The sequence below is a fragment of the Hevea brasiliensis genome, chromosome 10, assembly GCF_030052815.1.
Source record: "Hevea brasiliensis isolate MT/VB/25A 57/8 chromosome 10, ASM3005281v1, whole genome shotgun sequence".
NCBI classification, from domain to species: domain Eukaryota; kingdom Viridiplantae; phylum Streptophyta; class Magnoliopsida; order Malpighiales; family Euphorbiaceae; genus Hevea; species Hevea brasiliensis.
The window spans coordinates 5755882-5825342 of NC_079502.1; the positions used below are offsets into that span (position 1 = coordinate 5755882).

General features: G+C 33.3%; 8 protein-coding genes, 1 long non-coding RNA gene and 1 pseudogene across 22 annotated transcripts; 6 read left to right on the forward strand and 4 right to left on the reverse strand.

Moving 5' to 3' along the window:
• Nucleotides 1–1802: 1802 nt before the first annotated feature.
• On the forward strand, nucleotides 1803–4318 carry LOC110635314 (V-type proton ATPase subunit G-like). Of its 2 annotated transcripts, none has more exons than XM_058128703.1 (5): nucleotides 1803–1932; nucleotides 2490–2594; nucleotides 2713–2813; nucleotides 3042–3194; nucleotides 3593–4318. In XM_058128703.1, the coding sequence occupies exons 2-4, from the start codon at nucleotides 2507–2509 to the stop codon at nucleotides 3183–3185; spliced, it is 333 nt and encodes a 110-aa protein (XP_057984686.1). In that variant the 5' UTR covers nucleotides 1803–1932; nucleotides 2490–2506; the 3' UTR covers nucleotides 3186–3194; nucleotides 3593–4318. The 2 variants fall into 2 exon arrangements, with proteins under 2 accessions (XP_057984686.1, XP_057984687.1); XM_058128704.1 differs by having other exon boundaries at nucleotides 3598–4318.
• Nucleotides 4319–5861: 1543 nt separating this feature from the next.
• Nucleotides 5862–7822, forward strand: LOC110635304 (11S globulin seed storage protein 1-like). Its single transcript, XM_021784586.2, has 4 exons — nucleotides 5862–6210; nucleotides 6302–6546; nucleotides 6632–7132; nucleotides 7223–7822. The coding sequence occupies exons 1-4, from the start codon at nucleotides 5919–5921 to the stop codon at nucleotides 7613–7615; spliced, it is 1431 nt and encodes a 476-aa protein (XP_021640278.2). The 5' UTR covers nucleotides 5862–5918; the 3' UTR covers nucleotides 7616–7822.
• A 56-nt stretch (nucleotides 7823–7878) lies between these two features.
• LOC110635305 (patellin-4-like) lies at nucleotides 7879–9738 on the reverse strand. The gene is made up of 4 exons (XM_058129026.1): nucleotides 8835–9738; nucleotides 8611–8735; nucleotides 8360–8501; nucleotides 7879–8227 (listed from the first exon to the last, which is right to left on the reverse strand). The coding sequence occupies exons 1-4, from the start codon at nucleotides 9678–9680 to the stop codon at nucleotides 7952–7954; spliced, it is 1389 nt and encodes a 462-aa protein (XP_057985009.1). The 5' UTR covers nucleotides 9681–9738; the 3' UTR covers nucleotides 7879–7951.
• Nucleotides 9739–17201: 7463 nt separating this feature from the next.
• On the reverse strand, nucleotides 17202–19044 carry LOC131169311 (structural maintenance of chromosomes protein 1-like; annotated as a pseudogene).
• Nucleotides 19045–21317: 2273 nt separating this feature from the next.
• On the reverse strand, nucleotides 21318–24839 carry LOC110635464 (TOM1-like protein 2). Of its 6 annotated transcripts, XM_021784805.2 has the most exons (5): nucleotides 24631–24838; nucleotides 24251–24479; nucleotides 23641–24172; nucleotides 22573–22851; nucleotides 21318–21999 (listed from the first exon to the last, which is right to left on the reverse strand). In XM_021784805.2, exons 3-5 carry the CDS (start codon nucleotides 24124–24126, stop codon nucleotides 21676–21678), a joined length of 1089 nt encoding a protein of 362 aa, XP_021640497.2. In that variant the 5' UTR covers nucleotides 24127–24172; nucleotides 24251–24479; nucleotides 24631–24838; the 3' UTR covers nucleotides 21318–21675. The 6 variants fall into 6 exon arrangements, with proteins under 6 accessions (XP_021640497.2, XP_021640501.2, XP_021640498.2 ...); XM_021784809.2 differs by having other exon boundaries at nucleotides 21318–21996; nucleotides 23641–24479; nucleotides 24631–24839; XM_021784806.2 differs by lacking the exon at nucleotides 24251–24479.
• Nucleotides 24840–25036: 197 nt separating this feature from the next.
• LOC110635468 (mitochondrial ATP-independent inner membrane protease subunit 2) lies at nucleotides 25037–31872 on the forward strand. Of its 5 annotated transcripts, none has more exons than XM_021784816.2 (6): nucleotides 25048–25907; nucleotides 26911–27039; nucleotides 27197–27363; nucleotides 29149–29332; nucleotides 31278–31384; nucleotides 31477–31872. In XM_021784816.2, the coding sequence occupies exons 2-6, from the start codon at nucleotides 26983–26985 to the stop codon at nucleotides 31556–31558; spliced, it is 597 nt and encodes a 198-aa protein (XP_021640508.2). In that variant the 5' UTR covers nucleotides 25048–25907; nucleotides 26911–26982; the 3' UTR covers nucleotides 31559–31872. The 5 variants fall into 5 exon arrangements, with proteins under 5 accessions (XP_021640507.2, XP_021640511.2, XP_021640508.2 ...); XM_021784817.2 differs by having other exon boundaries at nucleotides 25429–25586; XM_021784815.2 differs by lacking the exon at nucleotides 26911–27039 and having other exon boundaries at nucleotides 25037–25586; nucleotides 31486–31872.
• Nucleotides 31873–33647: 1775 nt separating this feature from the next.
• LOC110635467 (rho-N domain-containing protein 1, chloroplastic) lies at nucleotides 33648–36499 on the forward strand. Its single transcript, XM_021784811.2, has 2 exons — nucleotides 33648–33847; nucleotides 35246–36499. The coding sequence occupies exons 1-2, from the start codon at nucleotides 33808–33810 to the stop codon at nucleotides 36352–36354; spliced, it is 1149 nt and encodes a 382-aa protein (XP_021640503.2). The 5' UTR covers nucleotides 33648–33807; the 3' UTR covers nucleotides 36355–36499.
• A 411-nt stretch (nucleotides 36500–36910) lies between these two features.
• Nucleotides 36911–42790, forward strand: LOC110635470 (putative E3 ubiquitin-protein ligase XBAT34). Its single transcript, XM_058129027.1, has 9 exons — nucleotides 36911–37248; nucleotides 37656–37770; nucleotides 37917–37997; nucleotides 38141–38229; nucleotides 38335–38426; nucleotides 38661–38742; nucleotides 39482–39584; nucleotides 40819–40904; nucleotides 41922–42790. The coding sequence occupies exons 1-9, from the start codon at nucleotides 37126–37128 to the stop codon at nucleotides 42630–42632; spliced, it is 1482 nt and encodes a 493-aa protein (XP_057985010.1). The 5' UTR covers nucleotides 36911–37125; the 3' UTR covers nucleotides 42633–42790.
• Nucleotides 42791–46830: 4040 nt separating this feature from the next.
• On the forward strand, nucleotides 46831–52968 carry LOC110635458 (U-box domain-containing protein 3). 4 transcript variants are annotated; one of them, XM_021784791.2, is made up of 5 exons: nucleotides 46831–47083; nucleotides 49135–49415; nucleotides 49881–49997; nucleotides 50177–52063; nucleotides 52522–52968. In XM_021784791.2, the coding sequence occupies exons 2-5, from the start codon at nucleotides 49140–49142 to the stop codon at nucleotides 52585–52587; spliced, it is 2346 nt and encodes a 781-aa protein (XP_021640483.2). In that variant the 5' UTR covers nucleotides 46831–47083; nucleotides 49135–49139; the 3' UTR covers nucleotides 52588–52968. The 4 variants fall into 4 exon arrangements, with proteins under 4 accessions (XP_021640483.2, XP_021640482.2, XP_021640484.2 ...); XM_021784790.2 differs by having other exon boundaries at nucleotides 46831–46986; XM_021784792.2 differs by having other exon boundaries at nucleotides 46833–46986; nucleotides 50186–52063.
• Nucleotides 52969–58752: 5784 nt separating this feature from the next.
• Nucleotides 58753–59595, reverse strand: LOC131169476 (uncharacterized). The gene is made up of 2 exons (XR_009140419.1): nucleotides 59547–59595; nucleotides 58753–58973 (listed from the first exon to the last, which is right to left on the reverse strand). It is a non-coding gene; the product is annotated as an uncharacterized LOC131169476 (long non-coding RNA).
• Nucleotides 59596–69461: the final 9866 nt, after the last annotated feature.

Below are 69461 nucleotides of genomic sequence, written 5' to 3' on the forward strand. Positions count from 1 at the left end.
AAATTTTATATATATTCTCATTATCTGAGAAGGAGTTTTTTTTTTCTAGTTATATTTAATTTCAATTAATATAAAATTTTATATAAAGTAATTAATTAAAATAAGAAATTAATAAGTAAAAAAATAAAAAATATTAATATTACTATAAAAGCCGTAAATACATTTAATTTGAAATGTTTTCTACGTTCATATAAATTATTTTTATTATATTAACATGTTTGTAATGGTAAATTTTAAATATACTATAGTAAACTAAACTTATATTCAAATTAAAATTTTAAATTAAATAACTAATTTAATACTTATTTATTTGCCTACCCATTTTGAATAAAATATCATTCAACTTTGAATTATTTTTTTATTTTGAATGAAGAAAATATTATTTTTAATCTAAAGTTTACCCAATTTAATTAGTTTGATAAAATTGCTTTCAATTTTAGAAATTTCATCAAAACTACCAAAATTAAAAAAAAAAATTGGGGTAAATGCACACAAAGGTTTAAATTTTTTGTAAAATTAGATTTTTTTTTCATCCGCCTTATAAAGAAAGGTATGCTTCCATTTTTACACAAATTAAAAAACATAAAATTAATATTGTTAAAACAATAAATTTTACTTTTTCTATTTTTAATATATCCCACCATTGATATTAAATGACACATTAATTCACTAAAATTAACTAATTTATATTGTTAAATTATTCTTAAAATTAATTATTTTTTAAAATTTTGATATATATTTAATAAGGACACATTAAGTAACTAATAAATTAAATATTCTTCTAAAAAAATATTGAATATAATTTAAAACAAGTGAAAAAAAATTATATTTTTATGGTAAAAAAATATTTATTTATAATAATAATAATAATAATAATAATAATAATAATAATAAATTATTTAATGCACATGCAGAATATAAAAATTATTTGCTCTAAATGAGAAAGTTAGACTTAATATGAAATCAAAAGTAGTTGGCTCCGATTCGAATTTACCTCTCTCTCTCTCTCTCATATATATATATATATATATATATATATATATATATATATATATATATAAATAATTTATTCAATTTCATATATTAAATATTAATATAATTTTTATAGTAATTACAAAAAAATAAAAGGATTTTTGTTTAGTGTTATAAGAGTCTTTAAAATTATAATATTTAGACAATATAATAATATAAAATTTCAAGATATCAATATAATAAAATAAAAATTTTATAATAATAATACACTAAACAATAAAATATACTTAAAAAAATAATTTATTTTTTAATTTTATAATTAATTTTTTTCAACAATAATTTAACCATGCAATTTCATTATATACATTAACATTATTTTAAATTACAAAAAAATAAAATATATATAAATCAAATTAAAAAATAAAATAAAATATCAGAATTTGAAAAAATTTAATTTAACGAACCAACATATATTTATTATTAATTTATTTTAATTTTTAAACATATTCTTCTATTTACATTTTTATATTTTTTTATATTACTTTTAAGTTTATAATTAAGTTAATATTATATATTAATATACACCTAGGCCTAAGGAGCCCATATTAAATTAAAATTTACTTCAATTTAGTTAATTTGAATTTTAATGAGCTCGCACCGAATAATGGCCCAAAATTTTAAAAGATTAATTTTTAAAACAATTTAATTTAATATGGGCTTGTTACTACAGTGTACCATTAAAAAAAAAAAAAAAAAAAAAAAAAGATACACGTATTCACTAACCATTTTGACCAGGGATTAATTAAGTAATTAAGCTAAACTAATTATCCCTTGGACTATGGAGAAATTCTCTCTCTCTGCAATTCTTGTTTCCAACAAATTGAGTGCCACCATTAATTTTTATCCTTCAGGGGAAAACTTTCCTGGAAAACAATTCTTTCTTTATTTTCTTTTGTTCAGGTAATATTTATTTATTTATTTTCTTATTTATTTTAATTTTTATTTCTTATTCAAACGAATAATGTGTTTGATTAATCTAAATCAAATAAATCCTTTATTTAATTTCATTTTAACAGGCTTTAATTCTCTCAATCATCTTCATAGTTTTTTCTTTTATGAGATTTGAACATATAAGTTGCCTTTTAGAGGAAAATGTGTTACAAAACTAGGTTAATGCCTCAGCCGTGCTCGTCTGTATTTTCTTCCTTATATCATATTTTGTTTGTTGTAGAAATGGGAATGGAGGGTGAAATCTGAGGTTCGAATCCCACTCAGATTGATTTTCAATCATATTATTCTATTTCAAAATTGAAACTAGATATAAACAAGCACATGGGTTTCAAGGCTCGGAAATTTTCATACTTATTTTAGCTCTCAGACGTTGCAGACACAATGGAAGTTTGCTGCAATTTAATTAAAATTTCTATTAGAAAGCTTCTGAGAAAATTGGTACAAGTGCATGAAAACTTGTATTCTATGAGTTTTTATTGAGTTTCAATTACAATTCTTGTTTCTAGTTGAGGTTATATTTATCATGAATTCCACGAGGGGTCAAGTAGGCATTCAGATGCTGCTAACTGCAGAACAGGAAGCTCAACAGATAGTTTCTGCTGCAAGAAACTGTAAGAACATAGGAAAGTTCTCCCATCTTTTCATTTTTTCCCCCTTTTTGGCCACTAATTCTGTTATTTTGATTCATTTTTTCTTTCATTTCTTCAATATTTCATATTCTTTGATTAGTGAAGCTGACAAGATTAAAGCAAGCCAAAGACGAAGCTGAGAAAGATGTTGCAGACTATCGATCCAAATTAGAGTCTGAATATCAAAAGAAACTGTCTGAGGTATCAATAGAATATATTTCTTTAGCCATTGCTAGTAGTTCAGGGTTCAATCTTTAGCATTTCTACAACTATATAATTTCTCCGGGATGCTTCATGTACTGAGTCACCCCTTTCTACATTTTTGCTGATAACATAAATCAATACCAGAAGGGAAAAAAGAAACAGTATATTTTTTTACTAGCTTGAATGGCAAATATGTTCTTTATTTTAGTTTGGTGATAAATGCAGACAAGTGGGAATTCAGGGTCAACTGTGAAAAGGCTTGAAGAGGAAACTGAAATAAAGATTCAGAAACTGAAGGAATCAGCCTCAAAAGTCCAGCCAGATATAGTTGGAATGATCATGAAGCATATTACTGCTGTTAAGAACTGAAGCTTCAAGGTCAGTACACCTTCACTTTGTACTGCTAAGAACATGTTGAAGAAATAAATTTGTGGATCATTTGATCAATTTTCTTTGATTTTCTCATAACAGGGGTGAATTTTATAAGGTACATATAAATTGATTGTAAAAATAGCCCAAAAAAATGGAAAAGAAACTCCAAATTTGGAGAAGAGAACCAACACCAGCAACAAAAAAAAAAAAAAAAAAAAAAAAGCGCAAAAGGAAACACAAAAAATATATGGCATTAAAAGCTTTTTCTTGCATGCAAATATCACATAATTCCCTAACAAAAAATATATATATACATTTAGTGAGTCTAGGTTGGCATTGATGAACTTTTATTTTTGATCCAGATATTTCCCATGTTTATTTATTCATTTATTTTTTTGTGTAAGGAAAGAGCACAGATTAAAGAGAGACTGAACTGCAGGCTGAAGAGAAGTTGGCCATGTCTGGGCTAATGAATCTAATAAAGTATTTGCATGTTCTTATTCTCTCCAAAGCAATTTTTGGACAGAGCTGTTATTTCTGCTTTGATTTAGAATTTCTTTTCTCCATATTTTTGAGAATTATTTGTTTTGGACGGACCTGCAAGTTGCTTCCTCTAATTGAGCTCAAATCCGTGCAGAAAGAATGAGTTTTGTGGTACCTCTCTAAATTTCTTCAACACCTTTCTTAAATCTTGCAATGTGTCATCTTCTACCGTTGATTAGGAGGAAGGCACATCTTCAATAAACATTAGAATTGCAAGAACTGTAACTGTGATACTGTCACAGAGTGAGAGGATGAGAGAAGTGGAAGAGAATGTGATACTCTTGAATATCAAGTTTTCTTTTAGAATAAAATGGAGCATGACTGCTAAAAATCTTAGACGGTGTATAATCCTGTAAACCAAATATATGCAGTAAGGCCCAAAATTAACTTCTCCATGCACATTTACAAATAGTCAAGAGACCACAGTTCAAGATAAATTTTGCAATGTTTCAACCTTTGGGGACCCCAACACTCACCTAAATCTCAGCCAGGCATGAAGGGGTCCACCAAAGCATGATACCCTGTTTTATCCGATCGCTTGAATTGCAGTTCAAGAAAAGGTTTACTGGCAATATGAACAGTAAGGATTAAGGACACGGCAACAAGATCGTGAAAGTTAGCACTTGCCCTTCTTGCCTCTGTTAAGTACTCTGCGCAAATGGAAAACTTCACCTTGATCCCCATTCAAGGGCCTTCTCTCCAAACAGCAAACAGTAAGCTTGCATAATAACCTCTCGAGATATGAGCATGTGCAGCCTTGCAAATCCTTCAGATAATCTGCATAATTATTAATAATTTATTGGTAAATATTAAACTATTTTTAAATTTCCTATGTGACAATTTGATGAGCATGATATAATCCAACCCCTTGGCCAAATGGCTTTATTGATTTAAAGAGAACAAGTGTACGTTGTCCATTAACCTCATCCTCAACCTCAGAAAATGCTGTAGATTGAAGAGCAGAAGGCATGAAATATAGCACAAATTATATAAATTATATTAAAAATACTAAAAAAGAGAGAAAGTGTTGTACGGCAATATACTTATTCCTTCGCTGTCTTGATTTTGGATAGTTTCAGTAATTGTTCACCAAAAATTCCAACAATAAAAATTAACCTAATAAAAAAAATTATATATAAACAGTTAAATATTTATTCACTAACTTGGTTTGGTTTAGTTATTAAAAATATATTATTCATTTGATACATTTATATTTGAATTTTTACTATTTAATTTTTTTATTAGAGAAAAAATTGAATATTTATTTTATAATATAATAAATTAAATTTTTTAATTTTAATAATTCACTCACTTTAAAAATTTAATTTAGAAAAAGAGAGTAAGTAAAAGAAAACACTTCAAATTGAAAAATCTTAATGAATTAGTTAGATCTTACACTTATTAATTAATTACAGGAAAATTTCTTGTTTGCTTATTGGTAGAAAATTAATAAAATATAAATGTAAGTAAACATGATATTAGATAAGATCATTATGATTTTTTATAAAATGTCCTATGTAAATTGATTGAGTATATAAATTTATTAAATTTTAGAAAAAATATTAATTAAATTATAATTTAATTTATTTTTAATATGAACTTATATAAGTGATTAAGTTATTAATTAATTAATTAAATGTTATAATTTAACTACTTAGAGTTATTTTTTTATATTTTTATAATCTAATTACTTAGATTTACTTTTTTGATATTTTTATTTTTTTTATATGAAATTTATAATTTTAATATGGAGTGTAGGTAAGAGTAATTCTATTCATAAAGTTAGAAAAGCAGACAACACAAGACAAGAGTTAAAAAGAGACAAAATTAAGAATAATGGGTCCAGAAAATGACCGACTAACAGTTCTGCACAGAATGTCCGTTCGTCGAGTCTTCACGTGGGATTCAACTAAGACAATATCTCAACTCGAGTACATAAAGATCGTCCTCTTCTTCCTCTCATCTCCCTAGACAATAATTGTATTCTTCTCACAAGCTATGTGACACCTGCCTTGCAGATACTGAGGTGTAAGACATGCAAAGCGAAGGGTGGCTTGAGAAACCATTAGCACCATCTCTTATGTGTCACTCGCTCACCCTCCTCCTTGTTCCATAAATACCACGCCTCAACTCTGCCTACCACATCACTTCAACTCACACGAAATAAGCTCAAGCTCTCTGAAACAAATGGCTAAGGCTAATTTCCTTTTCACCCTTTCTCTTTGCCTTGTTCTTCTTTTTCATGGCTCCCTCGCTATACGGCAACCTCAGCCACAAGGAGAGTGCCAAGTAGATAGAATCGATGCCCTAGAACCAGATAATCGCATTGAATGCGAAGCCGGTGTAGTAGAGTCTTGGAATCCAAATGACGATCAGTTCCAATGTGCTGGAGTGGCCGTTGTTAGGAAAACCATTGAACCCAAAGGTCTTTCATTGCCATCGTACAGCAATGCTCCGCAGCTCGTTTACATAGTCCAAGGTGAATTTATTCGCTTATTCTGATATATTTTCAAGCTGTATACAAAACAATTAATGAGAATATATATTAAATTGATATGGTATATTTACAGGTAGGGGTGTGGTTGGGACCATATTTGCTGGATGCCCTGAAACATTTCAGGAATCTCAGCAAACAGGTGGAAGCAGTGGGGTCCAAGACCAACACCAGAAGGTCCGACGTTTCCGACAGGGCGATATCATTGCTATTCCCGCCGGAGTGGCTCACTGGTGCTACAACGACGGTAATGAACACGTTGTTGCCGTTTCTGTCCTTGACGTCAGCAATAAAGCCAACCAGCTTGACATGAACCCTAGAGTATGAAAGTAAATTTTCTTGCAAATATTCACTAGGTTTTGGGTTGCTGCGCTAGCTAATACGTAACAATTTCTTGGTGTCACAGAACTTCTATCTAGCTGGTAACCCAGAAGATGAGTTCGAGCGACGATATGATGAACGCCGTGATCCGAGAGGCGAGCGAGATCCCCGCCGTGGCCCCTTCGGGGAGCAACAACAAAGCAATTGCAACAATCTCTTCTGTGGAATGGATTCAAGGTTCCTGGCAGAAGCTTTCAATGTCAATGAACACTTGGCTAGGAAGCTTCAAAGCGAGAATGACTTCAGAGGCAGCATTGTGAGGGTGGAAGGTAACCTTCATCTAGTCAGGCCACCAAGAACCCAGCAAGAGAGACAGGAGCAATTAGAGCGAGAGAGTGGACAAGGCCGACGCTACAATGGCCTCGAAGAGACCTTCTGCTCCTTGAGGAATGTAGAGAACATCGGTGATCCCTCACGCGCAGACGTATTCGTCACAGAAGCTGGTCGTGTGAGCACCGTCAACAGCAACAACCTCCACATTCTTCAGAGGCTCCAACTCAGTGCTTCCCATGTTGTTCTCTACAATGTAAGAGATTAGAAAAGCTTAATTACAATTTATAACTCTAGACTTCACGACGACAAATGACTAATTTTATAAATATGTTGGTGGTGGCAGAATACTGTGAGGTTACCACACTGGCATATGAACGCCCACAGCATAATATACGCAGTGAGGGGTCAAGCGCAGGTTCAAGTGGTGGATGAAAACGGCAATGCTGTCTTCGACGGAAACGTAAGACAGGGACAGGTCCTGACGGTGCCACAGAACTTCGCGGTGGTGAAAAGGACGGAGAGGGATGTGTTCGAATATGTAGCATTCCAGACCAACGACAATGCCATGACCACTGATCTTGCAGGCCGTGCCTCCACTATTAGGGCCCTGCCGGTGGAGGTGATCGCCAACGCCTACCGGGTGTCGTTGGAGGACGCAAGGAGGCTCAAGTTTAGCACGCAAGAGACGACCTTGACAAGTGCAAGGCCTCGCTCTGGAAGGTGGGCTGCAGCTTAAGGAATATACGTACATATATAATAATAATAATAATAATAATAATAAAGTAAAATAATAGTAAGGAGGCAGGCAGTAGCCTGTCGGTGTGTACTTAGTTAATATATATATGTATATTGAGATTACAAGGAGAAGTATAATCTCTTACGTGTGGCAATAAAAATATGTAGCCTTCTATGAATAAGCAATGAAAATAATGTAATTACCCTATTTTTGGTTCAAGGGTTTTCACTTTCTTGTGTACATTTGGAATTTTCAATTTTTATTTCTTCTGATCCTAATTGTATGTTAATTAGGGCGCAGAAATTGAAGTGAATAAAGAAAATGCAAAATGTAAAGCTATTTGATGTTATTGATGATATAATTGGGTACAAAGGGTTTGGTCTTAGATCTATAATAGACCCTTCTTTTCTTGAGGGTTGCATTGTCAATGGTAATCATTATTTTCCCTGGTTCATTTATGTAAAATGAATTCCTAACACACTCTCCCATCTTCCTTTCCTTGGACTTGCGCAGCAGGATTTTGTATGAGCCTTCATCCTCTGGAATGAACTCTTCTCTGCAGGTCACATCCCATCCAACCACAGTAAATTCCCAAACAATTGTCACCCCAGCCTGAAACACCAAGGAAATAAAGAACTTCTTATTTTTCATGCACCTATGTAATATATACACATTAGGTGAAATAATTCTGAAATAACATATATCAATGAGAAAGCAAAACTTTATATATATATTGATTAGTACCTCAGAGACTGGGATTTTGATGGACCTAGATGAATTTCCTTTCACAATCACCTCAGAAGCACTGTCCTCAGGAAGGAACTCACCATCATTGTCTCTTTTTAGACCACCATATTCAATTGGTAGGTTTTCTGGGGTTATGTACCTTTTTGTGTTCATTCAAGCAAAAATGGGTTAAAAAAAAAAAAAAAAACTTAACAGAGAATATTTGCAAATAATATAGAATTGAAAATTATAATAATTAGATTTCTTACTTTAGAAGGGTCTGAGTGACTTTTGATGGCCTAACAAAAATGAAGTTCCTTTTAGTTCTATGGTTCACGAGCTTGGACGATACTAGGAGGGATGTGTAGTACCAGAAAGGGACATTTATTAGTATCTGCCAGATTATAGTAACATGTATAGTTAAAACAATTGCACATGGCTAACGAGAGAGATAGAGAGTGAGAGAGAGTTGCTTAATTAATTCTGTACTTACATTCGCGTGAATGATCTCAGGATAATTGGCTTGAAGCAGAAAGAAGGCTTTCTTGGAAACCGCACGTAGCTCCTTCATTTCTGGGCCAGGACTGTTCTTGAAATCTGTAATCTGTAGTACAGAACCTGCCTCTCCTGCTTTGAAGGTAAGTTTCTTGATTATTTTCTCCATGAATTGGATTCTCCATCTCAAGAATTTCTCTCGATCCTCCTCTGTTCCTAATACTCTCTTGTAAAACTCCTTATCCTTGAACGCCCCATACATATTATAATACAAAGGGTTGCCTTGCTTGTCTACACTATTCACGTACAAAACCTTATCCAGATCAAGATCAAGAAGCAAATCCTCTTCAAGAATGGCATCAGTCTTGTAATCTTTTCGCCATTTCAAGGTCTTTCGTAGCATATTGAAGGCCTCCTGAACCTTAAAATCTTTGGCCTTCAAGAATTTCAATAGCACAGTATCCGTGCCTTCATGGCCTTTGCTTGGCAATAGAGGCACACCCCAAAGAGTAATCTCTCCCAGTTGTTCTATCATCTTATTCATTTCTTTCTTGGAAAGATTTACTTTGGGATTTTCAAGAATATAATTTCCAAGAATTGCATCTTCAACCATGCATCTGAAATCTAATAAGGCCTTCTTCTTTCTCACCTTCATTTGAAGAGAGGCAACGAAATTTTCATCTTCTCGAATAATATTCTTCGAATCAAGATGATCTACTTGATGGATGCTATTATTATACTCATGGGCGTTTAGCAAACTGAAGATCATCTCTTCTTCTTCAAAGGCTTTTGCCTCATCATCTTCACTGTATTCATGACAACCCTTCTCGATTTCCTCCTCCATTGTAGATCAAATTTGGAGTGGAGGACCCAGGAATGCAGGAAATCGATTAGAGGGCAAGGAAATTTGTATGTGAGATGGACTATGTTTCCACATTCAAAGAAATATTTATGAACGAAGAAAATTTTAGGGTTTTTGACTCAAAGCTAAGATGAGATTTGGAATTCCAACCACTATTATCTGGCACCAAATTTAGGGAGATGGCACTATTACATGATGGATGGTTTTGTGTGAATTTGTATTTTACTGTTTTTGAATGGGAGAAGGCTCTTGGACGTCAGTCGTCTGGGTGGTTTGGAATTGATGGTTGTTTGACAGGAATAACAGGTCACAGGAAAAACAAGTTTTAGCAGTTCAGAGTTAAATTTAGATTATATATTTAGTTTATACAAATTAATGGAAAGATTAGATAATGTGGATTCAATAATTTTTTTTCTATTGTTATATTAAGGCTAATTCTTCTATTCACTAAAAAAATAAATAACTCATGATTTAGTATCTACTTCTCTCAAAGTCAAATTTCGAAAGTCGTTGTCTAATCTAACTTGATCCAATAGCAAAGACATATTACTCATATGATAGATGTCATGTTCGAGTTTCTATTCTTTATTTTCTTATAAAAAAATCTCAATTGTTACAAAATATAAAATCTCACAATCAAATTTCAGAAGTCGTTGTATAATTTAACTTAATCCAATAATAAAGATATATTACTTATCTGATAGATATTAAGTTCAAATCTCTATTCCTTATCTCCCTGTATAAAAAAAATCTTAGCGTAACAAAATGTAAAATTTCCAAAAGTAAAACGGTAATAAACAAATCCCTTTTTACAAACTAAAATAAGTTTTAGTATTTTTAAAACAATTGATGACAATTAAAAGAAGTTTTTTTTTTCTTTTTCATCTCAACTTTACTGGGAAAAATCACCCGTTGATTTATATCAAACTCATTTCAAAAGTGTCATTTTATTTTCTATATTAATTTAAAGCAAATTGATATATTTAGATTTATTTTAAAATAAAAATAATTGCAATTTTTTAAAAAAAAATAAATATAAGAACTGAATTATACAGTTTCCTTTTTCAAGGACTCGATCAAATATTAGCAACGTGAAAACTAACAGGAATGTATAAGTTGTTTTCACCTTTGTCATCCTCTCTTTCCAGAGCACAGGAAAAAGAGGAAAACCTGTGGATTCACCAATGGACTTTCCAGCCTGTTCATTTACTACAGAAATTTTCACTAGTGCCATGGAAATTATCAATGGAGGCATTTGTTTTTCAAAAATTTCTATCTACCACATCCTGCTGCAGTAATTCACAATCTATATATATATATAAAACAACTGATTTTTAAAATAAGTTCACCTAAAGATAACAAGCGACACTCTATTAGATTTTTTTTTTCATTTGCCAATTTTACCTCTATCTTATTATTATCACTATTTAATATGATTTTTTAATTTCTTAATTCTTAATATTTCCGTTTATTTTTGTTATTATTAATAATTAATATGTATATATTAAATAAATTCATTAGTCTTATTATTATTACTAAGAAGGATGCAGGGATGAAAACTGTCAAGCCAAGGGATGAAAAGGAGGTTTTGGACAGGCCAAGTTTGACAGGCAGGTAGAAGCCCTAATGAGGGGATGTTTTCCCTATTTAATCTGAAATATAATGCTTTTCAATAATTTATATTAGCTAGCATAGCATGAATTTATATGATTGCCATTACCATCATAAGCCAATTTATTACAACTACATGACAACATAGACCTAGAATGGTAATAAACAGTTAAATTGAGCCTCAAGTAATATATTGCAAAATTCTTCTAATAGGGTTTAAACATTAACAAAATATGCCTGTTGCTTAATTAGTTTACCCCTAATACACTGATGGGTCCCAGTCAAAGCTTTAAAGAATTTGGTTCTCAAAATGAGAATTTTGGTGTATTTTTTTTTTCTTCTCTTTACTGCTGCCAATACAAATGAATAAATAGCAGAAGGAACAATTAACAAATCCTACACTTAAGGCCACAAACGGCACAATGAGCAAAAATAGGAAATATTTGCTGCAGTAAATCTTAACAGCACATTTGACTTATTCAAATAAAAATGAAGAATTAAAAATAAGTGCAACAAATAAAAATAAGTTTATGACAGCAGCAGGCAACAGCAAGACTTGGTCCAAGAGCAAGACTTAGTTCATATACTTCCTATTCTTGATAGGAATCCTTGAAGAACGACGCAGAGTTCCATCATTACTCCCCCCTTTAAAAGGAACCTTGTCCTCAAGGTTCAGATTCGGAAATCAAACTTGTAATTCAACTGAATTTTCCCAGGTAGCATCCTCCTGTGGCAAATGTTTCCATAAAACCAGACTTTCTTGAATGGTTCTAGACCCTCTACGAATCCACCTTGTATCCAATATTGTTGCTGGTTCCAAAATGGCTTCACCATCATCCGACAGTAGGGGCAAAACATCAGAGACAGGAAAAGTGTCACCAATATGTTGTTTAAGAAGTGACACATGAAACACTGGATGGACCTTAGAACCAGCAGGGAGCTCCAATTTATAAGCCAATTTTCCAACACGTTCCAGCACTCGATAGGGCCCAAAATAACAACTTGCAAGTTTTTGAGAAGCCCTCTTTGACACCGATTGTTGGCGGTAAGGCTATAGCTTAAGGTAGACATGATCTCCGACTTGAAATTCAACATCTCTGCGCTTCAAATCGACATACTGCTTCATTTGATTAGCAGCACGTGACAAATGAGATTTCAGTTCCCGCAAGATTTCATCTCTTGTCTGCAAGGTCTGATCGACTTCATGAATAGGAGAATGTCCCCCTTCATACCGAGGCACCCCCGGTGGATGTCTACCATATAAAGCAAAGAAAGGAGTCATACCAATCGTTAGGTGAAAGGAAGTGTTATACCAATATTCTGCCCATGGTAGGAATGAGCACCATTTGCGTGGCTGTTGAGACGCGAAGCAGCGAAGGTACTGCTCCAGACATCGATTTGTGACTTCTGATTGGCCATCGGTTTCAGGATGATAAGAGGAACTCATATTCAGCTTAGTTCCGGACAGCTTGAAAAATTCACGCCAAAAATTGCTTATAAAGATTGGATCTCTGTCACTGATTATGGACTTAGGCATTCCATGGTATTTGACAATCACATCCAAGAATTTTTCAGCAATAGCTATAGACGAGTAAGGGTGAGCTAGGGGCAAGAAGTGTGCATATTTACTAAGTCGGTCGACAACCACCAAAATTGAATTCTTTCCAGCTGAAGTTGGGAGCCCGTCAACAAAATCCATTGCAATGTCATCCCAAACTTGATGTGGAATGGATAGTGGTTGAAGAAGCCCGGCCGGAGAAGAGGTGGAGACTTTATTTTTCTGACAAACAGAACAGGCAGCAACATATTCCTGGATCTGTTTGCGCATAGAGGGCCAGTAAAATTGAGGAGCAATTCTTTTGTAGGTGCGTAAAACGCCTGAGTGTCCACCACTAGGGGAATCATGGAATTCCTGTAGAATCTGACAAGTTAAATCAGAATTTGGGGGAACCACAACCCGATTTTTATAAAAAATCAACCCATTTCGCCAAAAGTAAGGAGAGCCCGGATTGTTGGAAGCCAATTTACTGATATTAATCATGTAAGGATGAGTGGTGATTGAAGCCCGAATCTGATCCCAAAGTGAAGTATGAGGCAGAAAAAATGCATTTAAACTTGGACTACCTCTAACCCGTGATAAGGCATCAGCAACCGTGTTTTCTTTGCCTGGTTTATAAATGATTTCGTAGTCGAAGCCCAGTAGCTTAGAAACCCATTTCTGCTGTTCAGGAGTGACAATTCTCTGCTCCACCAAATATTTGAGGCTTCGTTGGTCTGTTTGAATGAAGAACTTGCGGCCAAGTAGGTATGGACGCCATGTCCGAATAGCTTGTAGAATAGCTAGCATTTCCTTGGCATATGTGGACCAGGACTGTTTGGAGGCTCCCAATGCTCGACTCATGAAAGCAATTGGTTTGTCATTCTGGGATAACACAGCGCCTATGCCGTTATTGGAGGCATCGGTGGTGACGACAAAAGGCTCGTCAAAATTAGGCATGGCAAGTGTTGGAGTAGCTGCCATAGCCTTTTTCAAGTCTGTAAAGGCTTTAGCTGCTTCTTCATTCCAAGAAAATTGTCCTTTCTTCAACAAATTAGTTAAAGGTCGAGCTATGACTCCATAATCTCGCACGAACTTCCTGTAATAACCTGTTAAGCCTAAAAAACCACGTAATTCAGACACGTTAGTGGGTTTAGGCCATTCAAGTATAACTTTAATCTTTCCTTGGTCCACCTGTACACCATCACAAGAGACAATATGCCCCAAATATTCTATTTGTTGCTGACCAAAAGCACATTTGCTAAGCTTGATGTAAAATTTATGTTGTCGCAACAACTCAAGAGCCAATTGTACATGTTGCAGATGCACACCCCAATTCGGACTATAGATTAAGACATCATCAAAGAAAACTAACACAAATTTCCGTAAATATGGACGAAAAATTGTGTTCATCAAAGCTTGGAAAGTTGAGGGAGCATTACACAAGCCGAAGGGCATTACCAAATATTCGTAGTGGCCATTATGTGTGCGAAAGGCTGTTTTGTGGACATCAGCGGGGTGAACTCGAACTTGATGGAATCCTGCGATGAAATCCAGTTTTGTAAAGTAGGCAGCTCCATGAAGTTCGTCCAACATATCTTCAACGGTTGGAATTGGAAATCTGTCCCGGATTGTCACTGCGTTGAGGGCTCTGTAATCTGTATGGTCGGACATTAACTGGATTCGTTCCTTCCTTGAGGTTGATATGGTGGCTGATAGTGCGCTCAGGAGGGAGCTGATTTGGCCGATGATAAACATCTGAAAATTTATCCAGCAATTTCCGCATCTCTGGGTGAATTCCTTCGGGTAAATCTATTGATGAAGTTTCAACGCAAATGGCAAAAAATGAGCTATGGTGTCGCAGCTCTTTAGCCATCGCCTTCAAGGAGGAAGATTTAATTTGCTGTTCTGTTAAACCTTGCAGGTGTCGCTGCTCCCCATTCCAAATAAAATCCATAGTCAACCTGTCCCAATTGCATTGGACTGTCCCCAATTGCCGCAGCCACTGTACCCCTAATACCACATCCAAACCCATGATTGGCAAGGAATAAAATGTAATTGAGAAGGGTATACCTTGCAAGAGAGCTGGAGTATTTCTGAATTTTCCACTGCATTGAAGAGGATCCCCATTTGCTACTTTCACGTTGAAGGGTCTGGTTGGTTCGACCAACAATTTGAGTGATCCGGCCACTTTTTCGTTGATGAAATTGTGCGTGGACCCACTATCAATGAGGCAAATCAGTTCTAAGGATTTGATTTGAATAACAACCCGCATGGTACCTGATGAAGACCACCCAGTAAGTGCGTGTAGAGAAATTTCAGGTTCACCATCTTCATCATCGTCTTCAATGTCAAATCCGCCATCAAGAAGAAGAAGTTGGGGTTTAGTACACCTGTGTCCAGGAACAAACTTCTCATCACAATTAAAGCACAGTCCTTTCGCCCGCCGATTTTGCATCTCTTCCCACGAAAGCCGTTTTATTGGTGTAGATGGTTTGCTCGTTGTCGGGGACAAAAAACTCGTCTGATAAGACGGACGAATTGCCTTCTTTTGTCGCAAAGAATCGCTCATCCTCATTCGAGCTAGGCTGATGGCTTCTTTCAGAGTTTTCGGTTTAAACATTCTGATTCCCTCAGCAATCTCTGGTTTAAGACCTCCCATAAACGTCCCAACAAGTGCCTTTTGTGTCCACCCTTTTACCCTGTTACCCAATCTTTCGAACTCCCGTTGATAATCTCGCAAGAGTCCAGTTTGGCGAATTTTTGATAAGGACTCATCGAAATCTTCACAGTCAGTAGGCCCAAATCGGGACCATAATTCCTCAGAGAAGATTGCCCATGTTACTGCCGTCCCTGCTTCGGTGTGAGTCCTGCGAAGCCACTGCCACCATTCGTTTGCCTCTCCCCGAAGGTGATAAGAGGCCAAAGACACCTTTTCTGAGTCTGGGGTTCCCTGGTATTCAAAGAACTGATCCACCCTTGTGAACCATTCAGTTGGATCATCACCGGAGTATTTTGGAAACTCCAATTTTAACGTATTTTGGTATTCAAAGAACTTACCCCTGGGCATAAATGTGTAACGCCCCAACTGCTTTTATTGGATGGTGGAGTTGAAAACGAAGAAGATGATGACGGCGGTGGACCGGAAAAGTCACTAAAATTGCAGAGAAGTCTCCAGTTTTGACGTTTTGATTCCTTTCTTTGAACCTTGAGGACAAGGTTCTTTTGGGAAGAGGGGAGTAATGATAGACTCGAAAGTCTATACTTGGACTTAGTCTGCTGCTTAAGTTTTTTATTTGCTGCAATATTATTCATTTATTAATTGTCATTTAATAAGTCAAATTAGTGCTTGATTCTCTCAGCAGATCATGGCTAATATATTTCAGGAAGTGCCGTTGGTGGCCTTAGAAATAGGATCAAGTTGTTTCATTCTTTTTTCTATTTAAACCTTTTGTATTTGCAGCAGTAATTATGAATGAAAAATTATCAATTAAGAGAAAATCTCTTTGGTTCATTCTCACCATAAGTAGAATACCATCTTGGCTTTGACAGGGTCCTATCAGTGGTATCAGAGCCCTTTTATCCTAATTATCTTATTCCTTTTCTCTTTTTATGGCAACCAACAAAGAGAGAATCGAAAATCTGGAAGTTGGCTTAGGCCAGCTCCAAGATAACCTATCAAAAATAGAACGGGGACTTAGTGAGGAACTGCAGCAAATTAAAGCAGCCATCACTAAATTCTCTGAGCTTTCTCTTCCTAGCAAAGACGCGTCCAGCAGTGCAAGTGACCGGAGTATCCAAAATCGCACTCACCAGGATGGCGCTAGAGAAGGAGGGCGACCATTGTATTCTGCGAAATTGGCAAAAATAGGAAATATTTGCTGCAGTAAATCTTAACAGCACATTTGACTTATTCAAATAAAAATGAAGAATTAAAAATAAGTGCAACAAATAAAAATAAGTTTATGACAGCAGCAGGCAACAGCAAGACTTGGTCCAAGAGCAAGACTTAGTTCATATACTTCCTATTCTTGATAGGAATCCTTGAAGAACGACGCAGAGTTCCATCATACACAAGTTAATGATTAATTCTATGCATAACAATATCCATACAGAAGGAATAGCTTGGGCAGTCAGTGCAAACCCTTCAAATCAAATTTGAGAATGAACAACTGAAGCAGCAAAAAATTATGTGCCAACAAAAATGTATGCAGAGTCAAAAACATTATATTAAAACTAAAAGAAACTTGCATCTGAAAATATTCAGTTAGTTGACTGTCAGCTAGGGGGAGTCTTTCACCACCATCTCGACTTCTTTCATGCAGATCTTCCAGTTTTGCAGCCAGATCCTGTATTCACTTCTGCAGCTCATCTATCTCATCAGAATGTTTTCTCCTTTCTTCTCTTTTTCTATCAAGCTACTTACAGCTACTCTTAATTTTTGAAGTTAAATGAGACATTTCCTCATTAAGTTTCATAAGCTCAGGATGCTGTGAAGAGGAAAACAACAAAACAAATAACCACAGACTACTTTTTGGGGATCAAAATAAGCAATGAATTGAAATAGAGGATCATATTTCAGAAATATTCAAATAAGAATGGTCACATGAAAATCCAAATGAATTCACAAATATATTGAATTTTATTGAAAAATGTACAGAAACACACATTCATGACGTGTCTATCAAGATATTGCAAACATATATGACTTTTTTATGAATTACCCTGTAAGATCATTACAAACATTTTAAATAACGAATCTATTCATGAAGAAACAAGAGTAGGAGACAACAATAAGAACTCCTTCAGCAATCAGAAACAAATATCCCTAATAACCCCACAACGTTTCTGAGAAATTTGCTAAAGTAACAGTTTCTTGCAATCCAATCTCTTTTCCATAACAAGATATCCTATCTCCAATACTTCCTGAGGCGTCTCTTAGTCATGAATTGCCAATCACAAGTGATGCTCAATAAGTAAATCAGTGCCTAAAGCTTGGGGATCTTCACAAGTGTAAAACCAACAGTTTTACACATTCCATCAACAATCACTGGTTGGCTTTATTGCTAATCCCAATTCAACTCGATAACGCTACAATAAGATCCCACTTGCTTAGCTACATAACTCCTCCGTTCAACTTTATTCAAGAGAATCAGTGCCATATTCTTCATAACTTATGCATTCCACACTTGGACCATAAATATACATGTGTGTTCACATGAAGTGTCTTCCAACTTGCTTAAGACTGTCCACTTCATGCCCTGGCAATTAAAAACTATGCGTAAAGCTATGCCCAACTATTAGAAACATTCAAAAAAATAACTATTGTCAATAGAACAACAAAAATGCCAGCAAAACTCACATTCTTGTCAAGTTTAGAACTTCTCTCTGCAATCTTCTTGTCACATTGTGCAATCTCTTTCAGGTACTTCACTTGTTCTTTCTTATTCTTGCTTGCTTCAAATTCAAAATTCTCTGTTTCTTGCATTACACCTTCTCCATTTTTCCTTTCAGCTTCAAGGTCATCATTTATCTTTTTAATGTCCTTATCTATAATAAACAATTGCCATAAGAAGTGTTCTTTCTTCAAAGCTTTCTGTGGAGAAAAAGAAAACAAGGGTGATGAAAGCAATTACTTCCATGAGAAGACCACTAAATTATTAACATAATTCATGGACACATTCAGCATTTATCTCGAAGAGATGAAAAATACCACAGTTGAAACCAGTTGATCTTGCAAGCCAAGATGCTTTCTGGTTCTTCCTTCTGCTCTTTCTTTTGCTTCCTCTCCATCACTACTGTTCTTTTTTTTTTTTTTGATAAAACGGTGCTAATTTTTTTTTCAGCACTGGCTTTCTTCTCTTCTAGATCCTCATATTCTCTCTTGAGCTCCTCAGACCCAGAAATCTGCTCAAGCAGTGCAGTCAGTTCTTTGGGGTTTTTTGATGCGATGGACTCCACATCACCCTATATTAAATGAAGTATTCATTAGTTAGGCCCCAATTTGAGAAAATTCAACTACAGTAGCCACCATACTGGCTAAATAAAGAATTTCAGGTATATCTTGCAATCAAGTTAACAACCTACGGAACTTGACCAGATTAATTTTTTAAGATCTGGTCTTTAATTTTAGTGGAAAAGAGATAAAAGACGATAATTAGAAACCAACCACAATATTCTAGTCCCTATAGCGTTCATCATCGACAATGTTGGTGAATATTGGCTGAAACATTTTGACAGTAACATATATGGGAAAAAGCTAACAAAATCCCCATTTGAAAAAGAACAAAGATGTAATCACAAAGATTTCCCAAATAAAAGTTAAAAATAATAAGTCATTTTCAATTTAGTTAATCCATTTAAATTCTTACAATTACTATTAGAGTCAAAACGTTGAAAATTTAGGTTAAAAAAGGCTAATTTTTATCACATAACTTTCTTATTATCTTTCTAAAACTTAATTCTCAATAGAATAAATGATTAAAAATATAGATATTGCGTACTGTTATTACCATTAAACATATTCAATGTTGAACTTAGTACTTTTTGATATGTCCCATTTGGATCCAGAAAAGGAAGAAGAGTTTCAAGCATTACTTGACTTAATGGCACTCGGTATACTGGATTCACATTGGAGCACACATAGCATCAAATGGGGCTTGTAAAAGCGATTTTTCAATTTATAAAAATTTAAATGAATTAATTAAATTAATAATGACTTATTTGATTATAAGAGTAATTATTAAAAGGTTAAATAGATAAATTAAATTGATAAGAACTTATTTAATTATTTGACTCTGAGTAATTATTAGGAAACTATGTGATAATCTAAATTGATAAAGATTTATTTAACTTTGAAAGTAATTATTAAGAATTATTTAAAATAATCAGTTAAATTGATAAGAATTTGTTAAACTTTAAAAGTAATTATCAAATAAGGGCTTTTTATTTTATTTTATTTTATTTTATTTTATTTATGGGTACAGTACAGAGCGAGCCAAATGAAATGAAGCTGCTTTTTTTTATTCTTCTTTTTTATGAACAAATGGCTAACGCGTTAACGCTTAACGATTTACTTCAGTTATGCTATGCCCACTCTCCTTACATGCTTGGTTCTGGTTGGTGACTTGGCGTCGAGTTTGTGCTATGCGCGCTCCTCGTGGTCGTCCACTCCTCCCTCTAGTAGTAGCTTGGTCCGGAAGTGTGAGTAATTTTAATTAGAGATAAATTATGGAACTCCAATTTCATACGGAACTAGTTTCTGAAAAATAAAATTTCTTTATCAACAGCCACGCTATTTGATACTTTGGAGAGACTATTTCTTTAAATATCAACTGAACAGATTTTAATCGCAAGTACTCTGCTCTGCTCTCCAGAAATTATTTCATCCACTAACTATTTGTGGGGAAAAAAAATTACATAAATATGGTAATCCTCTCAAGTCCCAAGCAAAAATGTTTCAAGATGTCAGGGCTTTTGCTGTTAATAACAGGTTGTTTGGAGCTTTGGGTTGTCCATTTTAACTGTTTGTTGCATCATGTGAGCCGCAATAAAGGAATCAACCTCAAGTCTGCAATCCACATTCCAAGCCTAGTTTAATCTTTGAAGCTTCAAAGGACGCACCATGACTCAGCTATCATGGAACAAATTATATTATAAGCAATCAAACAATCCAACAGCTTTTGAAGAGCCCAATATTGGCCCAGCTCTCATTCATTCAAAAAGCGGGCGATACTGAGATAGTCCGTACCGCAAGCATCGAGTATATAGAGGTGAGCAGATTTCGATTCAAATCGAAATATCGAATTGAATCGAGTTAATTCAATTTAATTAATTCAATTTTGAAACATAATTCAATTTTACATTATATAAATTTCAATTATTTCGGTTCGATTCGATTTTAAAAAGAAAAAAAAAATTAATTAAACCAAACCGAACCAAATAGCAATTTATATATTCAAATTAAATCAAATCAAACCAAATCGATTTTTGAATTAATTTATTTTTATGAAAAATTAATGAATTATATTTAATTTTATATATACTAATTGTTTAATTTCATTGATTAATGATTATTGGTTCAAACCAAAGTCAAAATTAGACCAAACAAATAATTTGAAAATCAAATATAAATTAAAAATTAATCAAAAATCAAAACCGATTGATTTAAATCGAACCAACCAAAATAGAGTGATTCAATTCGATTAGATTTTTCACTTATTTCGGTTCGATCCGATTCGGTTTGATTTCTAAAATACATAATTCGATTTTTATAATTTAATTCGGTTCGATTGAGTTCGGTTCAGTTCAAACCGAATGCTCACCCCTACAAGTATCTTCGATGAAATTTCATGCAATTGTTAGAATTTAAACCCAGTTAAGAGTTCTACCATATGATATGAGACTATTTATCTGTCATCACCCAACTAGTCATTGAAATGGCATGGTAAAGGATAAGAGTAAAAGAAACCTTCTAAAAATAAGAGAATAAGATTTATTTTTGTTAATCTCTGCCATTTGGTAAGGGTAGAAAAAATTGCATAGCCGTGTAATAGCTGGGTGCCATGCAAAAACCAACAAGAACAACTGCAACTACATACTATAACAGACTCGAAGTCCTCTGAAGGCAAAGAGGAGGCTCATTTGCTAATAGGCTAAAAGGAGACAAGCACAGTAACCATAGTCAGAAAGGCTCATGACTAATTACAACAGCTCTGTTATTAGCTATTAAGATATCAGTAATAAGGGGAAAACAATCAATATGAAAGGAGACAGGGACTAAAAAGAGGTATAAGAACACCTGCATAAAACCTTCCAAATCCTGGCTTTTCATTCCGCATTTGTCTTATTGCTGCTAGATTCATTAGCATTCTCTCCCTTTGCGGAATCTGTTATATTGGTTTCATTATTATTATGTCCAACCTGAGCAGGCAAATCATCCTTAGTGTTATCAGAAACCCCGGGCACCTGCTCTCCAGTGTTTAGACCAGCTTCCAGCAACTCATATTGGGAGATGACCAGTTGAAGCTCATCGTTGAGATTAAGTGCCTCAAATAGCATAGCCTCATCGTCAGTGGTGCTTTCTATGATCCTCTGTATGACAACCTGTGATTGCTTGCACTTCTCCGATAAGCTCACTGTCAGATCCTCCTGCTGCCATACAAAAGTATTTCATAGTTAGTGATGTATCCTCATGCTTCTTCTTTCTCTCATCTTGCTTAAATAAAGTCATTTTTCACTCATCTATATATTTGACAATATAGATTAAAGATAATAAACCAATAAGATCCAAGAAAGAAAATAGTGCTTGCAAAGACATACATGCCCATTTATTCCCATTCAAAACAGGTCACAATATTACAAACACAAATATTTTACCACTTGATACCAATATGAGGATTGAAAAGAAGAGCTGTATGCTTTCATTAGTAAACCATTTCTGTAAATTTGACTTTTGGTGGAACTCTTTAATATTGTAAAGTATGACAATATTTTGTTTCAAAAAAAAAGGAAGAAAAAGAAGTCATATATCCTGAGGTATATCAAAAGGCACAAAAAGTAAACTAAAAGCAGGAATAAATTAAAAAAAATGAAATTCTGCTAAGAACGCTACAAACTATGCACAAAAGTGATGAAAGATGACCTAAAAAATGGTGAATCATGTAGATTAATAGTATGATAGAGGTAATCATTTTATCGTTGAAGAACAGCAAGAAAATAAATTACCCTAATGGGTTTTGGTTCAGTTTCAGCATTCAAAATGCTAGAGAGAAGGTCAAGGCTGTTCCGAGTTGTTACGAAAAATTCATTCTTTTCTTCAACTGATAGGGTCCTGCCATTATATCCAAAAGTAGTATGGTTTTCATCATCAAATCCGGTGCCAGGAATAGGATATCTTTCAGGAGGAGATAGCGGCTGCTGATGGACATATGATTCCAGGGAATAAGACGTGGGGGATGAATTCCCATATTCTACTGACCGAAGCACACTTCTTCCCTGCAAACTCTGCCATGGCCACAAAATGGGATTGACAATAAGCCGCAGTTAATTGAGGCATTAGTGTCTTTCAAAAATTCACATGAATAGATCACAATCAGTGCATTGCAACAAATGTAGAAATGGGGAGAGGAACAACCATCTATACATTGATCAACAGATCTCAATTCTCGCAGGATAAAAAGGCATGTGTTAGTTGATGGAAATTGCAAGACATGATACAAAGAGAGGCAAAAATATTTCTAGTTACCTCTCATAATTTAAACTTATCCCCAATGGAAGAAAAAAAAAGGCAGACAAGTTCACCATTTGAAATGGCCAGTAAAGGAACCAATATATTCCACTCAGTGAGAAAGGATCAACAAAGGTGCTTCTTTGGTGTCCTCTTTTTTAGAAAGGACATAGTGACGTGAGTGCTGTGTTCATGGCTTTATGCCTAACAATAGAAGTCTACAGTTGTCATTTAAAAACTATAGCTTACAAGCCTTCTGATTTTTCAGCGTGAGAAAACCAGTCCTACAGTTGAATGATGGAACTGTAGCCCTATATGATGACCCATATGCAATGTTAAAATATGGAAATAGCTCATGGTTTTTAAGGCATTATGCCAAATTTATAGACAGTAGAGCCAGTGTAAGCTTACACAATATCCAAGCTACATGTCTAAATAAAAACCAGTAACATGCAAATCCTTGATTAATTCAAGAGCACCTGCATTCTGAATTACCTAAACTCCAGCGAAAACAAAAGAACATTCCAGCACAATGGCAACAGCTGTGTAAAAGAGAGAGAGCTTACTACATATGTTTGGTGAAAGACCGGCAGATATTCAAGATCTTCAGACTGTCCCCAAGCTCTAATCAACTGCAAAGCCCTATCCCTGTTTCCTTGATCTGTTTGTATATTCTCAATCATCTTAACCATCTCATCCAATACCTTCTCTGATGCCACCTCGAAGAACACCTTCTCACAATTCAGAGTACAAGCCTCCAGCAAGTCAAGACTCAGCTTCTGGCTCACCCAATTCTTACCTGAAATCTTCTTTTTTATGGCCCGAACAATCTCAGTCCCACTAAACTGTTCACAATTGATCATTGCACATATCCTCAAATTCATACCCCAGTTCGGCTCATTCATCGTTTCCATTGTGGCCTCGTCAACCATCTTAGATTCAGGTGTAGGAGTTTGCAGCATTTCCTTTACCTTATCGCTTACAAGTCGACTCATTTGAGCCCCACCTGTCTTCAGCCGTTCCCCCCATTGAGATAGTTTCAACTTGTCCATTTGTTAATTATGTCCAAAACGAAAACTTCAAAAGCAATAGCAAACCCTAATTCAACAGTAAACAAACTCAGATTAGCTTCCAGCAATTCAAACTATTGAAACTACATAACAAATTTGAATACACCATCTACAAATCAACTTGACACAGGACTGTATTGCGGCAGAGAAAAATGGTAGCAGTGAGAGAGGTAGATATCATTTTCTCTTTGATTTTCCGGGAAAATCCAATCAGCGGTAGATACACATTGTCCACAATCATTTGTGAGAGGAAATTCATTAAATTTCAGCTATTTAGGTCCTGTGAGAGCGAAAGAAATCGGCAGAATTCAATCCAGATAATGAACAGGATCTAACTACAACGATTGAAAAAGAAATCAGGATCTAGAGAAAGCAAAACAATGAGTAATTAAAGCGCTAGAAGAGTATTCAATTTCCTTGCTTTTTCTGGAAAGCAAACAAGAGCAAGCAGCATGAATTGAAGACAGAAGAGGAAATCTAAGAAACCTGAGCTCAGCAATTGGCAAATTCTGCTGCAACTAAACCATTCCGTGAGACAGTCTTCATTGTGAGAAGAGAAAAAGCGGAGGATTCAGTTGATATGCGGTGAGAGCGAAGAGGAGGGAGAGAGGGTACACGTGGCTGATTAACCGGACACGCAGCATCAGTGGGATCTCACTTACACTGCAAGGTCTTACCGAATCTATATGTTGTAGTTGTTTGATTGATACGCCGTTTCGTATTGCAACAATCAATTTTCTCATCCACTGGCGGTTTGCAAATATTAAAAAATTATTTTGCCTCATCCATATTCTTCCTCTCTCGCTGTTTTCTTCCTCGGGTGTGAATGTTTTTCTTAGTTTCCATGATTACGCTTCACATAGCTTCAATGGTCTTTTAGTTATGATCTTCCACCCGGTGTAATGCTTGCTGGTTGATGGTTGTCTTCTTAGCCTATTTGGAATGGCCACCGTCTAGAATGACCTCTACGGCTGGGTGAATTATGGAATTGTGGTGCTAGCTTTTGGATATTTTAGAATTGGATTCCCTTACTGGTTATCTTATGCCTTAGGATTTTTATGTTTTGGGTTCGATGTGTTGTTTTTTTAGTATGGGCTTGGGGTCTTATTTGTTTTCGGCTTTGATCCTTATTGTAATGCCTGGCCTATAATGTCGAAAGCAGGCTTTGCTTTGTTCAGACTTTAATGTCGAAGTTCAAATATCTGAATCCATGATCCGACCCAATCCGGGTCCATCAACGTCGTCGGGAAGTAAAAGAGCTAAAACAACGACAAAAAGGAGAAAACTGAATACGCTCCTAGGGGTTTAACAAAAAAAGGGAGCTGGACGTGGCAAACTGCACGCTAAAAGCATTGACACAGTAGCTGCAAATGGTTTCTCTATGGACTTGGTTGCGATACATAACTCACAAGTTCGACTATTCGGTCTCTCTCATCTGGGCGGTCCTTCTCTTGCACTCTTTTCCTCCCTTTATCTCTATTTCCGTTCTCTTTCAATATCTATGTAGATTTCATTGTTCAGGATTTCTTGTTTCGGATGGGATTGGTTCATTGGTTCTATTGTGTTTGGCTGTATCGGTAATTTGGTGTCTGGAATTTGCATTTGGGGTTCTTTCCTTTATGTGGGTTTGGCTTCTGCAAGTGTAAAACCTTTTCTTAGAAATTAGAACAAACCTTTCCTTTTTGGGAAAGAGCGCTAGGGGGATTTTTTTCAGGTGTAGATGGTTCTGTTGACATTGATGAGGGCATAGTTTATCTCTGCTTGTAATTTCTACTTTTAATTTAGGCTCGATTCTTGTATATAGAAAATATTTTTCCTTATCTGGTTGTAATTATAAACTAATGGTAATGGTACCTGATTATTATATCATGTACTGATGTGTATATATTCACATTTTAATAAGATCATCAAATTTTAGAAAATGAAAAATGAGTTTTTTTTTTTCTTTGATCAAGAAAATATTATCTGTGGACTATTTCCACTCAGTGTCCTAAATGCTACAAAATGTGAAAAATACTTACGTAGCCCTAGTTATTTTTATTTCAATGCCATTTCATCTCTGTTTAAAAAAGTAAAAGTTGTTGTTTTTGAGAACAATGGTTTGTTTACTGGGCGTGATGGGGTACAATGGATATATTGTCAGAAATATAACAACAACTAGGCATTAATTCCAAACTAATTGGGTTGGTTATAATTATATGAAATCTAAACTCCACCAATGTGAGTTTAGCAAAGGATAGCAGGTCTAAGGCTTGGCAAAGGAGGAGGGTTGTTGTAGAGTCTGCGTAGAACTCAGTCAATGTTTTCACGAGTGTGGATCTTTTGATAAATTGTCACTCAATTACTGTGGACTTAGAGCTATCATATTAGGGAAGAATGGTTGCAGCATTAAGAGTTTAACTGGTTACGTTTTAATCGGACAACATGTCATAAAAAATGCCATGTTTCAATATTGGAAACTTGAAAGGTCTTTTCCCCAAAAAAAAAAAAAACTTGAAAGGTCTATTAGATTAAATATATCTTGTTCTAGTGAGAGGTTCCTAACTTATGGTTAGAAAGTGTTAAAAAGTGCATGCAATAAAAAAGCAACTTTAGATCTTATAGAACTTTTAGGGACCACCTTTGGTAATTTTTCAAACTGGAAGGGTGGTTTGTGCAGTTTAAGGATTCTGTAGGGGGTGTTTTGTGTGTAATTTACACAACATTTTAAGCTTTTTTTTTATTAGAAATTTTAAGCTATTACTGATACTTTTATATTCAAAATAGGCTGTTGTTATCAAATGCAAGTTGTAAGTTTTCAACTTGAAACTATAATGGGCAATTGGTCATTGATGTTTAATGAGGTTCCTCAGACTTGTTGGCACATACTCAATACCTGATGCTCACCAGTTCTCTGTAAGATTATTTTGTTGTTCATTCTTTGAACTTTCAACATGACTTATGTGCTGGCTTTAATATGCTGCTTTTTCCATGCCTGGAATTGTGGCTTATGTCATTGGAAGAGTAAATATTGATTGTTCTGGCATAACCTTCATCCTTTGTTGTGATGCAGAGACATAACAGTGGTCAAATCAGTGACAGAGGAGTTGGTAATGCAATCCTGAAAATTATATTTCAGGAGAGGTTGACATATTTACACTGGAATAAAGGACAAGAAATGGGTCCAACAATAGGAGATCAAGGGGGAACTCTTCTTGTTCGGAAATTAGTAGATCCATTGTAACACCACTTCTCTTGTTTTAAAAGAATTCCTTCTCTATTGTCTTGAGTTGATAAGGCATACTTTGATTTATCAATTATTGAAATAAGCATATTATTTGATAAATGTTGTAGTAGGAATGAGATAGACTACGTGAATGGTGGTTTGTACAGTTCATTATTGGCTACTGAAACCTTGCAGGGGGTGAGCTCTCATGGGTTTCCTGGAGGTTTAGGAAAGATTTGATGCTTTTTTGTTGACCGTTGATTGTAGAATCTATAAAATTTGTGTCTTATATTTTGCAGGACTGGTAGGTTATCAGACGCCGACAGAATAATAATGTGACTAATGCCTCTTCTGTCGATAGATACCTATAATGCCTAATGAAATGAAAAATCATGGCTTTGAGATGCGTGATACCCTCCTGGAGATGATAAGTCCTTGCATTATGTTAAAATAAAGTTTGCATTAGAATGCCCTCAGTGGTTGATGGGAGTTCATGCTATGAGGCATCATCTAAGAGATGGTGCCTTCTACTGCTAGATTTTTCCCCCTCTAAGAAGCTTGTTGATTTATCTTTGCACATTTGTGTGTGGAATAATGAATTGTTTGTTACAATAGCAAGCCTTTTGGATGCCAAACATATATGACTAATTCATCCTTTTAAGAGTTTCAGTGGATAGGTAAATTGCTTGCTCCTATTATTGTGAATGAGTGAGATTGTTGTGGGATCTGGTGTAGGTAGTTCTTCGAAATACTTAGGTTTAGGTGGAAATTTAGACATGGAGCCTAGCAATTGGGTATGCAAGGAAAAGGAGGCATTTGGGATATAATTTTTTTTTTTTTTGGCCATTTGCAAAATATGAGAGCTTTTCAGACTGCGGAAACCATTTTGGATAAGTTCAAAGCTTTGGGTTCCATGCCTTACATCTTTGGTTGAATGAAGAATTTTGGTTAGGTCACTTCTCTTTTTATTTTTATTTTTTTAAATTTTTTGTTTCATGTCTTGAGAGTTGACTCTGTACAAATGTTCCGAAGTTTAGTGGTTTGGGTAATAGACATGTTCATTGTGACATACTTTTTTATGGGCATTAAAGGACCTGATTAAGAAAGCAATCAAGGGAGGAAGATATAAGCATGGAAAATCTTGTGATCTATCAGTTTAAGCATTCAGATCAAGTTGGTGCCCAAAATGAGCGAGTCTATTCCTTGATGCTTTTTTTAAGCCCAAAATGAGCAGGTCCATTCCTTGATACTTTTTTTTTTAACATATAAGCATGGAGTTTAACATAGAAAGTAGTATGATTTGGGTGAGAAAAATTTGGATGCAGTTGTTCTAGAGGCGAGAGATGGTCAATTGGGGAACTAAGAAGGTGCAGAGGTTCTTGGTGAGAGTATAACCTGGGGGAAATTTGTTGTGGTATATTGTGTAATATGAGATGAGTTATGATTCCATATCAATAAGATAGTAATCATTTCTAGAAACGTTTTATAGTCTATTGTGTGTAATGTATATTGTATACCTTTAGGACAGTCAAACAAAGGAAAAGGAACAAGGAACAAGAATTATTTATTCTGTCTTAGTCATACTGCTGTAATGTTCCAATTTTTACCACAGCTACATTTTCCGTTAATTTTACCACGGGTTCACTACAGTGGTGTTATTGTTTATTGCAAATCAGGATTCCTTTATATGTTCAATTGTTTCTACAACCTTGATATATCATCTTTTGAATAGTTCTCAAATTTCTGTTTCTTTTGGTGTACGTATCATGATACCTAACCACATCATAATTCCTTGACAGGGCTGCTTTTGTTGGAGATGTAGTGGTTTTGAAGGATCCTAAGAATTCAGAAAGCTATCTGGTCAGAAGGTTAGCTGCAAGTGAAGGGCATGAAATGGTGTCTAATGATGGAAAGGATGAACCTTTTGTTCTTGAGAAGGATCAGTGTTGGGTTTTGGCTGACAATGAGAAGTTGAAGCCCACGGTATGTGCCATTTTTCAAATATGAGGTTTGATCAGTATATGCATATTCATCTGACTTAAATTAACTGCAGTTCCTAATGTATTTTTATGAAAGCTCACTATGATGAGACTAGCAAAAGTTGACCTTTGATTGTCTATAGTATGTAATCATTTAAGGAATTGATTTTAAAGTTACCAATTTTCAGTTTTAATATGTTCACCATATTAGACTCCCAACGTAACCGTTTGATCTCAGTGTAGAATAAGGAAGTCTCAAAGACTGATTTTACTTGGTGATGTAACTTGAGATTGGCTTAATAAAAAATTAAGCGTTCAAGAAAATCATGTTATTTTCACAAATTATATGCATTTGACCTTTCAAGGTGTCTATCTTCTTCTTTTTTTCCTTTTTTGTGTGTGTGTGTGTGTAAAGGATGCAGTTGGATTATTCAGGTTCTGACATTTACATTATTGGCAAAATAACTATCTTTCTTCTTACTAGAACAAAAAGGTAGGATTATGAAAATATCTAACGGTTCTTCTAATACATGCTTTGTTTCTAGTTCTAGATTCTTTCTTGGTTTCTTATAATATTATTTGGCGATTTTGTCTTTTCAGCTGAACTTTGAGAAAAAAAAATAGCCATAAAATATCTAAATTGAAAAGAAATAACAACTTTATTTGGATGATTCCTTCTTGTTTGTTTACCTTGCCTGAGGCTTTAATTTACTCTTGATGTGCTGCAAGCTGTTATGCACTTTTGTCACACCTTATCTTCTTTGTTTATGCCTCCCATGCTTCTCACTTATGATTTGTCTATCTTGCCATTTATTTGGCTTTATCTTTCCCCTTGTTGGTATATCTTTAGTTATTCAGCTGAGGGGAAAAAAAAAAAAAAAAAAAAGGACAATGGTTGTAGGATAGCCTCCCTTTTTTCACTTTCTTCTTAGCATGTGATACATTAGAATTTGCAGATCAAATCCATTGACTGTAGCAGGTGTCATTGTTACATGCACATGGGAAGTTGATGCATGAGTCCTGCTCCTCCTTTCAAACCCTCTAAATGTGTGTTGATGCACATCTGTATTTATATATACTTATGTACTTATGAAAAAACCTCTGCTTCTTTCAAAGCCTCTAAATGTGTCATATATGTATTTATATATACTTGTATACTTATGAAATAACTGTTTTTCAATGCGTGTTCATATTGATATAGCATGATACCATCTAATTATCCTGTTTTGCTTGGTTTAGAATGTGGGTAGTTTCAATTGCCTTCTGTTAATATTATTTATGATGAAGAGTGCTTTTATCATAAGTTATTTGAAAAGTTGGATTGTAACCCCGAACTTTTATTATGACCTATTTGACTATTATAGTTTTTTTTTTTTTCACTAATAAATTCTTGGTTAACAAATTCTCACTGTGTTTCTTACATGTGTATTAGCACAACCAAAATATCGGAATCATGTTTTTTTTTTTTTTTTAACTTTTTTCGCTTATTCTCCACTGTATTTCTCCCCTCTTTCTATTGCTTTCGATGGCAATTCTTGCATATAGCAACATAGTTAAAATGTCATATAATCATTACTATAACAATTTTCACTATTTCTTATGCACTTGCATTCCGTGATTCAGTGACTAATTAAATTTGTGTTTACTGGATACAAAAATAGAAGTTGAGGTGATTAGTAAGTTGAAATAAAAGTTTGGGGTGTCTAAAGGGTTTTTAGCGAAAGTGTAAGGGGCAGGGTATGTATTTGGCCTTTCTTGCAATGCAGACCTGATTTATGTGTGCCCATTCTTTCATCATAATCATCTTGTCATTGTCTTTCTTTCGTTCAGAGTAACTAAGATCAGTTGTAAAGGCCTGGGCAAAACCTGATTAATCCTTTCCTTTTCATGTCCTTTATTTATTTATTTATTTTTGGGGGGGTGGGTTTGGATATGGGCTGTTATCACAGGAAGCAAACGACAGTCGAATATTTGGTCCAGTTCCCATGTCAGACATAGTTGGCCGGGTAATATATTGTCTACGAACACCTGTGGATCATGGTCCTGTTCAGAACAGGTGAGCTGCTTGACTACAATTAGCTGAAACCTGTTTTGTTTTACTATGCAATAGGTCATATTTGAATTATAACTGAATCGTTCCTTGGCCAGTCATTTCAGTATGCGCGTTGATTCGCCGGTATTGGAAGTGGAACTGGATGTGGAGGAAATGGCAAAAAATCACAAAGCATAGACTATGCACATCAACAGCTCAAAACTAATTTGGTCTGTATAATTATTTTGTTTTCTCTTTTCTCATTACGGATGCACTTTTGGTTTGAAGTGCAAAAGAAAAATAAAAATTCAAAAGTGTAGGTTTTTCTGAGGGCTGCATGAATATGGTTAAATTTGGCCAGGTGCGGCAACTGAGTAACTGGCTGAAAAGCATGAAGGCGGCCCTGGTTCAATTCTGAGTTCTCAAACTTAACATTGCATCGGAATAGGTCGAGGAAATCTGTTATGATCAAAAAATTAAATTGAATTGTTCTACTTTCATTTTTCCGTTAATTGCCTTTTTAGAGAATCTGATTTCTCCGATTTTTCCTTTTCCTCCTCTGTTTACAAACGTAGACTGCACAGTTCTTGCTCTTATGTTTCACTTCTTCCTCGCTGTTCACTTTAGCAAAAGCTCGCGGCCATTCTGTTTGCTTTCAGTTTTGCTTCATCCTTCTCCACTTGGTTGACTTTCACTTTTAGTTCATTGGCACCATCGCATCTCATTGCAGTATAAATCGATTTGGTTCGATTTAAAAATTCGGTTCTTCTTCATTCCATAATCTCTATTTTCTTTTCTTTCACATTCCTAATCTTCAATTCATAGAGAAAGGTTCAACAAAATATAGCAACCAGTTCAATTCTCAAATCAACTCGTAACGTAGCAAATTTAACAAAATGCAAAGCAAAGCTTTAATAAATTAAACAAATTTCAATAGTGATTAGAAATAAATCTCATTTTACAAATAAATTAAAGTTGGAAATAAATACTGAATTACTGATTTGCAAATTATCTTCACTGAGAAAGGCTCCTGAATCTATTTCACTAAACATCATCCATTGCATGTTGTTGCAATTGACGTGAAGCGAAAATTAAACAACAAGATGACAGTGGATCTCTCAAGCAGCTTGATATTCACTCATAAAGTCAAAGACACCAAGCCAAGTCTTCAGTTTCATCAACAGATTTACAACATAGTTTTAACTTTGTTAAAAAAAATAATTATAATCTGGAAAGAAAAGAAACAGAAGACGAGGGAAAGACAGGAATCGAGAGGAAAAGAAAAAACTTTGCAAGAGGGAGGCACAAAAATTGGGTTAAAAAAAATATTTGTATTCTGGATTTTAACTTTACAAGAGCAATTCCTCTCTTGAAGGGAAAAGAAAAAAAATAAGGAGAAACGAGAGAGAGAGAGAGAGAGAGAGAGAGAGAGAGAGAGAGAGAATTGAGTGCAGGAGAGGAGGCTGGGATTTGTGTTTTTAAAGTTGAATATATAGTTTTAATTCAACGGTTGAGGTCATCTACAATGAATGGACAGGATTTGATTTGAGTAAAAGCTGTAAGAAAATAAAATGCTGATAGCAAGTGTTAAGCACTAAACCTGTCTGGCTTGTAATGCTCTTAAACTCCAGGCCAAAGATGACGCAGTGATGCTTTAAAAACACACATTTTTATTTATTTGGTTTGATTTTTTAAAATTTTTAATATTTAAAATTAAATTAAATCAAATTAAAATAATTAAAAATTTTTAAAATAAAAATTTAATTGAACTAAATTTTTTATTAAATTGAATTAAATTTTCAAATTGAGTCGATTCGTTTTGATTTTTTTTATTTGAATCGAATGGTATTTACTCTTATTTAAGAGTTTGGAATTATAAGTGTGAGATGTTTAATTTTAAACAAATAATTTTATTTATTGAAATTTCAAAATAAAAGAAATTAATATAATTCAAAATATATACAATTTAATTTAGGTTGTTCATTTCAATTAAATTAAATTGATTTTAATAATTTAATTTAAAAAATAAAATTATTAAAATTTCATATTTTTTAACATTTGGATAATAAAAAAAATATATCATCAAAAAATATTATTCTGATTAAATTAAAAAAAAAAGAGTTAATTTTAATGAAATTATTTTTAATTTTTTTTAAAATAAGTCTTTTTCTTTTTTATATGTGAAAATATCTATATATATTTTATATGTAAATAATATAAATATATATTACAATTAAATAATAAAAAATGACGACCCTTAGATTTGAAACTAATCCTAAAACCCACGAAACTAATTCTTGGCAAGCAAAATAAGGTCCTGCGCTGCCCAAGGGGCAACACCAAATTGCGAAATCTTTTTGTTACCTCGTAATAACCAAACTCCCTTATCAAATTCCTACATAATTTGATTTAAGCAAACAAAGATTACTGCACCATCTTAAACTGCAATGGCTCAAGCAGTCCATCTCATCGCTAAGAACCTTCCAGGTATTTATTTTTCTATTCTGTGTTCTCTGTTTGCTTCCTAGGAAACAAAGGGAAAAAGAGGAATGAAAACTTGTGCTATTTCGAGGTTTTTAATTCCCAGTAGTTACTTTCCTATCAAACGAATTTGCAGCGGCTCAGATATATTAATTGTATTAGCTTCAAGGAGTCTAAGATTCCACCTGTTTGGCGTGTTGCATTTCCTGGAACTTTCTTGTGATTTTTTATTTTTACATCCCGCTGGTACGAAGAGATTGTTGCCCACCATCTATTCGATGAAATGATTTTAGTTATCGCATGGTGAGAGAGGCTTCTCTTCTGTTTTCTAGCTTGTGTTTTAACTTGCATTCTTTTTCTTCAAAACTGAGGTATTCACTTTTTGCTCGTTATCTTGATGGTACTGGTGTTTCTCTTTCTTTGATTGGCTTTTTCTAACTTGCTTGTTTCTTGTTGCGTTTGATCCTTATATTGTTTTAGATATTGAATCGACATATTCCGTGGATTCTTTTGAGTTGGAAACTTGAAAATTTTCTTTCTACATATGATAATAGATTTGTTTTAGACTTTGGCCTTTTTGGCATTTGTATACTCTTCGAGAATTTAACGAGTATATGATTTCTGGAGTTGGCTTGATTTCCTTGATATTCCTTCTATGGCTACTCCTCAAAATATTCTTTAATTTAGCCTATATTTGGTAGATGTGCATCTTAAAATTATGTTAGCACTTGAGTTGGTGGCAATGGTAAACTTCATTAGTGATAGTGGGGACACAGGTAGATTTGTTCATGGTTTTGGTGAGATTTAACTTATGACATACAAGTAGTTGGCTAGTGGGGAGGGATGCTTCAACGTACAACATTAGTAATGGCTGCACATACAATCTCTTGTTACTTCATTTGCCAGTGGTTGGAAGGGAAGGAACTCTTATATATCTAGAGTGGTGCCTATCTTCTTTTTTGGCTTCATAAATACTTGTCGGAATGGTGGAAGTGTATGATTGTGGTAGAACGTGTAGTGGTGATTTTGTGAAAGATGGTGTTGTTTCTTGTATTTAATTCATTATTGAAGTGCAGAGAGTAGATGTAGTAAAGCATAGATGGTTCTATGTGCAAATTGCAAAGGACAGGCAAAAAGATTGCTCTATCCAATGCATGGAAACTAAGAAGGTTGCAGGGATGATGCTGGAAACATAGCATTTTCAGCAAGATTGTATTTTATTTCAATTTGTGGGCGATAAAAGTTGTTAGACACTGTCACAACATTTTTCTTTGGTTGACTCTCACGGTGAGAGTGAAGTTCTTGAAGTCCAGAATTTCATTCTCATCAAACAAAAACAAAAACCAAATCTAGAATTTCAGAATAATCTTCCTGTTTTTATTTATGGGTATATGCTTCTTGTAGGTTATGAACCTTCAGAAGGCAGGTATCTCCCTCGTTCAGAAATTTCTGGAAGAGCAGTCGCTGTATCCACTTGTTCTTCTCATGGTAATCAAAGAATTCATTCACAGGTTAAGATTGGATCAATAAAATGTGCTTCTGGAGCCGCATCTTTTGTGTGCAGAGCAAGTTCTGGTGGTCCTAAGAGAAACCTAGACTTCTCAAAGCAAAGCAGACGGAGTTTCTCTCGAAACAGTAACAGACAAAATGAAGAGAGAGACAGCTTTGAAAATCTTGATGAATCTGATTTGTTAACTTCGAAGAATGGGCCATTACTTTCCCTCCCCAATACCCCCAAATTCCAAGCCACTGCAGCCCCAGGGCCAAGAGATAAAGAGATTGTTGAGCTATTCAGGAAGGTACAGGCTCAGCTGCGTGAAAGAGCTGCAGTCAAAGAAGACAAGAAGGTTGAAGCCCCCAAAGGAAAAGGTAAAGAGAGTGAAACTGTGGATTCCCTTCTTAAGCTGCTGAGGAAACACTCAATTGAGCAACGTAAGAAAAAAGTCAGCAGTCAAGACTTTGCTGTGGACCATCAGGAACAGAGCAGATCACAGAGTAAGGATAAAAGCACAAGTTTCCTAAATCTAAATGACAAAGAAAGGAGTAGAGTCCCAGAACCTAATTCCTCTTCTTTTACCAGACCACCATCAAATTTCCAACGCAAATCTCCAGTTCCTCAAGTGAAATTCAAGCCCATAAATGCAAATGAAGATCCTGTTAATTCTACACCTTATTTGAATTTATATGGTGAGAAAAAGAAGAAATTTGAGGAGCTTCCTAATACTGCCCAGCAGACAGAATTGGAGCCAGAGGAGGCTGAGTTGGAATTAGAGCAGGAGCCAGAGTCCTCTTTCTCTGAAGGTGATGTTTTCAACGAGTTAACAGGAGAGGAGTCTTCAGATATTGATAATATTGATGCGTATAGTGATAAAAGAGAGGAGATTGAACACGAGGATTTGAGTTCATTGAAGCTGCCAGGGTTGAGAGCAATTGCAAAGGCTCGTGGTATAAAAGGGTTTTCAAAGATGAAGAAAGGTGAGTTAGTGAAGTTGCTAAGTGGTGGCCCAGTCTGATAAATGATTCAGGAGAGAAAGCTAAGACAATAGAACTGAGTTTTAGATAGTTTTTTCATCTTGAAATGCTCCTTTTTGTTCTCTTATAGTTCTGTTGTTTTCTGTTCATGGTATCATGTTCTATTTGAATCCTTCAAATTCACCATTAGCGAAGCAATTAATTCAAATCTAAAATATTAAATTATTATAAATAGTAAAACTATAAATATTAATTTATAACAAAAAGCCATAAACTAAAATATTATAAATTTTAATAAAAGAATTATTTTATATTTCAAAGAATAACTTATTTTTTTATAAAAAAAATAAATTAAATTATAATTTTTATCATATTTTAAATTATGATATCCAAAATTGTATATAGCCCATCATCCCAACTCGCCCTCAAATTAAAAACATATCATTAATGATTTAAGTTTCTATTCTAGATTTAATTATGACTATTTTTATAGATTATAACTATTCATAGGCCAAATGTTGAACTGAATATTTATTAAAAATATCATTTAAAAACTTTAAAACATTTTAAAATAGAAAAAGAAAATTTTAAAAATTCATGATCACACCAATAGACGCCTCTGACTCCGCGGGATATGGTGAACCCTCACCCACCTGACATATTCCTCAGGTTGAACTTCAACGAACTCTGATTGGAAGTTTCCACCGCAAAAATTATTTGCTCTCTTCTTCGTTGTTAAGTTTTCTTCCCACTCATCCATAAAATATCCATATCTGCAATTCTTGAAGAAGGAGAGGAAAAGCTTTCTAATTATGGGCCAAAGTCTTGATTCAATGAGCCGAAACCAATCCAAAGGAGAGATGCTTTATCAGCTTCTTAATTCTGGGAATGTTGATGCTATTAAAGCTCTTTGCAGAGAAGGTGCTAATCTTGAGGTATATAATAAAGCCATACTTTTTGCTTTCAATATGCCTTTTGGATGATTTTACTTTTTTTTTGTCAATGTTCTGCACAATGTTTTTTTTTTTTTTAATATAAACCAATTTTAATTAGGATTGTAAGTCAGTTTATTCTGTGATATGGACACGTGTAGAGGCCAAGAGAAAGGCCAAAAGCCAGGTGTAGTGGTTTTATAATCGTGTACATGAGAGTGATAAAGAAGTTCTTTAATTTTGTGTTTGCAGTTTTATAATTTTATTGGTTTGGTAGCGCGCTAATTTATTTTGCAAACCTTTTTTTATTTTCTCGGGGTAATGCATAATTGACTAGCAAGTGGGAATTTTGGGTGTGTGGAACTTTGTTTAGAGAAAGTTGTAGTCTAAAGTTACTTTCCTGGGTGTAGTGGATTGACAAAGAAGGGAAAACTCCTCTCATTGTGTCTTGCATGGATTCTGGGCTGTTCAATGTTGCCAAAACTTTGATTGAAATGGGAGCCAATGTCAATGCTTATCGCCCTGGTTAGTTTCTGTGGCAGAGCATATGCAAAGCATTTCCATACTTGATTTGTTTCACATTTTGGTTTATCAGTCATTTGTTTAACTACCTGGAGATATTGGTGTTTTCTCGCCAACAAATAATGCAAATGCACATTCATAATATGTAGGGCGTCATGCGGGTACTGCTTTACATCACGCAGCAAAAAGAGGCCTGGAGAAGACTGCTCTATTACTTCTTTCCAGTGGAGGTATGCCTTTTATGTTTTGACACATTTAAGATCTCTCTGCTGCTATAAGCCTTGAATCATGAACTTTGGTAGGCATAAGTTGCGTGTTCAATGCTCACTTTTGGCAATGAATGTAATGGGTTTTACTTCCATTAATATGTCAGCAAATGCTCTAGTGAGAAATGATGATTGTCACACTGCTTTGGATGTTGCAAGAATAAAGGGGCATACCAATGTTGTCCGTGCTATTGAGGTAAGCTTGACGAGTGTCAAAATTGCAAATCTTCCAAATTTTGCCATGGATACCATAAGATGATTCTATGGCCAAAGTTATAATTTTTCTCATCTTCTTTTTTAGAATCATATTTGCTATTTCTCTGGATGGCTATGGGAGTTTCATGGTCCTGGCTTTCTCGAAGCATTAGCTCCTCCATTATTATCTAGAAAAATGTACGTATAGTGCCACTTTAATTTTAATGCATTTATTCTATTATTCTTTTCTTATAATACTTTTGCACAATCCTGTTTGCATTATAAAATTGCAGCAGGGCTGAAACTTTAGTGATTCTGGTTGGATATTTTATATGAGCTACACCTCTATTATTGAAGGCTTTAATTTTTTTTTTTTTTACCATTTTCATACAGCATCAATTAAATTAGCTGACTGAGGCTCATTGCTTGCAGCTGGGTTGTTGTTACACCTTGTGGTTCCAGTAATCCCATGAAGCCCCTTAGGCTGGAGCTTGCCATTTATTCTACTATGCAGGTCTGTTATTCCAATTGTTCAATTTGCTTCCAGCCTAATGATCTAGATTTTAGAACCAATTGTCTTTTGTGCTTGTCTGCCTTGGAGCATTATTATGTAAAATATTTTGAATGCTTCCAAGGTTATAAAGTGGTTCAGTTGAATATTTATTTTTAGGGTCTTTTTAGGATAATTATTTGTATAGAAAATGGCATAGTTAACTGGTGGACCCATCAATTCCAAAGGATGGCTGCAAAAAAATACAAAAAAAAAAAAGTCTGTAGCAATAGGTGTTTTTATATTTTTAATCAAATAAATTTCTTTCATCAAAGGACAAGGACAATGATTTTTTGAAAATGCATACTTGAGCCACAACTTCCATAGTTGTTGGGTGGATCTATATAGTTCTTTTTTGCTTTCTACAGCTCCGTATACTTGCAAAAAAATGGACAAAATCCTCTTATGGCCTACAGCAATATATTCATAGTACTTCCTCGTGGTTCTCCGGAATTTGGAAGTGTTTTTTTAATACGTCTTTTAGGTGTTAAAATCCACTAGAATTAGTTCCCACCATTCAAGCAGCAACGTGCATTGACTGCCAACTAGGTGATCCAGTCTAACAATTTTTTTCTTGAAAGTTGTGAACATAACCCATAATTTGTGCTTCAGCCTTAACAATGTCAAATTCTCTCTTTTACTTATTTATATATCCTGTCATCAATTTGTGAATCTTTCAAGTTTAGTGTTGATTAATAAACAGGATGCTCAACCTCGTACAGTCATTGCTCTTTGGAAGGAAAAGATTGAGGAGGCCAAATTTCATCAGTTGGATCCAGGGCTCACTATATTTGATAATTCTACAAGTAAGTCATTATTAATTAATTTTTTCACTTGTGCCACATTGGCCAATTCATCCAGTTATTACTTAGCAAATGATATTCTTTTCTTTTCATGTTATTGTTTCTATGTGTAAGAAAAACATCATATTTGAATTGGGAGTTGGCAAAATACATTCTATGGGAATCATACGTGACTTCAAAATCAAAATTTGTCACTTTGCAATACCTAAAGAGGAGGAGGGGTGGGGATGGGGGAAGTGGCATGTTCAACTTTCCAGTTTCTTTTGGAAGATATTTGTCTTTGACTCTTTGGTAACATTACGCAAATGCGCAACTCATTAATTACTTGATCAATATGAATTTCATTGAAACTCGTTGCATTTATTTTATCTGCTACGTGATATCATGCATTTGAGGATTGTCACTGTAACTATTTAATAATACTGGAAGGTTTTCAACATGGTCTGCTTTTACTCTGGGTTAGTTGTGATGTGATGGCATTTTTGTTCATGTTTGCACAACTTTATGTTGGGCACTAAAAGACGATAATTTTTCTTCCTACAATTTTGCCAAACACTATACCGGTGATAGAATTGCAAAATATTTTAAAGTCCCTGTTGAGAATTGTGGATCTAGGAGTGTGAATATCAAACTGGCAGCTACACGTGGAACTGGGTTTCAAAACTGGGCTCCCCATCAGCAAAATGGCCTAAAGCCATTTTGGTTTAGTTTGCCAACACTTATATACCCTTTCAATTTTTTGTATACTGCCGATGTGGGACTTGTTCCCATAAGCAATATTCCAACACTCCCCCTCAAGTGGCAATGGGGACATCCGGTTGACACTTGAAACCTGAAAGGAAATGCAGCAGCAACACCGTAAAATTAAACTAAAACTAAAATCGGGCCCTGACTTGCTATGGCACCATGTTGCGAATTATGGACCTAAGAGTGTTAATATCAAACTGGCAGGCTACACATTGAACTGGGTTTCAAATTAGGCTCCTCATTTGGTTTGATTTGCTGACACTTATATACTCTTAAATTTTTTTTTTTTTTTTTGCACATTGCTGATGTGGGACTAGTTGTTCCCATGAGTGATATTCCAACAGTTCCAACACCAAATCATTAAATTTGCTAAAATAATCGCAAAAAGCGCCAAAGTTCAAGAATTTTTTGAGAATTGGCCTAATATTTATCATATGTCAAGTTTTTTGGTTATCCTGAGCTGAAGCTTTTTTTATTGTCTCTGTACCAGAAAATCAATACAAATTTGTCTCATCCAATGAGGATGACAAACAGCAGCTTCGCAAGTTGTATGATGCATGCAGAGGAATTCGTCAGGTATACTACTGTCATTTTGTGCTGTTTATATGTAGCGTTGAATTTAAATGTACTGATTAGTCAACATCCTTGTAATTGGTTCATAGATATGATTATGTATTTGGAACAAAATAAAACTTATGCTGACTCCCATTCAAGATATTACACATTTTGTGCTGTTTATATGTAGCGTCGAATTTAAACGTACTGATTAGTCAGCATCCTTGTAATTGGTTCATAGATACGATTATGTATTTGGAACAAAATAAAACTTATGCTGACTCCCATTCAAGATATTACACAATGTGTTGTGGTCACTGATAACAGTGTCTCATGGAGTACGATTTTATACGAGAAATATACTCTGATTTTTAAGCACTGAACTAATTTTAACATAATAAATTTTCATTTTTCTGTGGACACTTTATTCACATAATAGGACATGAAATGAGGCATGTCGGTATTTGCAATTAGAAAGTGGTAATCCAAAATTGATCATGCATTCGAAGACTGAAATCCATTTTGATAAGTGAATTCCACTTGCACACTGGTACCTGCTTTATTTGAGAAGGATAATTAGTTGTCTATGCCCGCGTCTAGAATGAATGAAGAGAAGGTAATTAATTAAAGTAGGACTACTTTGAGGCATAAGCTTGATTGTTATGGGTACTAAGGAAAGAGGGGAGAACTGTTTGTTGAGGAAGTGTTACAAGCTTCTATTTGAATCTAGTCCATCTGATATAATCAAAGTTGATGCTCAACAGAAAAAAGAAACAATTGGCTATTATGAGCAAATAGGCTTAGCTTGATTGTTGCTTGTAGGGAAATATTAGATGGGGTTTATGGGTTGCTACCCCAAACTGGCATCCCGAGGAACAAAACCAAAAAGAGGGGGAAAAAACAAGTTTATGTAGCATGGATTGGTTTGGAAAGCGATTAGTGTGTTGTACTCAAACAAATGGCATTTTGCTCTGTTAATTCCCATTTCTTAATGTGCCAAGCAACAACCACCTAATTATTCCACTGTCATTTGTTTAGATTGTGCCTCCGCCAACTCACCATGATACTCAAAATGCATTTCCGGTGAATAGACAACAAGCATCTGCAGAAGCTCTGGACTTGGCAATGGCATTAAGTTCTTCCATTCAGTCTGCAACAGAGGAAAGGCCACCACTTAATACTCAACAGATTCCAGAAGCAATTAATGCAAATGGCTGGGGAAATTCTCTACATGGTGAGAGTCACAATGGATGGGGCACAGCTGTTGCATCCACACTATCCGAGGCAAGCAGCAGTGGATGGATAAACAAGGACGAAAAAGAAGACTACAATGGATGGGGTGTGCCTATTTCTGGGCCACTTGGTAATCAAGGTCATGTAGAAATCCATGACAAAGCTACTACTGTTGTTCAAACAAGTGGTATCACAAACTCAATTCCATCGGCTCCCCCAATTCCTAATGAGGTTTTAAATGATGGGCCAATCCACTATCCAGTAGTTGATTTTAGTCCAGTGGATTCATTTGTTCCACCTGTAGAGCATGGAACTTCTGTAACAAGTGATGTGAAGGATGGAGCTGGCTCTTCATCATGTATAATATGTTGGGAATCTCCCATAGAAGGTGCATGCATTCCTTGTGGTCACATGGCTGGTTGCATGGCTTGTTTGAGCGAGATCAAAGCCAAGAAAGGTGTTTGCCCTGTTTGCCGAGCAAAAATAAGCCAAGTTATAAGGTTATATGCTGTCTGAAAAGTGGACATGATTATACTGGATCTGTGATTGGATTATGAACATTTTTTTTGCTTAAATTTTTTCACTTATGAACTTGTGTTATATGTATATTGTTTATGTTTGTGTTGATTACTGAACATTTCTTAAAGAACTGAATACAACATAAATGTTCACAAGAGCTTGTCAAAATGGCAGTTGCTTATTCTGTTTGTTCCAAATAAATTGTTAATTAATTGTGGTAGAATTTGGATGCCAGAATGTGATATTTTCAACTTACATCATTTTCATGGAAAGGAAGATTCCGGGTAAATGACCTAGAAATGAAACAAATTGCATCTTAACATTATTGTTTCTTATTAGTGTTAAGGAATGCGAAAGTTAAGCGGAATGGATAAACAGAGTACTCCCAACAGCATTATCAAGTGCAATTCTGCCAGCAGATTGAGTTGGATTTTAAAACATCGGCTCCCAACGGGAAGCAAGGACATTGTACTGTTCTGTGGACTCCCATTCTGCCAAAAGAAGCAGAGACCACATGTATTCCCCAGCTTTAATGATGCCCTGTACATCTTTCTTTTCTGGTCTTTACTCTTTTACAAATGGAAAAATACCTGACCCTTGTCACTAACTAGTGCCCACCATTCCAACATCAGAAGCCATACCTTTTTGGTCTTATTGATGACACCAGGCGAAATAAGCACATGGGTTTGCTTAATTTGCTAGTAATGATCTATTTCTTGAAAATCATTTATATATGGCATCTCAAATGAGCACTAGCCCACCACAGAAAGCCAAACTTAAAATATTTTGTTTTTATTAACTTGGAAGTTGCCAGTCTATTCCCCTTCTTGGGGAACCAAATCCATGATGGATCTGTTCTTTGAAACAGGAGATATCCATGGCGTATACGCCAAATAATTTGTTTTGCTAAAATAAATTGGATCAAGACCAGAGAAGGCATAGGTATTTGCTCAATTGACGCAACAAAAGTGTATGAACTTTGGGTAAACATGCCATGCCCTAAAACTAGTAAAAAAATACCTCTGGATTATTTTTTTTTTTTTAAGAGACTGAAAGAATAAAAACTCAAATTTAAATAAAATGAGTGATATGTCATAAGAATAAAAAAGTCATAAAGCAACTTATAAAAAGAGAAAAAATAATTTATGATAAAAAAAAAAGAGAGAGAAAAATAAAATTTTTAATTATAAAAACTTATCTGACACACATCATGTGAATATTTTAATCAAAGCTATCAATGAAAATCAGGTGAGATAGAAATTTTTTTCTAATAAACTTAAAGTTGATAAATGGTAAATTAAAATTACTTTTTAAAAAAATATCATTCACATTATAGGGGAAAAAAAATAAAGATAATTTAAGGCAATTAGGTAGTTTTAAGGGAATTGGCTGGCTCAATTCAACTTTATTTATAAAGTTTTTGACAAGTCACATTTTTTCCCAACTAAACCTTCACTAACTTTTATTTCATCCCTTATAGGATCCCAACTTTATCATGGTAATCTTGTCCCTGTCAATTTCAAATAATTCAATGCCTTGTGGAAGAAAGAACACATCATGTATGTAAACCCTAGCATGGCCACATCATGCATGTAGACCCTGGCATGGCTTATTTTCCAAGCACTTTTTTAATGGGTTTTATCACAAAGTTGTGCCACCCCATTATAATTACTTCAGAAGCTTTGTTGCATCATCCTTTCAGGAACAAGGCTATGGTTTTGATATGGGAGAGTGTTAAGGTAACTATTACAAGCCATCACTTAAATAAGTTATTAAATTTTAATTTTTTATAAAACTTTTGAAATTTTAACTTAATTTTATAAAAAATTTTGTGATAAATAATTAAAAAAATTTTATATTAATTTATAAATTTATCAACTATTTTATAAAAAAATTATCTAATTAGTTATTACTGATAAAAAAATAAAAATAAAAAATTTAATAGCGAGTAGGTAACTAAATGTGTTTTATATATCATATTTTTAAAAAAAATTAATAAAATAAAATAATTCTATTTATAAAATAATTAATAAATTAATAGATTAATTTAAAAAATTTTAATTATAATAATTTTTATAAAAAGTTAATAAAAATAAATATCTGTATGTGATATTTTTCTGAGAGTGTTATCATGAAACTTTTGGCCATTTCACTCATTATTATCAATATTTATTGAAGGTTGATAGGATTTAAATTAAACTGGCTTATCCCCAAAGACACTTTATTTATATATCATAGCAGCAGATGGGGCATTTAAATGGTGGGTTGTAATGACAAGAAAAAAAGTTGTACACTTGCTTGGAGGCATAATGAATGGAATTATTTACTGCTTAAGAAGGCTCCATCTAACATTGAATTGTTTTAGATGTTTTTTAAAAAAATAATTTTATTGTTTAATATTTTTATAATTAAAATATATTAAATTTATTTTTTAAATAATTTTAAATACTTTTCAATTAATATATTTTTTTAAAAAATTAACTAATAATTTCAATTAAAACATCAAATAAACTTTAATTAAAATTTTCACTTTTTTTCCATTATTTTTTATTATATACCAACCCAAAGTTGTTTGAATTTATTAATGTTGGACAGCCATAAAGAGGTGTTTACATATAAATCTTGTTAGATAGATATGGACTTTAAATAATAAGATATTTAAAATTAATATTTTATTAAAATTAATATTTTATATTAAAATATTCATATTTATTTAATTTAATTTTTAAAAAAAGAAAAGTAAATGAATAGTCAACTATTTGATCATTTGTTTCTCTCAACCACTTCTTTAGTTGTCAATTTCCCATCCTAATGGTTCACTATAAATGCCTCTTTGACAATTTTTTTTTTATCTTTTTTGCTGATTAAATATATATATATATTTTTAATTTACCTCAATAATAATTTAAATTAACTCTTTGTTTATATGTTATAAATCAAATCTAAAAAAATATCTACTATCATTTTATTAAATGATCCTATTATAAAAATGTAAATTTATGTTATAGAGCAAATCCCAACGTATATTTTTATATGATTAAAGTTAGGGATGGTAATATGTTAAATTTTTGCGGGTACTTATTTGATTGAGTCTTAATAGTATGAATTTAAGTATATGTAATCAAGTTTATGATAGATTCAATTTTGTAAAAATAATATTTATTGCAGGTTCAAATTTTATATATTGGGTATCCCTTACTCGAACTTGTTTATATAAATATTTAATTAAATATTTTTATAATAATATTTATAAATTTTATGAGATTAGTAAAATTTTTAAATATAAATTATTAATAAAAATAATTTTTATATAAATTATTAATTAAAATATATAAAATTCAATAGGTTTAAATATTTTTTAAATAATAATAATCTAATTTAAGATAAATAATAACTTTTAATTAAATTTAATACGAGTTCAGATTTTAAAAATGTTAATCAAATTTAAATTTAAATAATATAATTTTTATAAATATTTTATCCATTTTTATCCTAATTAAAATTAACCATTAAAAAAAATTGAAACTTGCCTTTCCTTGAATAAAATAACCCCACTTAGAAAAATGCATGGGAATCTTTGGGCAGAGCACAAATTTTGATAAATTTTTTAAAAGTGTCTTAGCTATTTGCATATGAATTGTCTTGATGATCTCAACCTCCCATCCCAAGAGTTTTTTTTTTTTTTTTTTTATCACCAATATTTCTTCTCATTATTATTAAAAAGAAAAAAACCTAAAAGTCCTCCATATTTGACCTGTGATAGTATTTGACGTTTACAAGATATTTCCTTGTTAAGCTACATCTAAGGCCAAACTTAGAAATATTAATAATGTGAATTTAAATTATTTAATTTTAATCAATTGGAGCAAGTAATAATATATTTTTATATTAATCCTGTGTAAATTTTGAGGATGGGTCTTGGATTTTTAATTTTAGTTCCAATAACTTATTTTTGAAAGTAGTTGTTCCAAATATTATAACTTATTCTGAATAAAAGATGAATTATTAATTTATTTTAATATATTATCCATAAAAGGAAAAATAAAATTCATTAGAGGGCATATTAGTGGTTTTTATACATATGTGGAAGAATAATGGCACTTCTCTTCTATTTGGATATCATTCCATTGCAATTTGCATGAGGCATAAGCTAATAAATAATAAACTAATATAATATTCATTTCCTTACAAAATAATACATTATTTTATTTTCCCTCAGTTTTTGTTCATAGTTATTGTTAAGCTCCTTTTACTATCTCTCTCTCTCATGCAGCTATGTGATGAAAGGAGGGCAATAGTTCCTACACTGTTAAAGGACAAATCTTTCATCTATTTTGCAGGAGTTTACATGGTAATCTTCATCAAGATCTGTTTTTGCCTTAACTCACCAGCTTGAGCCATCTACCATCCATTTAGAGGGATTTGGCTTTGATTTTACAAGTTTCTGGGTTTGTTCATGAAATGTTTAACTTTTTCCTTTTTTTTATTATTCATTTTTTGTGTTTTTATTTATACATTGATGGGTAGGAGATGTTGTTTGATGGATTGTCCTTTATTTTTGGATTCATGCTCTGTAACTCTTCTGGGTGCGGGTGAAACTTTTTGAGGGTATGATTTAACAAATATGTTTCATCAGATCAATTTTCATATGGGTTGGTTTTATAATACTCTTTCTATTAGCTATTGAGTATGCATATTTGTTGGTTGTTTAATGAATTCGCTTGCCATCTCGTTGGTTTCTGAGAAACTGAGAAGAGAAAAATGTAAATTTGAATCTCATGTGGTTTTTGTTTCCCAAAACCAAATGTGAATTCTGCTCTGCTTGGTCACATGGTGGCATTCGATTCTCAGGTTCTGTATTTGATGCTCTCAAATTTCAAGTTGTCCAATTTTTGAGTCCCTCTCTTCCTCTTGTAGGCTTTTTAAAGCAACGAAGACATGGTGGAAAAGATTTTATCCGAAAATACTGTGAATAGATTCTCAAGTTTCCAGACTGTTTCTCCCTTTTGTTTTATTTTTGATAAATTTGGAACAGTCAGGATAGGATGATCTTGATCATGAAAAATGGTCAATACATTAGTTTGTTTTGGATATGGTAAAGCGAGAACCATCTCATCACAAAAAAAAAATGGAATGAATAGATAGTTTGCTTGGCATGCAAAATTTTGTACGATTTTTAATTCGTATCATATCTGTTTACCTTGTGCATAAGTAGATTTGAGAGGCCTATCATTGTGCTACTGATATTCTTTTGAAAGGCCCTCTGGGAGTCGTTATATCCTTTTATGAGTATGATTGAACAGTATAATAATACCACATTTTTGCTGACTGTTCTGTCTGCAGATTGGTCTCTGGTCCTCGTTTGACTTGTAAATTCATGTCATTACTGAGTTTTGTGCATATTTTTCACTGTCAATTAAACTGTAGGCCACATTTAGAATGCCCCATGGTTATTATGCATCTGGACAAAGTATGACATCCTTACACCAAATGATTTCCTTGCTTGGCATTGAGCTTGGAAGAAGCCTCACTTGTGTTTAATGATTGTCTTTCTTGACATGGTGAAGTGATTTGAGTGTCCTGATATGGGACCTTGTGCAGTAGCTCTTCCAGAGAGGGTAGACTAGAAAGAGCTAACTGAAGGTGGCACAATTTACTTCAGTCTTCATAGGAATGAAGAGAGCTCACTGATTAGGGGAAAACATCACTTAATATGCTGTTGCATGTGTAGATATACTGGCTTGCTGACTCTGCGCATGCAGGGTTTTTACAGCTAGAATTGGCCAAAATTTATTAGGTTCTCAAACTTGCTAATTGGCATTCTCAAACTTGCTAAATTGGCTATCTATCATCATTGAAGCATATTGTTAGGAGCTAGCTTTTCTTCTCCATAGTCCAGAAACTTTAAGCTCCAATAAAATGTCTGTGCTTCTGAGAAACAAGATTCTGATTGTTTTATTTTCCCCTTAAGCCTTCTATCTGTCGTGCCAAGGGGACTTTCTTTGCCTATTCATCGGTGTATTTTTGGCATTCCTCCAACTAAATTGCCAAACTTCGCCCCACACAAATTTTCTAACATAAATTTGCTCTTTAGTTCCTGATTTGTTTCGTAGAGAATTGTTTGAGCAGCAGGCAAGCATTAGCTGTATCAAGGTTCACACATTCTTAATGGTCCAAGGCTAATTTATCCATCCGATGTTCAGCATTTTCATGTCTACGTATAAAAATAATTCCTATTTGATTAGGGCTTCATAGTTCATACAATGAAGTCTTTTAGATAAACTTTTTGCTCTCATCATCTTGATATGTGAAAGCAATGTGAAATCTTATTAATATTAATCAGCAATATAAGTCCTCTAGAACCACAAAACCTGCTATTGTTGTTGTGAAATATTGTCTTTGATCAGGGGGGTTTTGTAATTGAAAATTGTTTAATCCAATATATTCAAAGCATAATTGTGTGTTATAAGTTTTTTTCTTTTGTTTCTGTGTTAAATAGTTCTGATGGACAGATCGCCTGTAAGATGTCTTATCAACAGTATTTCTCGATTCATTCTTCTAGTTTCATGCCAGACCAGGGCACATATGCCTATTCAAAAGGATTATAGGAGCATGGCTATGGTTTTAAAGCTTTTGAAACCAGTGTTTGATGAAATTGTTGATTTCAAAATATCTTCTGATGAAATCCTATATAAAGAGTGTGAAGAACTTGATTTGGCCGTTAATGAGGCTCGGGAATTTATGGAGAACTGGTATCCAAAGATGAGCAAGATTTGCTGTGTAAGTAATTACTTAATTAGGATATTTTGTTTGTTGGATCAAATTTCCCTTGGTGAAATGCTTTCCAGAAGAGCTCCCCTCCCCCCCACCCTAACCAAGAGTGAGATAGAGATGAAGCCTTCATAATCTTTGTGTACTGGTTTTTCCATGATGAAGCCATTTTTGCTTGGAACACTATTTAGTGCCAGTAGTAGTTCTGTGAACATATTTTGTTTTTATTTGTAAAAAATTTATTTGTAACCCATGCTCAAGAAATTCTCTTTATGAATTCCATAAAATCCTTTGGAGACTTCAAACCAAAGCTGTAATAGAACTTCTATTCCCTTTCTCTTGTTTTCATTGCAATCAAATAGAGCTATATAAGATTTTCAAACAAAATGACCTCTGGTTTCAGGCTAATGGGGATTGGAACTCTTAATTCACAGGTTGTATATCATTTTCATTGTTTTCTTTTCAAATTTGCAGGTTCAAAAGAGTGAAGCCTTGTTTGTGAAAATCAGAGCCTCTTCACTGGAGATTTGTCAAGTACTATCTAGATTGTTGCAATCTTCTTCGTCCACTTCAAGTGTAACTAGCATTCAGGTGTGTACAAGCTACAAAGTTGAAAGAATGGTCCTAATATCAAAGTTCTTATTCATATTTTATTTCTTGTCAATGGTTTCCTGTTTTATTTCTGGTAGTGTAATTATCTGGATTCAAATCAATATTATTTTCTTGTTTGTTTACTTGACCATGTCTACTGTGTAACTAACTCCAGGTAGAATTTTCAGCACTGCATGCAGGAGCTTCAGTGTTTGAGACCGGAAATGATAGCAGAACATATAGAGGAGGCTTTAAGAAGTAAAAGAGAAGATGTTGTTCCTTGCACTGATCACATAATGAAAATTATTGAAGCACTAAAGTTGACGTCAGATGGGGAACTATTGAAAGAAAGTGTGGCTGTGGAAAAGGAGAGAATGAATATCAAAGTCAATAAAGCAAAAGGGGACTTGGATCAAGTCAACCAAATTGCGGCTCTTATCTCTGAAATACGTAATTGCTTGCTTAAAGTTGATTTCTTGGAACCGAAGAGCGGGGCCTCAGTCCCGCCATACTTCCGCTGTCCCTTGTCACTGGAACTCATGTTGGATCCTGTGATTGTGGCTTCAGGTCAGACTTATGAGAGGACATCCATTCAGAAATGGCTTGATAATGGGTTAACTATTTGCCCAAAGACCTACCAAACACTAGCTCACACAAATCTCATTCCGAATTATACTGTAAAAGCTATGATAACAAATTGGTGTGAGGAAAATCATATAAGAGTTTCCTGTAACTCTAAGCAAACCAATCGTACCTCAGCTCCAAACCCATCAGATCATGCTTTACCATGCTTGGATGGTTTCCATTTCTCCCAGCATAGTAGCAACTCTACATCAAAATCATCTCTTAAAGTTGGAAATGGATTTGAGAAACACGGGATTGATTTCTCATATAAATTAAGTGGAGAAGAAGCCAATGGGCATCAAATTGGGAAGACTGAAAGCTTTGAGCGCCCATCCCATGAATTGTCATTTATTCACAGCAGGAGTGAATCAGCCTCAAGTGCCATATCCAGTATTGAGTATGTGCCTCCTGCATCAAATGAGGTATCGACGATACCTGACAAGCATGAAAAAATGAGTGGCTTGTTGGGAGAGATTGCATCTGAATGCCTGAACAAAGAATCAGGATTTTCTCCCTGGTTGTCTGGAAATCAAATCCCCATTCCTAAACCAAAAGCCGACGGGGAAAGCAATGCAAACCGTGACCACAGAACACACTCTGTTTCCTTTTTGGACTCAGGTTCTGATGATCTAACTACAACTTCTCATGTCAAGAATTTGGTTGAAGATCTTAAAAGTCAATCAAATGAATTGCAGACTGCTGCTGCAGCAGAACTACGGCTTCTTGCAAAGAACAAAATGGAGAATCGCATCGTTATAGGTCACTGTGGTGCTATTGTTCCATTGCTTTCTCTACTACACTCAGAAGTGAAGCTAACTCAGGAGCATGCTGTTACAGCCCTGCTGAACCTATCAATCAATGAAGAAATTAAAGCCATGATTGCAGAAGCAGGGGCAATTGAACCGCTTATTCATGTCTTAAATTCAGGAAATGATGGAGCCAAAGAGAATTCTGCTGCAGCCCTATTCAGCCTCTCTGTTTTAGAAGAATACAAGGCAAAAATTGGCCGTTCTGGTGCTGTCAAAGCCTTGGTGAATCTTCTAGCGTCTGGAGCTTTAAGAGGGAAAAAGGATGCTGCTACTGCTTTGTTTAACCTTTCTATCCTTCATGAGAACAAGGTTCGAATAGTTCAAGCTGGAGCAGTAAAGTATCTTGTCAAGTTGATGGATCCTGCCACTGGAATGGTTGACAAGGCAGTTGCCCTTCTTGCAAACTTGTCAACAATCGGGGAAGGGCGCTTGGCTATTGTGCGTGCTGGAGGCATTCCTTCACTAGTTGAGGTTGTTGAATCAGGATCTCATAGGGGAAAGGAAAATGCTGCCTCTGTATTGATGCAATTGTGCCTTAATAGTCCCAAGTTCTGTACCCTTGTTTTGCAAGAAGGAGCAGTTCCTCCCCTTGTTGCGTTGTCCCAATCTGGCACAACAAGAGCAAAGGAAAAGGTATGCCTCTAACTGTTGTCTGCTCTCTAAACAAAAGTCCCAAAGTTATGGTAAAGGCTGTCAGTGCCTCCCTCTATGAGTGAGAGGAAGGATGATGGTTAGTTACCATGGTATGTCTTCTTTTTGGTAAAACCACAGCAGTTTCTTTCTTCTGCATGTTGCAATATGCTGTTCTTTTAATTTAGGAACGAGCACCATCCTTTGTTTTCTGGTCTATAGTTTATGCTTCTTAACACATTTCAGATATTTGGTTGAGAGAATGCGAGAAAACACTTTACATGTGATGATAATATAATTTCATATTGTATTGGTTCAGAAAATAGGCCATTGCAATTGCTTTTTTTTTTTTTTTCTCTCTCTCTCTCTAGAGGGTATCAAATCAATTTGGTTTAGATGCATTATAAATAGCAATGTGTTAGATCATGTATGATTGATTTTATACGTGTTATGCATTGCAGGCACAGCAGCTTCTGAGTCATTTCCGTAATCAGAGAGAAGTGTCCATGGGAAAGGGTAAATCATGAGAAGAGACAATTTTTGTTTGATTATCTGATTTTTTAAGAATCTGTTTGCTCTCCATCTAGATGCATGGGGGCTTTTTTTCCATATATTTTTAGGTTTTAGCTATATTCGTTTATGTTGTAGTCTTTATTTATTTCTCAAGTAGGAAATAGTGTGCTCATTAGATTTTAGTTATTCCCAAATATTTGAGTGCGGTCACTGGGGATTTGTGCTTTATTTTCTTTTGGTGTGTTAGAATAGAAGAATATGGATAACCTCGTGTCTTAAGTAATGTATATATTATGTATATATATCTTGTTAACTTTTGCAGTCTGCTATACAATAGAAGTACAAAACAATGAATATTGATGGTATTTCATGCATAAATGTTCCGAGTTTCTGAATGTTCGTTTTTGTCAATGTATTGATGTGAACACTTCTTTTGTAACTGGACCTGGATCATGTATTTCCATGGTGTATTCATCATCTTTCATGTTCAGTAAATAGTTTAATCCTGGAAAATGTTCCAGGCATTTCATGAATGCATGAAAGGTTATGGATATTCTGCGTATCAGAAAGGCATGATGGAATTATCATCTTGGTTTTTCTGGTATTTTTTCTTTACTGTTTAGGAATTTTATTATTTTTACTCCAACTTGTGGAGATCGTTCATCTCTTTTCAGGGACTTTCTTGAAACTGTATTTTCTGTTGCAGTTGTATTTGCTTTGCAATTTGAATCAGAAATTTTGTCAATTCAGGCCAACTCAACTAATCAATTGAATCATATACAGAACAAGAGATATGTTTATCTCGTAGTGCAGATCCTATGTGGTTAAATTTGACAAGGAAAAGGTAGTTATGTAAGCATAGATGTGGAAGCCACTTGGGACCCACGATGGATCCACTGAGACATACTTCTTGTTATGTGCAAAAATGTAGAGTTCCCTCCTCGTGTGATGAAGTCTGTTACTCCAGTTACAGCTCAATCAGACCAAAACAGACTAGGATTTCCATGATCTTTTGACTCTGCAGAGGTGTTCCTGTTCCTACAATCATTATTTTTCAGGCTTTTAGCATATTGATTAAAGAGGCAGCTCACTGCAAGCGCCTGCAAGGGAGGAGGCACCATTTCAGCTGGGATGGTACAAAACTGCAAATGCAACTGCACAGCATTCCCATTCCCCTCAGCTATTGGTTAGAACCAGGTGGTGTTGGAGCCAGCTTCACATAAATCTCAACTGTAACAGCACCCCTACATCTACATGGAATGGCAAATCAATAAAGATTATATATATATATATATTAATGGGCCTTTAAAATTATAACTATTAATGAATTACCCAGCATTTTTTTCTTTTCAAAATTTAATAGTTACTGTTACTTATATGTAACTTATTGATTGATATGCCTATATGATATCACTGTATCAGCATATAATTTCTCATAAAACTACGTTCTTGAACTATGCAGGATACCATCATTATTTCGCTATGCACAATATTTTTCTTCTTTCTTTTTTTCTTTAATTATTATGTAATATCAGAGACGACTTACGATTTTGCATATTATTATTTTTTTTTAATTAAAAAAAATTGTTTTAGTATCAAGTGACTAATCCACCACATTTATGAGCTATCCACAAATCACCATCATTTGACTATGTACAGTATTCTCCTTCGCGTCACTAGTCATGACTCCTGAGGGCAACCAGGTTGTGTGGGAGGGAGACAATTGCGGCAATTGCCTCCTCTGCTTTTGGGCAAAACTAAAGCCCTGTTTACTTTTTTTTTTTAATTATTTATATTCATCTTAAATTTAATTATTATTATTCAAATAATACACAAATTTTTATTATATAAAAATTGCAATAAATCAATAATAACAATTTGTTGTGTCGTTATCATTAATTTTTCAGGGAGTACAAAATTCCTTTTATTTATATATTAATTTCATAGTAATTTTTAAATTAAAATAAATATTAGGTGAAGGACAATGGCAAAAAAACAAAAAAAAAAGTTGCCATCTTTAGAAGGGCAGGCTTTGGTCCACAATAGTCATAGACGGGCCCAATCCACGTATTCAATGTTTACTTATTTGTGTACGATAATACCTCTCAACAACCAGACCTCTTAAATTTCTTTACTATTCTTCCTCAATTGACTACTCACCCTAATTTTTTTTTTATTATTTTCCTAATACCCATTTTATTAAATACATGTCCATATTTAATTTCAATTAAAAAAATTTATAATTGAAGAAAATAGAATAAAATGCACACTCTTATTCATTATGTATGACATCCACATTCAAAAGAGCATGATGATCAAATATAGAGTTGAATTTTTATGAAGTGGAGAAGAGGACAGAAATGTGGAAGAGTGGGGGAGTTATAATTTGTGGATGGTTGAGCCAACAGCCAAGCAGAAGCGTCAAGTGAGGTGGTTGCATCCCATTGGCTGGCCCCTCTACCAGCAATACCCCCATTTCAATTCCCTCAACTTTGTCCACAAATTCAGCACATGAAGACACATTTTGTGATGTGAATTTGGGCCCTCACATGTCATGTCACAATATTTCTAGTTCCAAGCATTTATTTCCATCTCACTATTTTCCAAATGTGATAATAATAATTAAATTTTAATTTTAAATTAATTAAAATAAAAGATACAAATTAAAAAAATAAATTATTTTTGGATAAAGAAAATTGGTCACACCTGCAAATCTTAATCTATATGAAAAGGATTGTGACTCCTAAATCAAACAAGGAGAATGGTAGCTTGGTTAGAGAAAATTTGGCCACAAAATTTTAGATTTTTTCCACTCAATTTGTTGATAGTGAACAGTTAAAATATGAAAATGATCACTGCATTATTAATTATCAGAAAATATATAGCAAATGTAGGGCCCAAAGATCCTTCCAAGATTTTACATTGGAATTAATGATTTTTATGTACAAATTTAATTTAACTTTATTAAAAATTTTCAATTTGAATAATTTTAATATAAAATCATCTTACTTATAGTATGAATTTATTTCTTTTAAAATAACTTTTTTAATTAAAAAATTTATTATTTTAAACATTTTAAATATAAAAATTAATCTAGAATTTAATTAAATTATTTTTTTATTTTCAGATTTTTTAAATATACTCAATAAGATGGGTTGGATATCATAATTCATGACTAATGATGACAATAATTAAAGATGTTTATTGTTAATTTGATTGATCTTTCATTGTGATTGATGTTTAAAGAGTAAGTTTGAAATCATTCTTTTAGAAATTCAATAATTCTATAAGAGAATTCTTTTATAACACTCGATACATCTGCATTCGCTTTAGTCATTTGAAGATTAAGACAAATATAAAAAAAAAAATGCTAGCTTCTATATAAAAAATAAAAAAAAATTTATTAAAAAAAGCATGTGGACTCATTGATCAAACTGATGCATGACAGACGCTAATTAATATAGAAATATTTATTTATTTATTTAAATTACATGAAAAAAATAGATATAAAATAAAACACAAATCCAGACAAAGATTTTAATAGAAAAGTAGTACTAGATAGTGCTGTGCAATTTTCAGTGTGAATCAAAAAATTAAATTGAATCAAGTCATTTCAATTTAATCGGTTTAATTTTAAATTTTATCGATTTGATTCGGTTTGATTTGAAATTTTAAATATATTCGGTTTTCTATTTGGTTCGATTAAAATTGATTAAACCGAATAGTAAAATGGTCTAAATAATTTTTCAACCTAAGATGCATAAGTCTCAAGGTCCAAGATGCATAATCTTATCAAAAAAATAAAAATTCTAATATTTTTTATTTAATGTAACAGAATCGAATCGAATCGAACTGATATTTTTTGATTTGGTTCTTCTTAGGTGATTAATTCAGTTTGGTTTATATTTTTAAACGATTGATTTTTCAGTTTTTAATATTTGATTTTATTCAAAATCGAATCGACTGAATGCTCTCTCCTAATATTGAAAAGGTACAATTTAGTTGTATTTTTATATAATGGAAATAAATAAATTTATTGAATAAAACAAATTTAGTTTAGCAAATCAGTGTTGTGGATAAAATAGCAATATGTGCAGGTGAAACGCAGAGTGTACTAATTAATAATAAGAAAAGGATTTGTTAATTAGTATAGTTAATGCGTGTCATTAGCAAAAAGCTTGAGACAAAGATCACTTGTTCTTCTTGCATTATTCCTTTTGCTTTGAGAGATCTTAAAAAAAAAAAAAAAAATCCAATAAGTCTCTCGTGATATAAGTTTAAAATTAAATTTTTAGTTAAATACGTTTTTATATTTTTTTAATGAGGTTAAAAAACTTTTACGTTTAATAAAATATTATTATTTTAATTTTAAATAGTAAAATTATTTGTTAATTTTAATTAAAATAAAATTAAAAAAAGAAATTAAAAAATATGGTGAATAAAATTTTTTTAATATTAAAGTTATTATTTTTTAATATTTTATTATTTAAAATACTAAAAATAATATTTTATTAAACATAAATTTATTTGATCTTAATTAAAAAGAAAAACAAATTATTTAATTCAAAAAATGATTTTGTAATTATTTTGCCCTTAACTAAGAGTATAGAGACTCATTTATTTTTTATATTTAAAAATTAGTAAATTTAAAAGTAAATAAATAATGGAGAAGAAGATGATGCAATATTAGGGCAGCTTTGCCTTCTAGAATTTCAGAATAAAAAATCGGAAATTGATATAAACAATAAAATTGTCATTATATTTATATATATATTTAGTACATCAGTTATGAACATCATACGTTATGAAACAGACACTCAACTACTGAAATAAATTGTCCTCGTTTTATACAAATATTTATTTTATATAATTTTTCACCAAAATACTTTAATAATTTTGTACATAAAATCTCTGATTTGATGGCATAATAAAAAAATAATATAATAAACAGTTTAATAAATAATTAATTTTTCTTTGTGATTGTTCATGTTTTGAATTTAATTAAAAACCAAATCATTTTATAATCTTTGCAAAATTAAAATCTTAATTAATAAAGTATTTGTTAGGAATATTCAAATGTTAGAAAGAAATGGATGGGAAAACTATATATAAGTGGGAAGATCTTATAAGCTCATTGCCTTACAAAGTATTTACTTCAATTCTACAACAGACTTTGGAATTTGAAATTCATTTGAAATGGATTCTAAATTAGTGTTTAGTATAAATAAATTTCGTAAAATTTTATAAAATTTATTTATAAATTTAAAATTTTAGTGTTTTATTTAAATGAAAATTTATTTAAAATTCTTAATAATCAATTTCATGAAATTTGTTATGACTAAATCAAATTTCATCAAAATTGATAAAATTTACAAATAAATTTTAAACTTAAAATCATATATATTTCAAGTGACAAAATTATCCTTTTATTATATATTATTTTATTCTATTTTATTTCTTTCAAATATAAAATTCATTTCATTTAAAATAAATTTCATATTTAATATAAAATATATTAAATAAAAAAATCATTTATAAATGAATTACATCCTAAAATTTATTTATAAATGAAATGAATTTTATTATAAAATTGAATCAAGCAAGGTCTAATTAGAAATCATTTGAAATGAAACTATTTGATACAACACAACTTAAAATGTAGAATTCAATTGAATTTCATATAATTTATGTTTGGTATAATTTCAAAATTGAAACTCATTTGTACTCATTTTCTAAACTACCCTCAAGAGTAAAATTTAAAAAATATATATATAATTTTCTATAAAATTAAAAAAATAATTCTAATACCTAATAATTTTATAACAATTAGTAAATATATAAACCAACTAATAAATATAAAAATGTATTCACATTTCTTATAGGAATTTAAGGATAATGTTAATGGTACTTAATTATTTTTCCTCGAATGTCACGACCCAACCTATGGGCCGGACCGACACTAGGACCTAGGCCAGCCTAAAGCCCCCGAGACCCGTAGTAAGCCTAACTGTTCATTAACCCAACTCTAAGGCCCATTTGGGCCCAATTTCAAGAAGACAAACGGACAGAGTCCTGCCATAAAATGGACTTACCAACGGGGAGTTTTCGACTCACCCGACCTGTAAACACAATATATAGTCAATTGGGGAGCTCAGCTCACCCTCCACATACTCATCAACTTAATAATAAATGGGAGCTCAGCTCCCTCATCCAATCCATCAAACATGCATAGCATATTAAGTTTACAGGTCCCAAAATAATAATTTAGTTTACAGACCCAAATCAAATAAACATTTCTAACACATGCGGAAATTCTAAGATTTAACAAGTTTATACAAACAGTAATAATTGACCTGCGAGGGAGAAAGCAGGTTAACCTCAAAAAATATCCTCCTGTGGCCTGTAAAAATTTTTGAACAGGAGTGAGCGTTCGACTCAGAGAGTAAAATATCAATTTTAACCATAATCTCTATAACTATCTAGAACTAATGCACCCTGTAGAGTGAAATGCAACATCAACAACATTTTCACATCATAACATCAAAAAGGTAATTTGGAGCACTCACGCACTCGTAACATCAATCATAATATATGGGAGCCGATCCCTATACACTCTCTTAAATCCAACCTAGTGCCGTGAAGAACTCAATTTCGGACTTCTACTTAATAACCAAATCGTGGTTACCAGTGAAGAACTCAAGCCGTGACTACCCCTCGAAGGATCGGGTCCCAGCGAAGAACTCAAGCCGTGACTACCCGTCCTATCCATAATCCACACCACATCACACGCACGCCAACGCACGCACACTGCTCCAAATTACCGCAACAACATTCATGGCACTTTAACAGTTATCAATGCAACATAAATCGTGCCTAGAGTTTAACTACATAAATATATGCATATAAGTGATGCATGGGCATGCTGAACATATAATAATATCGAAATTACAATTAAAATTAATATTTTACTCACAGACTTGACGATGGTCACTGAGGCGGCTGGACGGAGGAAGAAGGTCGTCGCTCACCGACAATTACATTACAATTTTTAATATAAAAACTCAATACAAACAAAGAAAAGACCAATACGCCCTAAGTCGTGCGAAAATCCCAGAGTCTCCCTATACCTAGGACCTACCCAACCTGCAAAATGGCTCAAAACACACTTCTATACTCACAATCCATATATCCACAGTTCAATCATATCACACAGCCCCTCCTGGGCCCATCAAATCAGTCATCCATCACAATACGCAAAATTTCAATTTAGTCCTTATAATTGATCATTTTTGCAAAAACTGCTCAAATAAGCTCTAAAAATTATAAAACTCTGCCCCGCGGTCCTTAGAAATATTACTAAGCTATTGCAAAAAGAATCGTAATTTTCTAAGCTACCACGAATATTTTATGAATTTTTAATCCTATTTAAGCACTAGAAAATTACGAAAAAGCAAGGTTCGGGTTTACCTTTGCCGATTCCGACTTCGGGAACGTGCTCGGGATGCCTAACAATGGTGGGGTAGCCAAAATTCTCGATCCAATTCGGAGACTTTTCCGGTAGCTGGTCCGTCTGGCCGGAAATTCACAGATCCGGACAACTGTCGAATTTCCGCGAATTGAGGATACCTACACGAAGCCCAATAATAATATATAAAAATCAGGGGTGTTACATTCTTCCTCTTACGTAAAAATTCGTCCTCGAATTTTACACAAGGCGTAATAAAGTATATGATTACACATTGAATGCATAGGGTACTTGCTACGCATGTCCCGCTCGACTCCAGTGCACTCTTCCACCGATCGCTCCTCTACAAAACCTTAACCATAGGGATCTGCTTTGATCTTAGCTGTCTCACTTGGTAGTCCACTATGGCTACAAAGTTGCTCCTCAAATGTCAAGTTCTCTTTAGCTCTATTACATCCGGTTGTAGTACATGAGAAGGATCGGAATGTATTTCGAGCATGGAGATGTGAAACACGGATGAACGTGAGAAAGGTTGGGTGGTAGCTCCAACCGTGAGGCAAATCGCCCAACTCAATCAGTAACCTCAAAAGGTCCAATATACGGAGGTGCCAACTTGCCCTTCTTTCCAAATCTCATAACTCCCTTCATCAGAGAAACCTTCAGGAATACATAGTCGCCTACTGCAATCTCCATATCCCTCCGTCTGGGGTCTGCATAACTCTTATGCCTCGAAAGTCGTTTTCAATCGCTCCGATTAAAGGAACTATCTCTCAAGTGTACCGCACTAGGTCTACATTATGCACCTTCGCTTCTCCCATTTCTGTCCAACACAGAGGAGACCTACACTTTCTTCCATACAGTGCCTCATAGGGTACCATCCCTATGCTGGAATGGTAACTGTTGTTGTAGGCAAACTCCACCAAAGCTAGCTGCTCATCCCATTGACCTCCAAAATCCAAGACACTCATGCGAAGCATGTCTTCCAGTGTTTGGATTGTCCTTTCGGACTGTCCGTCTGTCTGAGGGTGGAAAGCCGTACTGAAGTTCAACTGTGTGCCAAGAGCCTCCTGCAACTTTCTCCAAAACCGAGAAGTGAATCAGCCCTCTCGCCGATATTATGAAAGCCGGAACTCCATGTAATCGACTATTTCTCGAATGTAGAGCCGCATACTGTGCTACGTAATATGTAGTCTTTACTGTAAGAAGTGAGCTGATTTGGTCAAGCGGTCTACAATTACCCATATCGAATCATATCCTCACGTGATACGAGGCAACCTACAAAATCCATGGTGATCATTTCCCACTTCCATTCAGGATAGGGAGCTCTTGCAGCTTTCCCCGACGGTCTCGTGTTCAAACTTCACCTTCTTTGTACTCTTTCTATAATCTTCATCGCTTGTTGGTCTCGTTTGGGAGACTCTAACTCGCCCTCAAGTCCGCCTCACCGAAAAGTGAGCCAACAATACCCTCATCTGAAAGATCTAGGATTAAACCTTGATCCATCAACTCATGTACCTCCCGAATCAATGGTCTCTTCTCTCTTTGAAATGTGCGCCAAACCGCTGTAAGATTTTCTCGCTAAAGCATCTGCTACTACATTGGCCTTCCCAGGTGGTACCGATGGTGCAATCATAGTCTTCCGTAAGCTCCATCCATCTCCTCTGTCTCAAGTTTAAATCCCTCTGTTGGAAGATGTACTTCAAACTCTTATAGTCGGTGTATATCTCGCACACTTCACCATACAGGTAGTGTCTCCAGATTTTTAGTGTAAAGACTACAGCCGCCATTTCCAAATCATGGGTGGGATAGTTCTGCTCATGCCTCTTCAGCTGCCTTGAAGCATAAGCCACTACTTTTCCATTCCGCATCAAAACACACCCTAGGCCAACTCAAGGCCACAAGAAATGTGTATCCTTCACCGCTCATAGGTAGTGTTAACACAGGGGCAGTGGTTAGACACTCCTTATCCTCATCATTATAACTGACTCTATCGAGCTCTCTTCCTGTCCTTTGGATCTTATCAACTTCCCTTTTTCCTATTTTTGGTATTGTTGGTATCTTTTCAACTTACTGTACTTATTCCTTAATTTTAGTCCTATCTCATCCTTACACCTTTTCCTTCAAAGATGTCTATCCCATCATCAACTTTAACTTTCTTTTTATTTCTTAGTCTTATCTTGATTACTAGTTTCATTACTGAGAGAATTCTAACCCTATGATTTACTCCTACTAGCACATTCTTCACCTTATGTAACCCTTATAATTACCCATAGAAAATTTTTCTTGTATCCCCTTTTTTCCAACGTAACTATCAGAACATTATCATTCCCTACCAGCCTTAGTAGGAAATTGCTTATCCTGGATGAATATGAGCCCCATAAACTATAAGTTCCATCTGAACTAACACGGCTGTAGGAAATATGTGTCATGCCTTAATTCCAAACAAGATACTTCACGTGTTCATTCTCCTTAATATAATCATATATACTGCCCATAGCTTTCTAAACTTCAACCTCAAATTACCCATCACAACAATTTCATCTATTGAAACTCATCCATAAATAGTACTTCATCTAGCTCATAGTTTAAAACAAATAAAGCCTTAGTAGCTAACTCAATTTAACTCTGTCATTACTCGATCGTCCTTTCATACTTAACACTAGGTATGCACTTACTGTCATTCAAAAATCATTAAATTGTATATGAATTGGTGACTAACAAAATATCAAATAACTAGGTCTCCTTGCCTCGCCTCTGCTCCTTATATAACGCTCTGGAATCAAAAACACGAGCTAAACTTGAAAAGAAAGAAAAATATCCTCTATATTCAACTACGCCCGATTGTCCATATAATAACGTTTAACCTGTGTTTCTTAGTCTCTCTTCAAATTTCATCATCTCCTAGCACAATTGTGCTCTACCTATAAGGTATCATCTGCATGAACCCTTTACTGTACCATCGTCCTTCCTGACATAATATTTTATAATTTATTAACTTTACTTATACTCGACCTATGATTCATATCTATCATCGTTTATATTGTGCCCTTAACCCTTGTTGAATCCTGAAAGATTTCTCTCGCTAATAGATTCTTTTAACACTAATTCCACCCTTATCTATGGTCATTAATTTGATCCTTAAACTTTCTAGTGATTTATTACCATCCATACTTGTTACTTTTTATTCTACCCCTACTTTGTTGCTCGTTGTTATTGCTTCACCGCAAAGTGATTACATTGATCACACTAAAAATGTTTGCCTGACATTCATAACGAACCTCTAACTACCTTCTCACTATCTCAAAAGTCTAACCTAAAACCTATGTGTCATTATCCATCATTCTTTTCCTCTCATCATACCTATTTGATCCCTTAGACTGACTTTTATTCAACTTACTGCTTACTAACTTCTCTTTCTCTACCTATTTAGGTAGTCCGCAATACCATCGCACACCTTCTAACATTTACTCATTATTATTGTATTCCATACTTCCATCACTTTTCTCACTAATGTGGTCCCATTTTGGATTTTCCATCCTTGTCATTCTCCTTGCCAAGAATAACACTTTGGTTTTTCTGGTATTTTTTCTTTACTGTTTAAGAATTTAATTATTTTTACTCCAACTTGTGGAGATCGTTCATCTCTTTTTAGGGACTTTCTTGAAACTGTATTTTCTGTTGCAGTTGTATTTGCTTTGCAATTTGAGTCAGAAATTTTGTCAATTCAGGCTAACTCAACTAATCAATTGAATCATATACAGAACAAGAGATATGTTTATCTCGTAGTGCAGATCCTATGTGGTTAAATTTGACAAGGAAAAGGTAGTTATGTAAGCATAGATGTGGAAGCCACTTGGGACCCACGGTGGATCCACTGAGACATACTTCTTGTTATGTGCAAAAATGTAGAGTTCCCTCCTCGTGTGATTAAGTCTGTTACTCCAGTTACAGCTCAATCAGACCAAAACAGACTAGGATTTCCATGATCTTTTGACTCTGCACAGGTGTTCCTGTTCCTACAATCATTATTTTTCAGGCTTTTAGCATATTGATTAGAGAGGCAGCTCACTGCAAGCGCCTGCAAGGGAGGAGGCACCATTTCAGCTGGGATGGTACAAAACTGCAAATGCAACTGCACAGCATTACCATTCCCCTCAGCTATTGGTTAGAACCAGGTGGTGTTGGAGCCAGCTTCACATAAATCTCAACTGTAACAGCGCCCCTGCATCTACATGGAATGGCAAATCAATAAAGATTATATATATATATATATTAATGGGCCTTTAAAATTATAACTATTAATGAATTACCCAGCATTTTTTTCTTTCCAAAATTTAATAGTTACTGTTACTCATGTAACTTATTCATTGATATGCCTATATGATATCACTGTATCAGTATATAATTTCTCATAAAACTACGTTCTTGAACTATGCAGGATACCATCATTATTTGGCTATGCACAATATTTTTCTTCTTTCTTTTTTTCTTTAATTATTATGTAATATCAGAGACGACTTACGATTTTGCATATTATTTTTTTTTTTAATTAAAAAAAATTGTTTTAGCATCAAGTGACTAATCCACCACATTTATGAGCTATCCACAAATCACCATCATTTGACTATGTACAGTATTCTCCTTCGCGTCACTAGTCATGACTCCTGAGGGCAACCAGGTTGTGTGGGAGGGAGACAATTGCGGCAATTGCCTCCTCTACTTTTGGGCAAAACTAAAGCCCTGTTTACTTTTTTTTTTTCAATTATTTATATTCATCTTAAATTTAATTATTATTATTCAAATAATACACAAATTTTTATGATATAAAAATTGCAATAAATCAATAATAACAATTTGTTGTGTCGTTATCATTAATTTTTCAGGGAGTACAAAATTCCTTTTATTTATATATTAATTTCATAGTAATATTTAAATTAAAAAAAATATTAGGTGAAGGACAATGGCAAAAAAACAAAAAAAAAGTTGCCATCTTTAGAAGGGCAGGCTTTGGTCCACAATAGTCATAGACGGGCCCAATCCACGTGTTCAATGTTTACTTATTTGTGTACGATAATACCTCTCAACAACCAGACCTCTTAAATTTCTTTACTATTCTTCCTCAATTGACTTCTCACCCTAATTTTTTTTTTTTATTATTTTCCTAATACCCATTTTATTAAATACATGTCCATATTTAATTTCAATTAAAAAAATTTATAATTGAAGAAAATAGAATAAAATGCACACTCTTATTCATTATGTATGACATCCACATTGACAAGAGCATGATGATCAAATATAGAGTTGAATTTTTATGAAGTGGAGAAGAGGACAGAAATGTGGAAGAGTGGGAGAGTTATAATTTGTGGATAGTTGAGCCAACAGCCAAGCAGAAGCGTCAAGTGAGGTGGTTGCATCCCATTGGCTGGCCCCTCTACCAGCAATACCCCCATTTCAATTCCCTCAACTTTGTCCACAAATTCAGCACATGAAGACACATTTTGTGATGTCAATTTGGGCCCTCACATGTCATGTCACAATATTTCTAGTTCCAAGCATTTATTTCCATCTCACTATTTTCCAAAAGTGATAATAATAATTAAATTTTAATTTTAAATTAATTAAAATAAAAGATACAAATTAAAAAAATAAATTATTTTTGGATAAAGAAAATTGGTCACATCTGCAATCTTAATCTATATGAAAAGGATTGTGATTCCTAAATCAAACAAGGAGAATGGTAGCTTGGTTAGAGAAAATTTGGCCACAAAATTTTAGATTTTTTCCACTCAATTTGTTGATAGTGAACAGTTAAAATATGAAAATGACTTTTAAGTTTTAATTATATCACTGCATTATTAATTATCAGAAAACATTTAGCAAATGTAGGGCCCAAAGATCCTTCCAAGATTTTACATTGGAATTAATGATTTTTATGTACAAATTTAATTTAACTCTATTAAAAATTTTCAATTTGAATAATTTTTATATAAAATCATCTTACTTATAGAATGAATTTATTTCTTTTAAAATAACTTTTTTAATTAAAAAACTTATTATTTTAAACCTTTTAAATATAAAAATTAATCTAGAATTTAATTAAATTATATTTTTATTTTCAGATTTTTTAAATATACTCAATAAGATGGGTTGGATATCATAATTCATGACTAATGATGACAATAATTAAATATGTTTATTGTTAATTTGATTGGTCTCTCATTATGATTGATGTTTAAAGAGTAAGTATGAAATTCAAGTATAAATTATTCATCAGAATTCTTTCATAACACTCCATACATCCGCATCCACTTTAGTCATTTGAAGATTAAGACAAATATAAAAAAAAATTATTAAAAAAAGCATGTGGACTCATTGAGCAAACTGATGCATGACAGACGCTAATGAATATAGAAATATTTATTTATTTATTTATTTAAATTACATGAAAAAAATAGATATAAAATAAAACACAAATCCAGACAAAGATTTTAATAGAAAAGTAGTACTGGATAAGGCTGAGCAGTTTTTGGTGTAAATAGAAAAATTAAATTGAATCAAGCTATTTCAGTTTAATCGGTTTAATTTTTAATTTTATCGGTTCAGTTTAGTTTGATTTAAAATTTTAAACATATTCGATTTTCTATTCGATTTGATTAAAATTGATTAAACTAAATAGTAAAATGGTCTAAATAATTTTTCAGCCCAAAATGTATAATCTTGCCAAAAAAATAAAAATTCTAATATTTTTTATTTAATGTAGCAGAATCAAATCGAACCAAACCAATATTTTTCAATTTGGTTCTCCTTAGATAATTAATTCAGTTCGATTTATATTTGATTTGATTTTTTAATTTTTAATATTTGATTTGATTCAAAATCGAACCGATTCAATGCTCTCCCCTAGTACTGAAAAGGTACAGTTTAGTTGTATTTTTATATAATGGAAATAAATAAAATTATTGAATAAAACAAATTTAGTTTAGCAAATCAGTTTTGTGGATAAAATAGCAATATGTGCAGCTGAAACGCAGAGTGTACGAATTAATAATAAGAAAAGGATTTGTTAATTGTTATAGTTAATGCGTGTCATTAGCAAAAAGCTTGACAAAGATCACTTGTTCTTCTTGCATTATTCCTTTTGCTTTGAGAGATCTTAAAAAAAAAAAAAAAAATCCAATAAGTCTCTCGTGATATAAGTTTAAAATTAAATTTTTAGTTAAATACGTTTTTATATTTTTTTAATGAGGTTAAAAAGCTTTTACGTTTAATAAAAATTATTATTTTAATTTTAAATAGTAAAATTATTTGTTAATTTTAATTAAAATAAAATTAAAAAATATGGTGAATAAAATTTTTTTAATATTAAAGTTATTATTTTTTAATATTTTATTATTAAAAAATAATATTTTATTAAACATAAATTTATTTGACCTTAATTAAAAAGAATAATAATTTATTTAATTCAAAACTTAATTTTGTAGTTATTTTGCCCCATTTATTTTTTATATTTAAAAATTAGTAAATTTAAAAACAAATAAATAATGGAGAAGAAGATGATGCAATATTAGGGCAGCTTTGCCTTCTACAATTTCAGAATAAAAAATAGGATGTGTTTTCTATTGATATAAACAATAAAATTGTCATTATATTTATATATATTTTTAGTACATCAGTTATGAACATCATACGTTATGAAACAGACACTCAACTACTGAAATAAATTGTCCTCGTTTTATACAAATATTTATTTTATATAATTTTTCACCAAAATACTTTAATAATTTTGTACATAAAATCTCTGATTTGATGGCATAATAAAAAAAATAATATAATAAATAATTAATTTTTCTTTGTGATTGTTCATGCTTTGAATTTAATAAAAAACCAAACCATTTTATAATTTCTAATATGATTTCTTTGCAAAATTAAAATCTTAATTAATAAAGTATTTGTTAGGAATATTCAAATGTTAGAAAGAAATGGATGGGAGAATTATATATAAGTGGGAAGAGCTCGTAAGCTCATTGCCTTACAAAGTATTTACTTCAATTCTATAACAGACCTTGAAATTTAGAATTCATTTGAAATGAATTCTATATTAATATTTGATATAAATGAATTTCGTAAAATTTTATAAAATTTATTTGTAAATTTAAAATTTTAGTATTTAATTTAAATGAAAATTCATTTGAAATTCTTAAAAATCAATTTCATGAAATTTATTATCACTAAATCAAATTTCATCAAAATTGATATATTTTAAGTGGCAAAATTATCCTCTTATTATATATTATTTTATTATATTTTATTTATTTTAAATATAAAATTTATTTTATTTGAAATGAATTTCATATTTAATATAAAATATATCAAACAAAAAAAAATCATTTATAAATGAATTCTATCATAAAATTTATTTGTAAATGAAATGAATTTTATTATAAAATTGAATCAACCAGGGTATAATTAGAAATCATTTGAAATGAATCGGACTATTTGAGACAACACAATTTAAAATGTAGAATTCAATTGAATTTCATATGATTTATGTTTGGTATAATTTCAAAATTGAAACTCATTTGTCAAGAGTAAAATTAAAAAAAAAAATTATAATTTTCTATAAAATTAAAAAAAAAAATTCTAGTACCTAATAATTTTATAACAATTAGTAAATATATAAACCAACTAATAAATATAAAAATGTATTCACATTTCTTATAAGAATTTAAGGATGATGTTAATGGTACTTAATTATTTTTCCTTGAAAATTTGAACCGCTTTTATTAATTCTTTTTAATGAACTTATTGAGTGTAGTAAATTCTTTCAGTATTTCAAAGTGAATCATTTGAGCATGTAAGCATATAAAAAGATGAATGACTGAGAGGAAATTTTTTTTGATGAGGATATTTTAATAAGGACTGAGTATTGCTGCTCAAGATGTTGTCAATTTGCAGGACAGTCTCAGAGCCTGATGCTCTTTCAAGGCTCAGTTATTTAAGCAGCGTTTGGTCCCATTCCAACAGTTCACCACCTCTCTACTCTATAATTCCTCCTCCCTCTCCACTCTATTGTATGATTCTTCAACCAGAAATTTGTCTCCAAAATTAACATATATCCCACATTCAATTTACACTTAAATGGAGTATAAATATAGATTCTTTTTCGGATATAAATAGATAAAATTACAGATATTAAGTATAAAACAGCTACCTTTGGTCGAGAATCCTATGTTTTAATTATATGGAGTATGACTGCAACCCTACCTTTACTGCACTTACAAATTTGACAGTCCCATCCCAGCGCTCAGACTGCAATTTATTCATTTGGCTACTTAAAAATAAATATAGTTAAGTGTTTGCTTAAAAGGCATTAAAAGTAATTTAATTTTTAAAATGATAAAAGAAAAATGTAATTAAATG

Coding starts and splice junctions, on each gene's coding strand:
- LOC110635314 (XM_058128703.1), top strand. CDS start 2,507: ATGAATTCCACGAGGGGTCAAGTAGGCATTCAGATGCTGCTAACTGCA. Junction 2,595..2,712: donor AGTTTCTGCTGCAAGAAACT/GTAAGAACATAG, acceptor TTCTTTGATTAG/TGAAGCTGACAAGATTAAAG. Junction 2,814..3,041: donor ATCAAAAGAAACTGTCTGAG/GTATCAATAGAA, acceptor TGATAAATGCAG/ACAAGTGGGAATTCAGGGTC.
- LOC110635304 (XM_021784586.2), top strand. CDS start 5,919: ATGGCTAAGGCTAATTTCCTTTTCACCCTTTCTCTTTGCCTTGTTCTT. Junction 6,211..6,301: donor GCTCGTTTACATAGTCCAAG/GTGAATTTATTC, acceptor GTATATTTACAG/GTAGGGGTGTGGTTGGGACC. Junction 6,547..6,631: donor AGCTTGACATGAACCCTAGA/GTATGAAAGTAA, acceptor TTGGTGTCACAG/AACTTCTATCTAGCTGGTAA.
- LOC110635305 (XM_058129026.1), bottom strand. CDS start 9,680: ATGGAGGAGGAAATCGAGAAGGGTTGTCATGAATACAGTGAAGATGAT. Junction 8,736..8,834: donor CTGAGATCATTCACGCGAAT/GTAAGTACAGAA, acceptor ATAATCTGGCAG/ATACTAATAAATGTCCCTTT. Junction 8,502..8,610: donor GTCACTCAGACCCTTCTAAA/GTAAGAAATCTA, acceptor GAACACAAAAAG/GTACATAACCCCAGAAAACC.
- LOC110635464 (XM_021784806.2), bottom strand. CDS start 24,126: ATGGACAAGTTGAAACTATCTCAATGGGGGGAACGGCTGAAGACAGGT. Junction 22,852..23,640: donor TCTTTCACCAAACATATGTA/GTAAGCTCTCTC, acceptor TGGCCATGGCAG/AGTTTGCAGGGAAGAAGTGT. Junction 22,000..22,572: donor CTGAACCAAAACCCATTAGG/GTAATTTATTTT, acceptor TTTGTATGGCAG/CAGGAGGATCTGACAGTGAG.
- LOC110635468 (XM_021784812.2), top strand. CDS start 25,515: ATGGTTTCTCTATGGACTTGGTTGCGATACATAACTCACAAGTTCGAC. Junction 25,587..27,196: donor CGGTCTCTCTCATCTGGGCG/GTCCTTCTCTTG, acceptor GTTGTGATGCAG/AGACATAACAGTGGTCAAAT. Junction 29,333..31,277: donor ATGAGAAGTTGAAGCCCACG/GTATGTGCCATT, acceptor CTGTTATCACAG/GAAGCAAACGACAGTCGAAT.
- LOC110635467 (XM_021784811.2), top strand. CDS start 33,808: ATGGCTCAAGCAGTCCATCTCATCGCTAAGAACCTTCCAG. Junction 33,848..35,245: donor CATCGCTAAGAACCTTCCAG/GTATTTATTTTT, acceptor TGCTTCTTGTAG/GTTATGAACCTTCAGAAGGC.
- LOC110635470 (XM_058129027.1), top strand. CDS start 37,126: ATGGGCCAAAGTCTTGATTCAATGAGCCGAAACCAATCCAAAGGAGAG. Junction 37,998..38,140: donor ATTACTTCTTTCCAGTGGAG/GTATGCCTTTTA, acceptor TTAATATGTCAG/CAAATGCTCTAGTGAGAAAT. Junction 39,585..40,818: donor TATATTTGATAATTCTACAA/GTAAGTCATTAT, acceptor TCTCTGTACCAG/AAAATCAATACAAATTTGTC.
- LOC110635458 (XM_021784791.2), top strand. CDS start 49,140: ATGGACAGATCGCCTGTAAGATGTCTTATCAACAGTATTTCTCGATTC. Junction 49,416..49,880: donor AGATGAGCAAGATTTGCTGT/GTAAGTAATTAC, acceptor TCAAATTTGCAG/GTTCAAAAGAGTGAAGCCTT. Junction 49,998..50,176: donor CAAGTGTAACTAGCATTCAG/GTGTGTACAAGC, acceptor AACTCCAGGTAG/AATTTTCAGCACTGCATGCA.